The 60,948-nt window shown below is 40.2% G+C and overlaps 1 protein-coding gene across 1 annotated transcript; it reads left to right on the top strand.

Annotated features, from left to right (window-relative positions):
- Positions 1-1,390: 1,390 nt before the first annotated feature.
- NUS1 (NUS1 dehydrodolichyl diphosphate synthase subunit) lies at positions 1,391-34,799 on the top strand. Its single transcript, XM_008263427.4, has 5 exons — positions 1,391-1,952; positions 18,145-18,270; positions 19,514-19,663; positions 25,317-25,416; positions 31,247-34,799. Exons 1-5 carry the CDS (start codon positions 1,538-1,540, stop codon positions 31,335-31,337), a joined length of 882 nt encoding a protein of 293 aa, XP_008261649.3. The 5' UTR covers positions 1,391-1,537; the 3' UTR covers positions 31,338-34,799.
- Positions 34,800-60,948: the final 26,149 nt, after the last annotated feature.

Below are 60,948 nucleotides of genomic sequence, written 5' to 3'. Positions count from 1 at the left end.
CCTGCACCCATTTGGGAGGCCTGGAGGAAGCTCCTGGCTCCTGGCTTTGTCTTGGCTCAGCCCTGGCCGCTGTGGCCATTTGGGCGGTGAACCAGCAGATGGAAGACCTCTCCTCTGTCTCTCCTTCTCTCTCTGTAATCTGACTTTCAAATAAATAAATAAATCTTTAAATTAGTCTCTGCTGGGGTCGGCGCTGTGGCATAGGGTTAGGCCACTGCCTGCAGCGCTTGCATCCCATATGGGTGCCGGTTCGAGTCCCGGCTGCTCCACTTCTGATGCAGCTCTCTACTATGGCCTGGGAAAGCAGGAGAGGTGGGCCCCTGCACCCGCGTGGGAGACCTGGAAGAAGCTCCTGGCTCCTGGCTTCCAGTTGGCGCAGCTCCGGCCATTGTGGCCAATCGGGGAGTGAACCAGCAGATGGAAGACCTCTCTTTCTCTCTCTGCGTCTCCTATCTCTGTGTAACTCAAATAAATAAATATTTTTTTAAAAAATTTAGTCTCTGCTGGGAAGAGCTGACCAAAGAACAGAGGCAGGACCCCTCCAAGGGGGTACACTCTAGCCTTTGGGGACACTTTCCTTTCAGGCACCCAGCATCAACACTTGCTGAGGCAGCTTTCCACCCCCAAGTACTTTCTGGTCTTTGTCATTTCCAACGCATTTTAGGCCTTGCAAGTCGTTTCTCTCAGAGCCTTGAGAGGGGCCAGCAGGCGTTGTGGTGCATTGGAAATCCCCAGCCCATAGCGGAGGAAGTGCCCCAGAAGTCTGCCTTTTCCCTTCCAATCAGCTTCCTGCTAATGTACCCGGGAGGCACCAGAGATGGTCGAAGTACCTGGGCTTCTGCTACTCACAGTGGGAAACCCAGGTGGAGTTCCTGGCTCCTGGCCTAGGTCTGGACCAGCCCCGGCTATTGAGGGCATTTGGGTCCATGGTCCATCCGCTAGTTCACTACCCAAATGCCCACAATAGCCCGGGCTGGTTTATATGTGTATACATGTATATATGTGTGTACATATGTATATATATACATGTATATATATATATATGTATTATATATGTTTTGTCACTCTGCCCTTCAAGTAAGTAAGTAAACAAACAAAAGTAGACTGTAAGATGCAGGGGTTCCTAAAACTGCATTCCATCCGCCACCAGTGCCTTGCAGGGGTCCTAGCCAGCGATGTCTGCTTCTCGCCCTCCACACGACTAGGGGGCGCCCACGGCTCCCGGCTGCTAGGTTGCAGGCGCGCACGCGCTCCCTCGCCACGCCTGGCTAGGCCACATCCTCGGACCCAAAGGCCGCGTCAGAGTTCCACGCCAGCCAATCAGATCTGTCCATGTACTACTGGGGGCGGGGCTGCCAAGGGAGGAGGAAGATGGCGGCGGGGGCGAGGTGAGGTGTTGGCAGTAGAAAGGGGTTCGGGCACGGGGGGTGGGGGGACCCGGAGCGATGGCCCGCGCCGGTCGCCGGGGCGGATAAAAAGCCGTCGCGCCGCGGGTGTGGGAGGGAGGGAGGGGAAGGGGCCCGAGCGCCACAAGAGTATGACGGGGCTGTACGAACTGGTGTGGCGGGTGCTGCACGCGCTGCTCTGCCTGCACCGCACGCTCACCTCCTGGCTCCGCGTTCGGTTCGGCACCTGGAACTGGATCTGGCGGCGCTGCTGTCGCGCCGCCTCCGCCGCGGTCCTAGCGCCGCTCGGCTTCACGCTCCGCAAGCCTCCGGCCATCGGCAGGAACCGCCGGCACTACCGGCACCCGCGCGGGGGGCCGGGTCTGGCCTCCGCCCACCCCCGGCTGCGCTGGCGCGCGGACGGCCGTTCCCTGGACAAGCTGCCTGTGCACATGGGCTTAGTGATCACCGAGGAGGAGCAGGAGCCCAGCTTCTCGGACATCGCGAGCCTCGTAGTGTGGTGTATGGCCGTGGGCATCTCCTACATTAGCGTCTACGACCACCAAGGTGAGGCCCGGTGTGTGTGTGTGTGTGTGTGTGTGTGTCGGGAGGGGGGGCACTGATGGCAGATGTGCCCAGGACACTCGGTGCATGGCTGTCCTCCCGGCCCTGGCAGTGCCCAGTGCCCGCGGCCCTCAGGTGCAAACCACAGTGCTAGCGCTTTCGAGGAAGGGACTAGAGCGTTATTGAACACCCACCAAGTCCCCGGACTTGATTCGGGTTCTTCTTAAGCATTTAAAAATATTTTTATTCTTTATAATACTCGTGTAGGGTAGTTGATATTTGTTCACCTTTGCTTTATGAGAGGAGGAGCCGAGGTTCAAGAACATGAAGTTGTCCAAGGTCACGAGGTAACGGGGATATGGGCACTGTAGCCAGTGTGTGCTTTTAAAGTCTTTACTCTGAGCTTACACCATAGTGTTTTTTAGGAGAGGTGCAGGGCGCTCTTATTAAGTCCCAGGCAAGCAGTGGAACACGTTGGCAGGGACTGTGTGTAGTAGGTACTGCAAATGGAAGCAGCGGGGACCAGGTGTTATTTGTGCTGGTTTTATGGAAAGCATGTGCGATTGGATAGGCAGAAAGATCGTCCCCTCCAGTTTTTGGAAGCCTGGGGTGGTGTGAGGTCCTTGATCGTCAGTGGCCAATACAGTACTTGATACAGTTGTCTTCCATAAGTTTGGATGGGTGTATGAATTTTCACCTTGGGGAGTTTTTCAAGTACAAAAATGCAACACTTACTGGGTGGCTAAAGCCTCACTGTGCTTAGCGTATTCTTAGAATCTTGTATTTAATTCCATGGGTGCTCAGGCTTGTGAGGAGGTAGGCACATGCATAGGTGGTTAATAGTCACTGTTGGGAGTAAGGGAAGGGAGAAATTCTGAATGGGGTGAGTACCTGCAGAGGCGCTGGGATGTAAGCAGCACATTGAGGAGTATGTAGGAGATGAGGAAGGCTCTAAATGTCAGGTTTGGGTTTCAGTCATCCTGAAAGCATTGGAATTTCCTTAAAGGTAAAGATGCAGTGATAAGAATGATTCAAGGGTGTTGGAATGAAGGAAAGAAAATGAATGCTTTATTCTCTGTTCAATAACTTAAATTACTGGTATGCTGAGGAGAAGCTACAGCTTGATTTTTACCTTTAAATCTTTGTTGAGTAGATTTAAGTGCAGGGTTTTGTCAGAAAAGCTGAGTAGTAATCTCTGACTGCCCTGTCATCTTCCTTGCAACCAGCAAGGAGGACGTGGTGACTCAATTGCCTGTCATCGTTAAATGATGATTTGCCCCATTGCCAAAAGTCAGGGACTGACATTTTATGGAACTTGCTAAAGAACTTACAGACCAACAGAAATCGTGCCTCTGTTAGAAGATGACACAATCCTTGCCTATACTAATGCAACCAGTATTGTTTGGGGAATAAAATAAGTAAAACAGAAATGGAAGTTAAAGATTTTAGGCAATGTGGTAGATTGATTTATATCCAGGCAATTCTTTCAAAGCAAGTATCTGTCTTCCAGTAGGGAAGGAGAATGTATGTTAAATTACTTGACCTGGTGACACTGCCTGCTAGCACAGATTATCATATTGCCACACTTCCTTGTTCCAGCAGATCCTGTCACTGAATTACTGACGTGATTCAGACATATCCTGTGTCACGTTCCCTTAAAAAAAAAAAAAAGGCTGGTATTGAAAAATAGAAGTCAAGCTAAACCAAATTTTGACTGAGAACTAAAAGGAGGCTTAAGGAGTATTTTCAGTGAATGGACTTGGAAAATTTTCTATAAAAAGTTTTTTTTTTTAATGGAATAATTTCAGTGTTTGAAATAAGAGACCTTCAATTTACCTGGTCTTGTTTTTGATTCATTCACTTATTCACTCATTTAACAAGCGACATTTCAGTGTCTGTTAAATATCAGGTGCTCTTCCAAGCACGGGAATGCAGAATTAACAAAACAGACAAAAGTCCCTGTGCTCGTGGAACTTAGGTTTTACTGAGAGTCCGACAAATTATATACATAGGTAGAATACGTGCTGTTGTAAGTGCAGTGAGGAAAAATAAAGCAGAGAAGAGGTGTGGTTTTAAATAGGGTGGCAGCATATTTCCTGTTAGTGCGAACAGTAGTAGCATTGAGAACAGAGAATATAATAGGTAAGTTGATTTAATAAAAAGTTGGAAAATGAAGTATGATGAAGGCTTGGAGAACTGTTCTGGTTTTCTGGTGGTTTGTAGAAATCTACTCCAGGGTATAGTGTTTTAAAACATTAATTTATGTGTTAACTCAGTTCATTTGGGCAGTTTTTCCTTGGGGATACCTCAAAAGGTTGCTGGTGTGTAACAATCTCATCACATGTCTAGTGGCTGGCTTGTGGTGGCTGGAATAGATGAGGGCAGGTTGGTCATCTGTCTACTCATGGTCTCTCCACGTGGTTAACTTGAGCCTTTTTTAATAGTGGCCTCAGGGTAATCAGACTTCTTACAAGGTTACAAAGTATTCACAAAGACTTAGCCAATGGCCAGAGTTCAGGCTTCCTACCATCTAGCTTAGGGAATGATGCAGTATTACTTCTGCTGTAGTCTCTTGGTCACAGAAGTCACACATCTGCCTGAATCAAGGAAATGGAGACACAGACCAGCTCTCAGTGGGAAGTGGCAAGTATGGGGTAGGGGGAGTGATTGATAGCTATTTTGGGGACAAGCTTATCAGCTTAAAATGTTCTTGTTCTATACCCCTTCACTCCCAAGTCTGTATTTAATAAGTATTCTAACTATGAGTGGATACACATTATATTTAATTCTTAGAACTAAAAAAATCCGTTGGTATTTACCTTGATTTGATTCTGCCAGCAAATTGATCCTTTTATTTTTCATTTTACTTTTATTTCTTGATTTTTTTTTTTTTTTTTTTTTTTTTTTTTTTTTTTTTTTTTTTTTTTTTTTGACAGGCAGAGTGGACAGTGAGAGAGAGAGACAGAGAGAAAGGTCTTCCTTTTGCCGTTGGTTCACCCTCCAATGGCCGCCGCGGCCGGCGCGCTGCGGCCGGCGCACCGCACCGATCCGATGGCAGGAGCCAGGAGCCAGGTGCTTTTCCTGGTCTCCCATGGGGTGCAGGGCCCAAGCACCTGGGCCATCCTCCACTGCACTCCCGGGCCACAGCAGAGAGCTGGCCTGGAAGAGGGGCAACCAGGACAGAATCCGGCGCCCCGACCGGGACTAGAACCCGGTGTGCCGGCGCCGCTAGGCGGAGGATTAGCCTAGTGAGCCGCGGCGCCGGCCCTATTTCTTGATTATAATAATATTTGCCAGGGTTTTCTACAAGTATACATAAATTTCAGAATTTTGCACTAAACTCTGATCTTTTAATTTCATTTTCAACAGAATTTCTGAAGCTGCCTCATGTAGATCTTGATTTTTTTAATTCAGTATTTCCAGATTTATCAAACCAGAGAAAATTTAATGCACTCTGTTTAGTATTTGGTACAGAGTAAGAGCTCAACAAAGGATAACTATTATTACTATTACGATAAAGGTTTACTTACATACATAGACCCAGTACTGTTGTTTCTTAGAAAGGTACTTAGAAAATGAAGTCATTTCAAAAATTAACAAAATAGGATATAGAGTAAGATTGGAGATGAAATAGTTGAGAGAGCTTACCTTGGAGGTAGTACTTTGGATGGACTTACCTAGAATTGATGATACGCTGCTTTTTTTTTTTTTTTTAAGATTTATTTATTTATTTGAAAGGCAGAGCTAGAGAGAGAGAGAGAGAGAGAGAGAGAGAGAGAAAGAAAGAGGTAGGTCTTCTATCCGCTGGTTCACTCTCCAGTTGGCCATAACAGCTAGAGCTGTGCTGATCTGAAGCCAGGAGCCAGGAGTCTCCTGGGTCTCCCACGCAGGTGCAGGGGCCCAAGGACTCGGGCCATCTTCCACTGCTTTCCCAGGCGATAGCAGAGAGCTGGATTGGAAGTGGGGCAGCCAGGACTCAAACTGGCATCCATTCAGGATGCTGGCACTGCAGGCAGCGGCTTTACTCGCTATGCCACGTTGCCGGCCCTGATGATATGCCTCTGATAGTTAGCCCTTGCCAAATAAAGACAAAGACATTCCCAGACACTAATATAAATGTGATATTCTGTACAGGAAGTGAACTACACGAAGGTGAAGATTAGGAACAGAATATTTCCTTCCTTAAGTTATCACATTAGGGAATACAAGTGTTCCAGGTTGTATTTGTTCAGTCTGTCAAATGTAATCCAATTTGTATTTAAACTTTCAACACTTCGGGCATTTCCATCTTTCAACATGAGAACAATAGTTAATAAAATCATATTTCCCAATAACATCAATGTCAGTGTGCCAAATAAGTAAAGTAGGGCAAACTGTGTTTGTTTTCCTCTTAATTTAAGGTTCACTGGGTTTTAGTGTTAGGGAACAGAAATTACAACTCAAAAACTTGCTGTGAATTTTGGGAATACATACGGACTGCTTACTAATGTGCATAACACCAAGCTGCACACAGACAAGCAAAAATGAGGATGGATAGTATCTGTGGAGCTTGTATTCGGTTAAGAAATTTCTGGCATGTATACACATGGACATTGCTATGCAAAGCCGAGAAAAGGGTAACTTTAGAGATGTACAAAGTGCTGAGGATATTCAGTGGGGTAGAGCAAGTTGGGGAATGGAATAGTCAAGAGAGGCTACTCCAGTAGGAGTGCTTTTGTAATACACATTTTCCACAAACTATTTGAAGCCTTCTCATATCTAGTAAGGAGCAGACCTAGAATTTGAACCAGTGTTGATTCCCAAGCTTTTGTACTTAACCTTTATATTATAATTTCTAGTGGTAAGAGAGTATGAACACAATAGTTGCTTTTGGTACTATTCCTGATTATACTGGGTCATCCAAAAAAGAACTTTCTATAGGTGATATAAATTATTTGTAAAAGAAATTTAAAGGCAAATGGAATTTTCTTTTTAACATCAATATAAACATTCATCCTATGAATCATGGAACATTCCTTTTTTTTTTTTTTTAAAGATTTATTTATTTATTTGAAAGAGCTACACAGAGAGAGGAGAGGAAGAGAGAGGTCCTCCATCCTCTGGTTTACTCCCCAGTTGGCCACATCGGCCAGAGCTGCACTGATCCAAAGCCAGAAGCCAGAAGCTTCTTCCAGGTCTCCCATGTAGGTGCAGGAGCCCAATCCTTTGGGCTATCTTCCACTGCTTTCCCAGGCCGTAACAGAGAGCTGGATCGGAAGTGGAACAGCCGGATCTCGAACTGGTGTCCATATGGGATGCCGACAGTGCAGGCAGTGGCTTTACTCACTATGGCCCCTGATCATTCCTTTTTTAATTAATTAAATTTTTATTTTCTGGCCATCCTGCTCTGAATTCAGTGATTACTCTGTCAGGTGGGCAGAGGCAGTGAAGATAATTTTTTCTCTCTCTCTCTCTTTTTAAAAATAGATGCATTCTTTCTTTGAAAATATATATTTGTCTATTTGAGAGGCAGAGAGAGACTCCAAGAGAAAACTCCCATCTGCTGATTTCACTCTTCAGATGCTGCAAAGGCTGAGGCTGAGCCTGGCTAAAGCTGGGAACCCAATCCAGGTATCCTACATAGGTCACAGGACACAGGACACAGGACACAGGACGCACTCAATTACTTGACCCATCACTGCTGCTTCCCAGGGTTCACATTAGCAGGAAGCCAGAGTTGAGAGCTGGAGGAAGATAATATTGAACCCAGAGACTGATATGAAATGTAGGTGTCTTAACCACTAAACCACTTAACCATTTTTAAAAAGTGCAAACAGAGACAGCAAACCTGTATTGCTTGTTCACTCTACTCATCTTTTGGTGAGAAGCTGTGACTTAAAACCCGGCACTTACTCCGTTATAGCATACTACCATTACACACATCTGTTCCCTTGCTAAGGCACACTAGTCCCAGTATATTGTTGTTTTGATTAGTATTCTAGGACTCTCTTTTGGAATAAAGTCGTTCAGTGACCCATAAGATTTATTTTCTCATGACTTCTTTTGTCATGTAAAATTTAAATGGCAGATTTTTTTTTTCATTTTAAATAATTGCTCCATTCTTCTCCGAAGGTTGTTGCTCTCCAATAATATTATAGTGAATTGCTAGGAAAATTATGAGGGTAACCCACCTTTAGGTAACTTACTTAGGTATCTAGCTTAAAAACAAGAGACTAGTTTGAAGAGCAGACATCTATTTATAAATAAGTACTACTTTAATTCTGTATCTGATGAGATACATTGTATGACTTGTATGACTCAAGGAGATTGTTTTAGTGTTTATCTGATTTTTCTTCTTTCCTTTGTCCTTTCAAGTACTTGCTGTTAGATATTTCTTTTTTTTTTTTTTTTTTTTTTTTTTTATTTTTGACAGGCAGAGTGGACAGAGAGAGAGAGACAGAGAGAGAAAGGTCTTCCTTTTTGCCGTTGGTTCACCCTCCAATGGCCGCCGCTGCAGCCGGCGCACCGTGCTGATCCGATGGCAGGAGCCAGGATCCAGGTGCTTTTCCTGGTCTCCCATGGGGTGCAGGGCCCAAGCACCTGGGCCATCCTCCACTGCACTCCCTGGCCATAGCAGAGAGCTGGCCTGGAAGAGGGGCAACCGGGACAGAATCCGGCGCCCTGACCGGGACTAGAACCCGGTGTGCCGGCGCCGCAAGGTGGAGGATTAGCCTATTGAGCCACGGCGCCGGCCCTGCTGTTAGATATTTCTTAAAAAATTTCTTTCTATAGAAGAGTAAAACCATAGCAAAAATTCTAATTTCAGATTTAAAAAATGAAATAGTACTACCTTCCATTAAGTTGCTCAGGCTAAAAACTTGGGTATAATATGTACGTTTTCTTTTGCATTGTCTTCCACCTGTAGTCTTTCAACAGTTCTTGGCCTTCTAGAATATGTCTGCCACTTGTTTTGCAGCCACCCGAATTTGGGTTAACATTGTATTTCATCTGAATTACTGTGATAGCCTCCTGATTGGACTTCTTTTCTAGTCTGGCCCCATATAATCTTTTTTTTTTTCCACTCACCAGTACAGTGATCGTCTTAAACAAAATCATTCAAACTGTGAATGAAGCTCCCTAGCAGCTTCCTATTGTATTTGGAAAGCTTTATACATTCTTTACCAGAGCTCATAAGTCCTTTCATGTTATGGCTGCTTTAAACATCCCTGGTCTCACAAAATACCACATTTTTTAAAATGTTCATAATTGTGTTTTTCTTAAATATGATGAATGCTGAATATTTAGTAAATCGCTGTAGTAGTAATTAGCTGGGGCAATAATGACACTGACATCAATTAGAGATATATATTATATAAAAGAGAATGAAGCGGCCGGCACCGTGGCTCACTAGGCTAATCCTCCGCCTTGCGGCGCCGGCACACCGGGTTCTAGTCGGGGTGCCGGATTCTGTCCCGGTTGCCCCTCTTCCAGGCCAGCTCTCTGCTGTGGCCAGGGAGTGCAGGGGAGGATGGCCCAAGTCCTTGGGCCCTGTACCCCGTGGGAGACAAGGATAAGTACCTGGCTCCTGTCATCGGATCAGCGCGGTGCGGCGGCCATTGGAGGGTGAACCAACGGCAAAGGAAGACCTTTCTCTCTGTCTCTCCCTCTCTCTCACTGTCCACTCTGCCTGTCAAAAAAAAAAAAAAGAGAGAGAATGAAGCAGGATACACAATGATTTAGCCTGCACGTGGATAAAGGTGAGACTTTTTAAAATGGAAGTAGTCATATTATGATGGTAAGGTTAGGGCCATTCCATGAATTTGTTATGATGAAGGGTTAGGGGATATTTCCCTTTTTTTCTTTTTCTTTTTTTTAAGGGAAAGAGTTTATTGGGGAAAACCAGACAGACTGGAGGGAAGGGGCAAAGAAGTAAAGGAGGGAGGAGAGCATAAGATAGAGAGACAGAAAGAGAGACAGATCAGGAGACGGAGAGAGAGAGAGAGCCACGTGTTCAGCAACAGGGATATTTGCTTATGTCTAAACTTTGAGCATTTTTTTAAAATAAAGATTTATTTATGTATTTTGATAGAGTTACAGAGAGAAGGGAGAGAAAGAGAGAGATGGGCCAGGAGCTTCTTCTGGATTTCCCACATTTGTGGCAGGGGCCCACACACTTGGGCCATCTTCTGCTTTCCCCGGCTATTAGCAGGGAGCTATATCGAAAGTAGAGCAGCCGGGACATGAACCAGTACCTATATGTGATGCTAGCATCACAGCTGGAGACTTTACCCCCTATGCCACAATGCCAGCGGCTAAACTTTGAGCATCTTACATAGTTTTTACACAGCTTTATCCACTACGCCACAACACTGGTTGTAATGTTTTTCTTTAAATCAGTTATTTCTAAGTAACTGTGGTCTCAACTTGTTTTAAATAAATATTTCTGATAGTTTCTTTACTTTTACTCCATCATTTTGGCTTTATTTTAGATTCCATAAAGCAAATAAGATGAATTATGATTTGGGGAAAGCATTGTATAAATGTACTATCATAGTACTAGAGGAATTTCAGTCAGAGCTACTCGTAAATCTTGTTGGATTTCTTGTGTAGGATGTGAAATATATATGTGTGTGTAGACTTGAAATCCTAAAGAAAATGTAAAATAATCTTGCTTATGGATAAATGAGATAAGTATCATAGAGTATAATTAGCTTTCTGAATGAGGGTCAAGTTATGTGGTATGAAGAAACATCTTGCTCATAAGCTAAGTGCTTTGTACATCTTAGAAACTCTACATTTTCGTTTCATTTTCTCATTCAAATCAGTCAAGACACAAAGTTCTATTTAAAATAACTAGGAAATGCTTCTATGTAATATTCTTCCTTTTTTAACAGAATATGTGCTGTGTACAATAAGGAAGTATCTGCTTTTATTGCGAGAGGTTCCTGGAAACTTAGAAAAATTCCATTCAGTGAGATGTCCCTTTATGTTTGTTATTGTTAGATAACTGTGTACTTGTAATTTAGTTTATTAAATAAGCATTGAACTTTGCTGTATGGAACATGCCTTAAGGGAAAAAGAGATGAGTAAGACAAACTTCAAAAGAATAACGGTTGGTGGTGGTGGGAAGTGGATGATAAACTATAATAAAAATTAACATACTTGTTTGTTAAAGAGTTTGAGCAAAATGTATGTGTGAGGGAGTGGAGAGGGTGAACAGAAGGAGGAACGGGGCACATCTGGTTGGCGAACTGGGAAAGCCTCTTGAGGGTAAGTGACATTTCATCTGGTCTGTAAATAATTAGCAGAAGTTCACAGGTATAGGCCTGGGAAGGTCACATAAAGGATGGGGGTTGGGGACTGTATTATGGCATAGCTGCAACACTGGTGGTCCTGACAGTTCTAATTCTGATCCATCTCCCTGCTAATGCATAGAAAGCAATGGAATATAGCCCAAGTGCTTGGGTGTCTATACCCACGTGCGAGACCCAGAAGAAGCTCTTGGCTCCTGGCTTCTGTCTAGACCAGCCCTGGCCATTGTAGTCATTTGAGGAGTGAACCAGCGGATGGAAGATCTCTGTTTCTCCCTCCCTCTCTGTAACTCTGCCTTTCAAATAAATTAAAATAAATATTTTTTTTAAAAGGAGTTGAAGTCACTCCATTTATTTTTGAGAAACATAAGGCAATTCTGATTTGCTTGGATGGAGCAGTATAGAAAAATAGATTTTTTTCATAAATATAATTTCTCCATTTGAATGTGGAAGCATAGGCTGGAACATTGATGTAGAACTTAAGTTCTGTGTTCCTAGTATACTGTGCATTTTGGGACCTATTGAAGATATGGAAGTTGTATGTGCCAAGATTGAGGATGTGCTCAAAGATTAATCTGGAAGTTAATCTAGTAGTATTTTTTTTTTTGAAAGGGCAGAAACACCCATTAGAAAGTGCTTGTCATATAAAGAAGGAGGCAATGGCTTGAAACAATGGGAAGCTTTGGAGAAAAGGGATATGGATATAGGATACAATGCTGTAGAGGAACATTTGGGCTTAGCATATTAATATGTCATGGCAGGCTTTGATAATAATGCTAAACAGTACAAAATATGTGGGTGACTGGGAAGGTAGTGATGCCTTTACTAGAAATAGAATATAAAGGAGATAGGCTATATTAAAACATCTCTGTTAAACTGCTTATATAGAGTCATGATTTTAAGTTACCTATTATCCTGTCAACCTTATACATTTACAGTTTTCATTTTACCTGTTGTCTTTAAGGCTTTGATGCATATAAGCTTTACACTTTAGTGCTATATTTTTTATTTCAATTTAATAAATGTCTTGAGACCTAACTTTATAATGTAAAGCTGCCAAGGTTTAGTTTTGTTCACTTACAGATGCTTATAGAACTCCAAGAGAATTAGGTGTTTGAATAGAGGGCAAATGTTAAGAACCAAATGATTGTGTTTCTACTTAAACTTTTAATGTTTTGTTAATCATAGATACATGTGCATAAATTTTAATTAACACATTGCATTAATTTATTGTTTATCATAATTACCTTTTTTGGCACTCCTCACTCCCCGTAAGTTTTGCACCTGAAATTTCACTTTGATCACCTTGCCCTTGTCCTGGCCCTTAGTGGTTTTAAAGTCTTGTGAGTGACTAGAATCAGAAGAAGGAAGCACATGGACAGAGAGGGCTGTGGGAGGAGCTCTAAGGAATAAACTTCATATAGGAGTGGAAAGAGGAAGAGGATTCAATGGAAATAAAGAAGAGGACACTTAAGGTTGGAAGTTAAACAAGCTGGCATGAGGATAAAATTTTGAGAAGGAAGCAGGGTGGATGGTCATGGATGGTATTGCTTCCTGAAAATTGAGGAAGGTCCGATAAAAATTGAGAAAATGTAGCCACTGTTTTGGTAACTAAGATGATCATATATATTGCTTTAGTAAAGCAAGAGTTGTGAAAAAATTCCCCCTTCTGATATGTATACTAAGGTAAAGAATGAATTGATAAGAACTGAAGCATAAGTCTTTAAGAATGTTGAAGGATCAGTGTGATGTGAATAGGTAAAACAAGATTTCCTAGTGTTGAGTTACTAATAAATGAATAAATCTTAGTTTATATAGGCAGTAGATTTGGTTACCATATTTTTAATAAACTCATATGTCTCAGATATAGAGTATTGTGAAGTTTGCATTGTTTGGGAATTCATACTTTATTGTTAAAATATACACCAACATGTAGTCTAAATTGTTTTTTTTCTTTTGTGTTCCTACAGAGGTTATTGGAAATCTTGTAATTTTTATAAGCCTGTATCATGCATTTCTATGCTTTTTGTCACTTACAATGGAATTTTATGATTTATTTAGGAATAATGATTATATATATCCACATTTTATTACTACACCAATATTTCCATTCTAAACTGCTACTCAAGGGTGTTGTGACTCAGTTGGTTAAGCTGCCACTTGGGATACCCACATCTCGTATCAGAGTGGCAGTTTGAGTCCTGGCTTTGCCGCTTCTGATCCAGCTTTGAGCTAATGGGCCTGGGAAGCAGTAGACAGTGGCCCAGGTATTTGCATTCCTTCCTCCCAAATGGGAGATCCCAGGTAGAGTTCCAGGCTTCAGTCTTTGACCTGGCCCAGCCCTGACTGTTGAGGGCATTTGGGTAATGAACCAGCATATGGAAAACTTCTCTTTCTCTCTCTGTCATTCTGCATTTCAAATGAATAAGTAAGTGTTAAAATAACAACAACAACAAAAAAGCTACTGTAATAGTCTCTGATATTCATCACTTTTCCATTGACAGTTTTGTTAGTATTTAGGAATATATTTTGGTTTAAATCTGCTGTGGTTGTGGGTGTTCCAGAGTGTTAGCTTTTATATTTTCAAGCTTAGGATCTTTCAATTGTGGAGTCAGATGTTAACTCTCTGCCTTTTTCCTTATATCCCCCTCCCCCACTTAGCTTCGGAAGTGTTATTTATCATTTCCTGTGTATTTGGCTCTCTCACCTTGAGGAGGATTTTTTAAAATTTTTTTTGACAGGCAGAGTGGACAGTGAGAGAGAGAGAGAAAGGTCTTCCTTTGCCGTTGGTTCACCCTCCAATGGCTGCTGCGGCCAGCGCGCTGCGGCCGGCGCATCGCGCTGATCCGATGGCAGGAGCCAGGTATTTATCAAGCACTTGGGCCATCCTCCACTGCACTCCCTGGCCACAGCAGAGAGCTGGCCTGGAAGAGGGGCAACCGGGACTAGAACCCGGTGTGCCAGCGCCGCAAGGCGGAGGATTAGCCTAGTGAGCCGTGGCGCCGGCCTATAATGAACTCTTTTTGAATGTTCTGTGACTCCTGTTTCTTAATCACTTTTATAGCCACACCCACCTAAATATTCTATCATCAACTGTCTAAAACTGAACTGTTTTATTCCTTCAAATCAGTTATTATTGGGGAATTTTCCCACTTTTATAAACCATTCTCTTTTATACTGCTTGGGATTAAAGCTATGGAATTTCCTACATTCACTCCTAAGTAAATCATGTACTACAGTCTCTCACCTCTTCTTTTGCGGTGTTGGACTCTACAGTGGTCTGTTCCAAGGCCTTCTCTGTGCTGTGGCCAAGTTATATCTCCTCACTCTTTGATCTCATTTATATCAGCAGCATTCATTTTTGTGTTGAGCAAATGTTCCAGATTCATGCTTTGTTTCTTCAGCATTTTCCTCATCTGATATCCTCCCTATTTCCTTCTCTAACATCCTGAGTTTAGCTCAGCTCAAGTTTTGCTTATTTTACAAAGCATTTCCTTAACAAAGGAAACTGCTTTTGTAACTAGTACACATGTACCACCAGCTTGACATTTGTATACCTGTTCAGCAGACTGCTATATTTTCTGTATATATCTGTGTGTACACACACACACACACACACACACACTCCCTTTGTATCTATGGGGGATTGGTTCCAAGATACTAGCTGATTGCAAAATCTATTGACACCTGAGTCTCTTACATAAAATGGTATTTGTATATAATCCAAACATATCCTTTTGTATGTATTAAATAATCTCTAGATGACTTAATATCCCATATAATGAAAATGCTGTATAAATAATTATTATATATTGTTTAAGGAATAATGACAAGAAAATAAAAACTCAGAATATGTTCAGGACAGAATAAATTTTTACAATATTTTTTGGTTTGTATGCTTTTGCATTTTTGTTAATATAGTCAGAAAAGATTTTGTGTATTTCATAGATAAAACTCTGAGGACATAACTATACTTCCCTTCCTCCCTCACCCCCCCTCCTTCTTTCCTTTTTTTTTTCCTTTAATTTTTGCAATAACAAAATTTCAACTCACAGGCATAATGTTCAACAAGTAAAAAATAGATCAGTGTTCCACAGGAGTATAGACAGGAACTAAAAACAGTAATAAAATCGTAAATTGTCAGTTTGATTCTTATACTTTTTTTGTATTCTATATTAACTAGCACATATCAGAGAAAACATAATATTTGTCTTTTGGGGACTTATTTCACTAAGCATAATGGTCTTCAGTTGCATTCATTTTGTTGAAAAAGACAGGATCTCATTCTTTTTATGGCTGAGAAGTATTCTGTAATATGTGTGTGTGTGTGTGTGTGTGTGTATGTATGTATGTATGTATCACCTTTTCTTTATCCAGTCATCAGTTGATGGACCTCTGAGTTGATTCTATATCTTAGCAGTTGTGAATTGAGCTGCAGTGAACATGGAGGTAAAAATACCTCTTTTATATGCTGATTTCATTTCCTTTGGCTAAATTCCCAGGAGTGGAATGGTTGGATCATACGGTTTATCTATTTTCAGACTTCTGAGAAATCTCCATAGTTTCTTCCGTAATTGTTGTAATAGTTTACTTTCCTATCACCAATATATTAGGGTATCTTTTTCTCCATATCCTTGACAACATTTATTATTTTTTGAGTTTTGGATGATAGCCATTCTAATTGGGGTGAGATGAAACCTCATTGTGGTTTTTATTTACATTTCTCTGATGGCTAGTTATCCTGAGCATTTTTTTCATGTGTCTGTTGGCCATGTATTTTATCTTTTGAAAAATGCCTATTCGTGTCCTTTGCCCATTTCTTAACTGGTTTGTTTGTTGTTGAGTTTCTTGAGCCTTTTGTATCCTGTATATTTATCCTTTATCAGTTGCAAAATTTGCAAATATTTTCTCCCATTCTGTCAGTTGCCTCTTTGTTGAGTGTTTCCTTTGCTGTGCAGAAGCTTCTTAACTTGATGTAACCTTGTTTTTCTAGTTTTGCTTTTATTGCTTGGGCTTCTGTAGTCTTTGCCTATCCCAGTATCTCACAGAGTTTTCCAAATGTTTTCCTCTAGTACTTTGATCCATTGTGAGTACATTTTGTATAAGGTGTAAGGTAGGGGTCTTGTTTCATACTTGCACATGTGGAGATCCAATTTTCCTAACACCATTTATTGAAGAGACTGTCCTTTCTCCAGGGAGTGGTTTAAACTTGTTTGTCAAAGATTAGTTGGTTGTAGATGTATGGATTAATTTCTGGCGTCTCTGATTTGTTCCATTGGTTCACATGTCTGTTTTTCTGCCAGTACCAGGCTGTTTTGATTATAACTGCCCAGTAATTTGGCCTGAAATCTGATATTGTGATACCAATGACTATGTTTTTGTTGTTTAAGATTGCTTTAGCTATTTGGGAATAGTTTTTGTTTTTAAAAAATTATACAAGAGGCAGGGGAGAACCATCCTGGTTAACCCCTGAAATACCCCCAATGGTGAAGGCTGGGCCAAACTGAAGCCTTGAGCCAGAAACTCAATCCAGATCTTTTACATATGTGGCAGATACTTTGACTCAAACCCAGCCACTCCAGAAACTTGACTACTAGACCAAACTTCCTCCCTTCCTCCCTTTCTTTCATCCTTAGTTCCTTCCTTCCTTTTGTTATTTACATATTTTAATTTTTAAGCATAAATTGTTTTATTTGAAAGCCAGACAGAGATCTGCCATCTGCTGTTCCACTTTCTAAGTGTCTTCAATAGTTGGGGCTGGACCAGGCTGAAGTTAGGAACTCAGAAGTCAGTCCTGTCTCATGCTTTGGTGGCAGGAACCCACATCCTTGAACCATATTATATTGCCTCCCAGGGTGAGTATTAGCAGAAAGTTGGAATTGGGAGTGGGGCCATGATCTGAACCCAGGCACTCTGCTGTGGAATGCAAGTGCCCAACCCATATCTTAACCACTGAGCCAAACACACACTCTCCTGCATCTTTTTCTGGAATATTTTTAACCCATGATTGGTTGAATCTATGAATGTACAACCCATGAATAAGGAGATTTGACTGTGTTTGTGTATGTGTGCATGGGTGTGCGTGCGTGTGTGTGTGTGTGTTCTAAAACCATGTTCTGTTTTGCAGTTAATCTTTGAACTGCTTTGAAGTCAGGCATGACTGAGAGTACAGGATAGGAACAGCTGATAAAGATAAAAAAGGCAGTGGCTACCAGAAAGCTGTGTCTGTGAAAATAGTCAAGATTTGTCTTTTGTGTGTGTGTGTATCAGAGCTCTATTATGTTACGTAGTTCCTTTTTCTTTATCAGTGACATGATGTTAAAGTATTGTGTTTTCAAAAAGTCAAAAACTTTTATATAATTTATTCTGTGCTTTGTTTAATTAACTACATTTTGGTTTTGCTTAAATTTTACATAATTAGTTTTAGTTCCTCTCAAATTAGGGCAATAGTGTTTAATGCATGTGATAAATCTGCAGAGAAATTATATTAGATTGTGAGTCAGGAACATGCTATTTCTAGACACTGCTATAGTTTATAAACTCTTAGACATGCCCCTTAAGGTCATTGAGCCTCAGTTTCTTAATCTGTAGAAGTTTCAAGTAAATAAACTTTGAAATGTGTTTCTAGGCCTAAATATGTACCATATTCACATTCACATCACAGTAAGTATTTACCCTCTTCTATTTTTTTAAATTTTAGCTTACTTATTTCATTCTCAACTCTTGTATTAACTAAGTTTTATTGTCATATTTTCCTTTAGGATTCCTGATTTAAGATTAGTCATTACCGCTTTATTTGTTCAGTTCTGCTGGACCTAGTGTTGTTTTCACAACCAGCATCCATTAAAGTTTGAAGAAGATGAATTAACTTGATTGCAATTTACTTGCTTAGTTTTCTTTTTAAGGTATTTTCAAAAGAAACAATTCCAGACTGATGGATGAAATTTTAAAACAGCAACAGGAACTTCTGGGCCTGGATTGTTCCAAATACTCAACAGAGTTTGCAAATAGTAATGACAAAGATGATCAAGGTAAGCATGAATGTAAAATTGAATATGCAGCATATGAAGTTAGGTGTTTTACAATTCAAAGCAAGTCTGTTACTCAGTCCTTTATTCGTTCATTTTGCCCTGTTAGTCTTGTTCTCAGTATCTTTACTTAATTTTTATGTATTTATTTATGTATTTGAGCTGTAGAGAGAGACAGACTCTCATCTGTTCTCATCTAGTGGTTCACTCCCTAAATATCCATAACAGCCAGGACTGGGCCACAGTGAAGTCAGGAGTCAGAAACTCAGTTCAGTTCTCCCTCCTGAGCTATCACCTGATGCCTTCCAGGGTCTTTATTAGTAGGAAGCTGGAATCAGCAGTGGAGTTAGAACTCAAACCCAGACAGTCCCATATGGGATGCAGATGTCTCAATTGGCATCTTCACTGCTAGTCCAGACTCCCCACCAGTCTCAACATCTTTAGTCATCAGATTGAGACTTTTTCTCCTTTATCTTATTAAAAGATAATCAGAAAAAGATAAAATAATAACTCATGTAAATATTAAAAAGTGAACACATGATAAAGATTTTATTTAATTGGGCAGATTTTTTTATAACTCATTCAACAGATAATCCAAAGAACAGTCACGTTTATACATCAGGAAATAGAGTGAATATCTAAGTAGAGACAAAACTGGTTTTCCTGTGAGATGAGAGGAAAGATAATTGAACCTCTACCTGACAGGAAAGATAGTGCATTTTTATAGAAAAGAATTTTACATTATTATCAGTTCTTTAGAGTTCTGTCAATTGCAATATAGATCCCAGAGAATCAGAAATAGATAATGAATATGTGTGTATGTGTACACTCTAGACAATGCATACATTCTCCACTGAAACACAATTTTTTCTACAATCTTTATTTTTTCTTTTATTCTGTATATTACTGTTAATTTTGCAATGATTGTAGATGGAATTTTAGGTGAGTAAAAGTCATCTACCTTATAATTAAATCTTCTATTTTCTGGAGAATTTAGCCACAATAAAAGGTCCTCTTGAGCCCTTTGAAAATAAGACAGTATGAAAATATATACATAAATGTGATTTGGGGTGCATCTGGCCTTTGAAAGGAGAATAGTTAAGTACATTTGATACTGAAATTGAAGGGTTTAAGTGATTCTTTACTGTAAGAACTTTCAAAACCTTAACTGTTTCTTTTAAAACTGGTTTTGACATATTTGGAAGAGAGTGTTTTTAAAAATAAATTTGTTTGTTTTTTCCTCCAGTTTTAAATTGCCATTCAGCAGTGAAGGTGCTGTCCCCAGAAGATGGAAAAGCAGATATTGTGAGAGCTGCTCAGGACTTTTGCCAGTTAGTAGCCCAGCAGCAAAAGAAATCCACAGATTTGGATGTAGATATGTTAGACAGTTTACTTAGTAAGTCATGTATGTGTATGTGTGTGTGTGTACATTTTAAATTTTATAACATAAAGATACAGTATGAAAGAAATATTAAGATCCTTTTATACTATAACATTTGATTTTGTTGTTGCTGTACTCTTCATACTTCTGAAATTTAAAGACCCACATGTAAAATGGTTTTGGGATAATGTAATTGTGGTCAGCTTACTTGTGTGAGGATTTCATGGTAAAGGAAAGGCCAGCCTGCCTGCCTGCCTTCCTTCTTTCCTTGAACTTCCTTTCCTTCTTTCCTTCTTTTTCCTTCTCTTTATTTTCTTTATTTTTGCAGTAAGGAGCATTCTTTTTTTTTTTTTTTTTTTTTTTTTTTTGACAGGCAGAGTGGACAGTGAGAGAGAGGGAGAGACAGAGAGAAAGGTCTTCCTTTGCTGTTGGTTCACCCTCCAGTGGCCGCCCCGGCCGGCGCACCGCGCTGATCCGAAGGCAGGAGCCAGGTGCTTCTCCTGGTCTCCCAAATGGTGCAGGGCCCAAGCACCTGGGCCATCCTCCACTGTACTTCCGGGCCATAGCAGAGAGCTGGCCTGGAAGGGGGGCAACCGGGACAGAATCCGGCACCCCGACCGGGACTAGAACCTGGTGTGCCGGCGCCGCTAGGTGGAGGATTAGCCTATTGAGCTGCAGCGCCAGCCAGGAGTATTCTTAAAAATAGGACTTCTGTTAGCCTTTCTGTCTGTCTCAACCCCCTTTTTAGTTTGAACTTTCTAACAGGTTTGAACTTAACAACTTTTTGTGAGGCACTCCCAAGAATATAATCTTAGCATACATGACTCCTTTTTAAGTGTTTCTTTTTTTCTATTATGCTGTACCAAATATACTCCCCTGAATTTGGCATGTCATACCAAATATAGCTTTTTTTCCTTCAACTATTTATAAAGCCTTTTGTGTACTTACTCTTTCTAGAGCCTGTCCAGGAACTTTTAACTTCATGGTCCTTCTGCTTTCAAGCATTATCTTGAACCTTTTGCAGAAAAGCAGTCTCTCTAGCAAAGTCAAGTTCATGGATATCTTCTACAGCCATATGATCTCAGACATTGGTTTTTTTCATTTACATAGACCCTCCATTTACCTTATTAATCATGCATTTTCTGTATCAGTTATTTACATAACTCTTCATTCTTTGACTCTTTTACTTTGGCGTGTCGATCATGGAACACAGATTCTGGCCTCTTAGTCTTACTAACTTCGTACTTTCACTGACTACTCCTTCCTTTACTCTTGTGTTCTTTACTCTGATGTTGTCTGTGTTCAGGCTTGCTGAGTGTAAAAGATTGTGTGGGCACTCTTACTAGAGATTACTGAGATGTTGACTGTTTCTTGGACTCTGTGAAGCCCTGGAGTGATTTGTGAAGACATTCTAAAAGGTGGCCTGGAGCCCAAAGGTTTTGCTTCAGGGCTTGTAAATTCACAATAAATGAAATTAAGCCCAGTCCTTACATTAACTCATTAATCTGGGAGAAGCAAACACTCTACCATCACCCCAAAAAGTTCCCTTGTACTGCATTGGGTCCCCACATTGGTTGGTTGTCTTTCTGGAGATACTTTTGCCTTTTATAGAAATTTTATATCAAAGGAATCATATTATAGATAATCTTTTATGTCTTACTTTGTTAGCATAATAATTTTGAGGTTCATCAATGTTGAATGTCTTAATTTATTACTTTTGTTAATAGGAAGTAGTCTATTTTATGGATAGACCACAATTTGTTTACTCATTCTTCAGTTGATGCACATTTTATTTGTTTCCAGTTGTTGTTTTTTTTTAAGATTTACTTATTTACTTGAAAGGCAAAGTTACACAGAGGGAAGGAGCGAGAGAGAAAGAAAGAGTGAGATTTCCCATCTGCTGGTTCACTCTCCCAAATTGCTGCAAGGACCAGGGTGGAGCAGGCTAAAGCCAGGAACCTGGACCTCCATCCAGGTCTCCCACATGGTTGACAGGGCCCAAGTACTTGGGCCATCTTCTCTGCTTTCCAGACACATCAACAGAGAGCCTGACTAGAAGTGGAACAGCTGGGACTCGAACCAGTACCCATATAGGATGCCAGCATCACAGGGGTGGCTTAACCTTGTTTACCACAGTGCTGCCCATTTCCAATTTTTGAATAACATTGCTGTGCTGTGACTGTGACTGTGTGCAAGTCTTTGTGTGGACATGTTTCTTTCTCTTATTGGATAGATATTTAATAGTGGGATTTCTGTGTCGTATGGAAGTGAATGTTTAATTTTTTAAGAAACCACCAAACTTTTTCAAATACGCTCTACATTTTACACCCCACTTGCAACGTAAATGGTTCTAGATTTTCCATGACCTTACAAAGACATGGTACTGTCAGTTTTTTGGTTTATTTTCAGCCATTCTAGTGGATGTGTTGTAGTATTTTGTTGTGATTTTAATTCACATTTTCTTAATGAATAATGGTATTGAGCATTTTGCACGTGTTAATTTGTCATCTATATCTTTCATTAAGTATCGACACGTTTTGCCTATTTTTAAGTAGTCATTTTTCTTGTTATTGAGTTTTAAGAAGTTTTTATATGTTCTGGATACAAATCATTTACCAGTAGTAAGATACTTACTTCACAAATAGTTTGTCCCAGTCCATCCCTTTTTGTTTGTTTTACTAATGGCTTCTTTTAAAGTGTTTAATTTTTATGAATTATGTCAAGGTGTTTTTTTTTTTCCTTTTATAGATCATGAATTTATTGTCCTTTCTAAGAGATCCTTGCCTAATCTGAAGTCATAGTAATTTTCTCTTGTGTTTTCTGCTAGAAGTTTTATAGCTTTAGCTGTTATTTTTAGGCTTATAATCCATTTTGATTTAACTCCTAAATAGTGTGAGGTATTATTTGCTGAGAAGACTGTCTTTTACTGTTTGAATTATTATGGTTCTTTGTTGAAAATCAATTGTCAGGCCGGCGCCATGGCTCACTAGGCTGATCTTCCGCCTTGCGGCTCCGGCACACTGGGTTCTAGCCCCGGTCGGGGCGCCGGATTCTGTCCCAGTTGCCCCTCTTCCAGGCCAGCTCTCTGCTGTGGCCAGGGAGTGCAGTGGAGGATGGCCCAAGTGCTTGGGCCCTGCACCCACATGGGAGACCAGGAGAAGCACCTGGCTCCTGCCATCCGATCAGCGCGGTGCACCGGCCGCAGCGTGCCAGCCGCGGCGGCCATTGGAGGGTGAACCAATGGCAAAGGAAGACCTTTCTCTCTGTCTCTCTCTCTCCCTGTCCACTCTGCCTGTCAAAAAATAAATAAATAAATAAACAAGTAAGTAAAAAAAAAAGAAAAAAGAAAATCAAAACTATGGATTTTCACTGTAGCACTTTCCCTTCCTCCCACAACCTCTTGTTTTAAATAGAGGCTTTGGGGGGGGGGGGGGCAGCAACCAGCAAATCTGTTTTTTGTGGTCAGCCACATCCTGGTAGAACTAAGTTTCTCTCCAGTTGATTAAAGGTAGAGGTGTTGAGATCAAGAGCAGTCTCAACTAAGAAGGTTGAGGACTCTTGTCATTCTTATCATTTTTTATTTATTTTTTTTAATACTTATATATTTGGCAGAGTGTCAAAGAGAAAGTGAGAGAAAGAGAGAGAGAAGGAGAGATCAATTTATATAGTTGCTGGTTAACTCCAAATGTCCACAGTAGCCATGGCTTAGCCAGGCTGGAGCCAAGAGCCAGGAACTCCATCCAGGTCTTCCACATGGGTGGCAAGACCCAAAGTAATTAGATCATCTTTCACTGCCTTTCTTGGTGTGTAGCAGGAAGCTGATTTGGAAGCTAAGCAATTGGGACTCAAACCAGCACTTTAGTATGGTATGCTATGTTCCAAGTGGCAGCTTAACCTGCTGTATGACAATGCTGGCTCTACTCTTCTTGCCATTTTTACCAGAAATTCCAGCTGGTTTTTGGTTTTTAAAGCAATCTGCCAAGGATCAGACTGCCATTGAATGCTTGATTTTGTTTAAATTTTTTTTTTTTAATTTGACAGAGTTAGACATTGAAAGAGACAGAGAGAAAGGTTTTCCTTCCATTGGTTCACCCCCCAAAATGTCTGCTACGGCCAGCGCTGCGCCGATCCAAAGCCAGGAGATAGGTGCTTCTTCCTGGTCTCCCATGGGGGTGCAGGGGCCCAAGCACCTGGGCCATCCTCCACTCTGCCTTCCCTGGGCCACAGCAGAGAGCTGGATGGGAAGAGGAGCAACCAGGACTAGAAGCCGGCGCCCATATGGGATTTCGGTGCTACAGGTGGAGGATTAACCAAGTGAACCATGGCATCTCCCCCGATTTTGTTTAGTTTAATACATGTCTCTCATGGAGAAGATTTGTCTCTCTCTTCACTTTGCTGTTATCAGGAGTTCCTTTTTGTCATTTTTTATTGCAGAGGATTGCATTTTGGTTAGCTGAGCAATATGTGTTCTTCTGCTTAGTCCATCCACTCTGAAAACATACATTTTTAAAGGGAATTGTTCTGGAAATAATTCTTCACTATTACTACTAGATAAGTCCGCCTAATCTGGTATCTTTATTCTACAAGTGAGGGAATTTACCCTAGGAGAGATTATGTGATAAGCAAGTTAGTAGTAGAACTGAGGATATTTGGAACTGTTAGGAACTGGGTCTACTGGATTGTAGTAACTTTTCTGTTATGCTAGTGACCTTTCAAACTTCATTTTTAAGCAAATAAAACATCCCTATCCCTTTTTTTCTTGTTTTATATTTTCAAACTGTCATACTTTTAAGCCAGGTCTCATGTGGAAATTGGCTCATAAAACAGACAAAAAATGGATGTGTACCTGTTGTATAGTCTGTTTTTGCTCTCTGAGCTGGCTCAGGCTCTGAGGAACACTGAAAACATTTGTGCTGTACTGCTAGGAGTTGGTCTTTCTGGGGCCATGAGGAAAGAGAATAGAGACTTTTTAAGTTCTTTTTCATCTCTGAAGTTATTTGATTTCTGTAGGCAGAATCAACAGTTGTGCCTTTAGATCAGTGTCTTTCCCAGGCTGCTGAGAAAACGCATGAATTGAGTGTTGAAAGGAGGGGATTTGGGGATTTAGAGTGGGAGTTTATCCCTTGTTGACAGGTAATCAGAAAACTTCCATATTTGGAATGAACATGAATATTAAAGTATATGAACCTCTGGCCGGCACTGCGGCTCACTAGGCTAATCCTCCGCCTTGCAGCGCCGGCACACCGGTTCTAGTCCCTGTCGGGGCGCCGGATTCTGTCCCAGTTGCCCCTCTTCCAGGCCAGCTCTCTGCTGTGGCCAGGAAGTGCAGTGGAGGATGGCCCAAGTGCTTGGGCCCTGCACCCCATGGGAGACCAGGAGAAGCACCTGGCTCCTGCCTTCGGATCAGCGCGGTGTGCCGGCCGCGGCAGCCATTGGAAGGTGAACCAAAGGCAAGGGAAGACCTTTTTCTCTGTCTGTCTCTCTCACTGTCCACTCTGCCTGTCAAAAAAAACCCAAAAAAACAAAAAAACAACAAAAAGTATATGAATTTCTGAAGAGAATAGATACTTAAGGCACAAGAAACCAATTGTATTAAAAGATTCTGCCTTTCGTCATTTTTGTTGTAAGCAATGCGTGTTAAATTCATGTGTATTTCTTTTTTTCCAAGGTTCAAATGGTTTCCCTGATCCTGATTTAGTACTGAAGTTTGGTCCTGTGGACAGCACATTAGGCTTTCTTCCCTGGCACATCAGATTGACTGAGATTGTGTAAGTAATTAAAAGTATTCAGTTCCACAAAATCAAATTATAATACTGGATCCTTTATGTCAGATATTTTACATTATTAGTGGTAAGATAAAGACACACATAAATGAGTTTAGAGCCAAGAGAGTGTATATACAGATGTGTTGTGTATGTACATTTTGTATTGACACTAACTAGCATAAGAGATCAGGAGTGAGGGATACCTCTGTGGCTTGGAGTTGTTGATTCTACAGAAAAGATATGACTAAATCCAGGGTATATAAAATCTGTAGAATTTCTGTGGGGAGCAACCAAGACTAGACTAAATTACTGGAACTGCTAGGACTAATTCTGTGCATCTGATCTCCCACCATATGGCGCTGAGAGGGAATAAACAACTTCCACACAGCTGCCTCACCAATTCGACTAACAAGCTGCAGGAGTTGATCCTGCCCCTGATTGGAGGAGAGCAGTGTGCTCAGCGCGTGGGGAGAGAACGCCAGGAGAGTTGGGATTGGTGGAAGAGGACTATAAAGGAGGAGAGAGACAACATGCACCAGGAACATCTGAGCAACCCCTGAGAGAGCCGGCCGGCAGTGTGCCGCCCCTCCACGGAGGCGGGGGGGGGGGGGGGGGCAGCAAACACGGGAAGGGCCAGGGAAAAAGAACAGCGCAGGGTCTGGTGTCGTTCCTCCGCGAGTGGGGGAGCGACAATTTCTGTCCTTAGAAAAAACATGGGAAGTATAGGAAGTGGGAATGGGGATAAAAAGAGCTGTGGCAGGGCCCAGTGCTGTGGTACACAGAGGGTTAAGCTGTGGCCATCAAAACTGCAATTCTGTATCAGAGCACTTGTTCAAGTCTAGACTGCTCAGCTTCTGATCCAGTTTCCTGCTAATGTATCTGGGAAAGTGGTAGAAGACAGCCCAAATACTTGGACACCTGCCACCCATGTAGGAGGCTTGGATGGAGTTCCAGGCTTCTGGTTTCATCCTAGCCCAGCTCTGGCCATTGTGGCCATTTGGAGAATGAACCAGTGGGTGGAAGATCTCTTTGTATCTGTCTCTGTCACTCTGCCTTTCAAAAAAATGAAATAAAACTTGCATTTAGAAGAAATAGCCACGTAAGAGAAGAGAGTCAGCATTAGGTAATACTGTGAAATGAAACCAGATAGTCTGGGGTCGGGCAGAGATCAAAGTTTCTTAAAGGCCAGCATAAGGAATGTGTATAGCAGTAGAGAGGTGGTAGGAAACTGCTGAGCCTGTGGGTAACGGAAATGATGATTTTGGAAGATGTTTGGAAGCTACAAACTGTAGTGGATTGGATTTGAAAAAGGGATGTAGTAAAAAGACAAAAGCTTCATTACTAATTTATGGGAGAATACAGTGAAGAGAATAAAATCGCCTATTTAGTACAGCATTTGGCACATATACTCTGTAAAGGCTCAGATAATAAACATTTTGGGATTTGCAGGCCATATAGTATCTTGCAACTGTTCCTCTCTGTTCCAACTACTTTTACTTGGCTAGCAAAACTAAACTACTGTAAGACAAATGAGCATAATTATGTTCTAATAAAAACTGTTTACAAAAACATGTAGCAGGCACATGTATTTGCCAACCTCAAATTTAGAATAACAGACTGAGTATCCTTAAATTATATTTAAGTCCTGGGTCTTACAAGGAAAATATTGCAGATTTTATCTGTCTTAAATATTTACATTGCAAGTATGTTTGTGGGGCTGAGTATTTTACTAATTTTGATGAAAGTTAGATAAGAAATGAAATGACTCCTAAGCTTTGGTGGTTTTTTTTTTTTTTTTTTTTTTTTTTTTTGACAGGCAGAGTGGACAGTGAGAGAGAGAGACAGAGAGAAAGGTCTTCCTTTGCCGTTGGTTCACCCTCCAATGGCCGTCGCGGCTGGCGCACTGCGCTGATCTGAAGGCAGGAGTCAGGTGCTTCTCCTGGTCTAAGTTTTTAAGCCTAATGGACTGGTTAAATTTTAGTGTTAAGAGAAAATCAGGCTGGTGCCGTGGCTCACTAGGCTAATCCTCCCGCCTGCGGCGCCGGCACACCGGGTTCTAGTCCCGGTCAGGGTGCCGGATTCTGTCCTGGTTGCCCCTCTTCCAGTCCAGCTCTCTGCTATGGCCCAGGAGTGCAGTGGAGGATGGCCCAAGTGCTTGGGCCCTGCACCCGCATGGGAGCCCAAGAGAAGCACCTGGCTCCTGCCTTTGGATCAGCGCAGTGCGCCAGCTGCAGTGCACCGGCCGCGGCAGCCATTGGAGGGTGAACCAACAGTAAAAGGAAGACTTCCTCTCTGTCTCTCTCTCTCACTGTCCACCCTGCCTGTCAAAAAAAAGAAAAAAAAAAAGAGAAAATCAGAAATATATAATATCAAAATCAGGAATGTAATATGCATATTATTTTTATATGTATGATTTGTTTATTTATTTGAAAGGCAAAACAGAGAAGGTATAGAGAGAAAGAGATCTTCCATCTACTGGTTCACTCCTGAAATGCCCTGAACAGCCATGGCTGGACCAGGCCAAAGCTAGGAGTCAGGGATTCCATCTGGTTCCACATGTGGGTGGCAGGGGCTCAAGTACTTGTGCCATCATCTGTTGTTTTCCTAGGCACATTAGCAGGAAGCTGGTTCAGAAGAGAAACAGCCAAGACTCCAACTGGCACTCCTATAAGGGAAACTTGTGTTATAAGCAGTGGCTTATCCCACTGCACCAGAGCACTAGCTCCTGGGAACATGTATTTTTGACAGGAAGATATAGATGATTTTGAAGTTTTAATCTATTTTGATGGAAACACTTGGTAGGACAGAGGCAGATGTAGAATTGATGCTTGCATGAGAAATCAAAGCTAAAGATGTATATTTGGGGATGATCAGTATCTGGGAGATATTTGAACTGGTAATAATAGAGGTTCCTCTTCACTGTGTACAGAGGGGTCCTTTAAGAAGTATTTAAGGGGCCGGTGCTGTGGCCCATCGGGTTAATGCACTGTCCTGAAGTGCTGGCATCCCATATGGGCACCAGTTCGAGTCCCCGTTGCTTCATTTCCGATCCATCTCTCTACTGTAGCCTGGGAAAGCTGTAGAAGATGGCTCAGGTCCTTGGGCCCCCGCACCTGCGTGGGAGACCTGGAAGAAGCTCCTGGCTCCTGGCTTCAGATTGGCACAGCTCTGGACATTGGGGTCAATTGGGGAGTGAACCAGTAGATGCAAGATCTCTCTCTCTCTGCCTCTCTCTCTGTGTAACTCTGACTTTCAAATAAATAAATAAATAAAAAGAAGTAATTAAAGGGGCTGGCCCTGAGGCATAGTGGGTTAAGCCACCCCTGCAACACCAGCATCCCATTGGTTTGAGTTCTAGTTGCTTCTGGCTAATACACCTGGGAAAGCAGTCAATCGGCACAGCTCTAGCCATTGCAGCCAATCGGGGAGTGAACCATCGGATGGAAGACCTCTCTCTCTCCTGTCCTCTCTCTGTAACTCTGACTTTCAGAGAGAGAGAGAAAGAGAGAGAGATAGAGATAGGAGGGAAGGAAGGAGGGAAGGAAGGAAGGGAGGAGTAATTTAAGGGGCTGGCCCTGTGGCATAGTGGGTTAAGCCATCGCCTGCAACACCAGGATCCCATTGGTTTGAGTCTTAATTGCTTCCTGCTAATACACCTGGGAAAGCAATCGTAGATGGCCCAAGTGCTTGGGCCCCTGCACTCACCTGGGAGACCAGGATGAAGCTCCTGGCTCCTGTCTTCAGCCTGGCTCAGCGCTGGCTGTTGTAGCCATTTGGGGAGTGAACCAGTGGGTGGAAGACTCTCTCTGTGTGCCTCTGCCTCTCCTCTCTCTAACTTGACCCTTCAAATAAATAAATAAGTCCTTTTTTTTTTTTTTTTTTTTTTTTTGCAGGCAGAGTTAGACAGTGAGAGAAAGAGACAGAGAGAAAGGTCTTCCTTCTGTTGCTTCACCCCCACAAATAGCCGCTACGGCTGGCGCGCTGCGCTGATCTGAAGCCAGGAGCCAGGTGCTTCCTCCTGGTCTCCCATGTGGGTGCAGGGCCCAAGCACTTGGGTCATCCTCCACTGCCTTCCCGGGCCGCAGCAGAGAGCGGGACTGGAAGCGGAGCAACCGGGATAAAATCCGACACCTTAACTGATACTAGAACCCAGAGTATCAGTGCCGCAGGTGGAGGATTAGCCTAGTGAGCCACGGCACCGGCCATAAATAAATCTTTAAAAAAAGGGGGGGGTGATCAATTCACATTTGCAATCAAGTGGGAGAAAAAGTGTTAAATAAAGGGACAGAAGAGCGCACATAGTGTGTTAGAGTAGGAAATTATTGTAAATCATCTGGTGTTCTGTACTCATTTTGTAGGGCATGAAAATGGGGAAGAGATATTGTTCAAGCTTGTAATAAAGTAGAATCAAGATTCTGGATGTCCTTACAGAGAATATATATTTCTCTTCTCCATTTTTCTCAGGGGTTTCCCAAGTCATTTCAGCTGCCTTTCCTGTAGGCTGAGAGAGTGACAGAAGAGATACCTTGTGAAATGGGGAATATGTGCAATTTGGCTACATAGCTCAACAGCGTTGCTCTAGAAAGTTATTTAAACTTCTCTGTTTTATAAAGTGGACGCTTGAATGTGGAGTTGAGGATTTAAACCTGAAAGTGGAAATGATACCTAGCTCTTAAGTGTATGCATCATCTATCATAGCTCTGCCTCTTATGCTGAGGTATGCCCTGTATTCCTCTGCCCTTCACTACACAGCACCGTGATGACAGGGAAAATGTCTCACTCCACACAGAAGCATTAAGGGCAGGGCCCTTAGTGGACAAACTGGGAAATGGCAAAATGGCTTCTGAGGCACAAAACAGTAGTGGCACTCAGTGCTTCTTGAAGAGGGAGAAGAAGTGAGGCTGTTGGTAATGGGGGTCAAATGAGGAAGAGTTAGGAAAGTGGGGAGTTTGAGGAGGACATTTGAAGCAAGCTTGAGCGAGAAGAATGTCATTAAAGGCATCCTCTGGGGAAACCATTTCAGTAGAGTAAGTAAAACATGGATGGGTGGCAGAGGGTGTTCAGGGTGACCGGGGAGTAGAGGGAAGTGGGTGACTTGTTTGAGAATTTCTGGTAATCAGAGGAAGGATGCAGAAGAGCATACCTAAAGAACACGCCAGGTCAGACAGGAGTTCTTTCATGGTAGGTTTGTTCAGTTCCCATTTTGATGGTACGTGTGACTCCTGTATGCTGACCAGAAGTTTCACTTTGACAGTCTTTGGGATTGTCGAACCTTGTTATAAAGCTGTATAAATTAAATATTTTTAAGCACTAATTATTAAAGGCTTAAGTAGTAAAATACTTCCAGGAGTGCCCGCTGGTGTGCTGTTGCCTGTGTGTTTATAGTGCATGTCTTCATGTTGTAATTGCCCCCTGAGCAGTTGGAAGTAGACATCCATGTCTACTTATTGGTTGCTCACACGTGGCTTCAGTGTGTTATCATGTGGGGAATACTGAGGAGCTGTGCCCGGCGTTAAGCTTGACTTAAATATAAATCAGAATTGGCTTTACTCAGACCAGGCGGCATTCTTAAAAGTGGATGTGTGTTCCTTTGCATTAATCTAGGCTTATTTTTTAATCGGTTGTGAATCTAACTTGTTTTTCTTTTCTTATGGAAAGAAGGGCAAGTTTAATTTTCATTGGAACTGTTTCATAGTGAGCTTAGCAAACTTTTAGTGGAAATTGACATATCCTGCTTATAATTTGTATTTCTTCTGTCATTATCCTCTGGTTCTCTTCGCCAAATGACAGTATCAACTAATTACTTTTTTTCTCCCATGTGCTTTATTTTCAGCTCTTTGCCTTCCCACCTAAACATCAGTTATGAGGACTTTTTCTCTGCCCTTCGTCAATATGCAGCCTGCGAACAACGTCTGGGAAAGTAATCATCCCTGCTTGTGTAATTTGATTTCAGGCTTTTGGAGGAAAGGACCCAAGTGACTCTGATGTTTACAAAGCACCTATGAGACCTGTATACACCTAGTTCATACCCTCATAATTTATCAACACATACAAAAAGTGTCTTACTTGAGAGCGAGTGAGTGTGTGTGTGTGTGTGTATGCACGTGTGTATGTATGGAATAAACTTATAAATGGGAGAAGTATTGGAGAAGGAAATATGTAGACCTGCAACTTTGTGCAAATAACAACGATGTTTTAGGAGCTGAAATTCCAGATATAAAGACTTCAGCCTCTATTACTTCCCTGTTTTTGTGGGGAGAAGAGGAGGTGACTAGAATAGTCTTGGTTGTTGTTTGGGGAGAAGGGAGTAATTTTTGTTCAGTCTTTCCTAGTGACCAAACTTTCATTTTTAAGACTAATATATTGCTTATTAAGTGGAAGTATTCTGAATTTGAGGGTACTTCAGAGGAGTGGAGTCCTGTGTTGCTCACATGATAAAAACTCTCGCCGTCAAAGCAGAGGGAATACCTACCTTCATATATCCGTCCATTTTCATTTCTTACTTCATTATATTCAGACAGGGTGACCTGAAAGTGTCCTCTGGTATCTCTTACCTGGTGTCTGAGTTGTGAAGATCATTTGAAAAAGAATTCTTACTACACTGAAATTTAAGTATTGAATTAAGCAGTCAAAAAAAAAAAAAAAAAAAAGGTGAATAAGTTGTAATGTTACAGTGAAGATAGAAAATTTCCTTAAAGAGGAAGGACAGTTTTGATTTTCTTTTTTGTTGGTGGGTAATATACTATCTAGTACCCAGAGTTGGTTTTAAGAATGTTTCCATTAACTGTTTTTTATTTAAAATAAGCATTTGAGTGAAGTGAGCAAGCAGCTCTTTTCCTCAAAAGTAACCTGTTTCTTTATGGAATAACACCCAGGAATTTATTCAGTAAATCCCAATGGTGACTTTGCATAAAAGATCTTTAAATAGGATTAAGACCTATATGGTAAAGAAAATGTTACCAAAGTCTACAAAAATATTTAATTTTACACGTTCTCTTTTATGACAGAGAACAGCACTGGTTCTGTTATTTTGGAAATAAATAAATGATTTCTTGATAGGTGTTTGATATTTCTCCCTCACTGCTGATCCTTGGTGAGGAACCCTTCTTTATATTGATGAACTATTTTCAGAAAACTCTGATCAGCACGTGTACAATTAGCTTTCTAAAATTGTACATTCAGAATGGAGTAGTCTAAATGTGAGGTCTCAAATCTGGAAAAATAGGGAAGAAGACTGGATTTGGGAAGCATGGTCTGAAATTGCTTGAATTCTAAAGTTATGAAGAATAAAGATTTCAGCTTTGGATTACAGAACCCCATTTATGATTTAAAAGTACACTTGAAATAAAAGTGATTAAACTGAATTTTGGTCCAGTGATGTTACTTTACATTTCATAGTCTTTTTGTACACTATAAGGCCTTTTTTTTTAAAGTCTTAATTTATTGCAAAAATTTTTGTGTAAAGCTACAGCATATCTAAACTGTATCAGAGAATTCCTCGTTTCTGTTCCCCCAGACTGGCCCATTTTCTATTGAATATTTTTTTTGCTTTGTTTAGTTTAAGACTAAATTTATTTATTCTTAACATGGTAGATATAAATGTCTCAAACATTCTGAAATATCTGCAGCTTTAATGAATTAAATGTAATGAGCCTAATTGAAGTGAAAGGATTTAATATTTGTCAAACTGAAGTTATTAGTCAAATGAATTACTCGTTGGGATATAGTACAAGATTCTAAAGGTTTAATATTTAATTTTTTTTGTACTTTTCTCCTTCCATTTCATAACATTGTAGACATCCATGTAGATCTGTAGCCCAGGGCCTGAGTCTCTTGTAGCCCTGGAAAGGGACCTTAAAACAAGTTACTAAGGGTTTTGAATTCAGACATAGTCATTTCAGAACCTTCTTGTATGGGCTCAACTGCTAGTACAATCTCTGTAACTTGAAAGACATTGGTCATTCTAGAATTCCTGCCAAATCATTAGAAACTATGCATTGTCAAGGCTCCCTTTGTACTCCCAAAAAGAATTGATGATTTTCAAGAGAGATACGTGTGTCTTCATGTGCATTGAAGGATACTGTCTTTAAGTGGTTTCTTCTTAACACCCCCCATAATGGAAAAATTACCAGATTAAACCTACTTTATGGATGGCAGCTTGGAGTATAGCAAGAAGTTAGAGGATTTCAACTCCATTCCCAATTCTGGTTGTATTTTCTTGAAAGTAATTGATTACTGTTAGAAAGTGTAAAAGCTGGTTTTTAATGTGAATAGCAAATTCTGGCATATTGTGACTAAGACGTAAGAATGCCCATCTCAGAGAGGAAAATATATTCATGAACAGTGCCAAATACACTGTGCATAACTATAATCTCTGAATGTATAGTACTTAGTTTCCTCCTTTGTGATGGTACCATGCACATAGTCAGTAAAATCCTTGTGATGTTTTATATGGCTGTAGACTTTGGCAACATGTAAATAATGTGTACAGTGAGTTTTTATGATTAAGGAATCAAATTTATTGAATTTTATTATTGAAAATTGAAACAACATGTATGAACAAGAACAATAAAAGAATATACTCTTTTCATGGACTATAGTATTATGTGAATGCTACATTCTGGACATTTAGGGGCTACATAAATGTAATAAAAACCTCCAATGGCTAGACAGCAATACTAATTTTTAGACAGTATGCCCTTACTGAAATATATTCTCATTTTTACCAGTTTAAACATTTGAAATATTCCATCTTTTTGTTAGATAATAGTAAAATTCAGCTTTATCATTATAGTTGTCAAAAATTCCACATTAATTAAAATTGGAATTGATTTTTACTGAATACAGAATTGCTAAATTAAAAATGTATATGTGTATCCTTTAAAAAACGAATTGGTAGTTCTCAAACCAGAAAATTGAAAGGCAACCTGTGGTTTGTCTTATGGTGCAAACAGTTTTCAGTTTCTGACTTGAAGCTCTAATTATAAGACCATTGACTTTTTGTGCATAATTTTCATCTAAAATCAGGCTTATCAAAGATCATATTTTAAATGCATCACCAAAAATTACTGTAGTAGAAATTTAGGATAGTTTGAAATAAAAGCCAGAAAGTAAGATTTGTGTCAATAGTTGTGTCAAATCCTAGTTGATAGGCCATAAACTATAATAAATTCAGGAGAACGAGGGAGTACAAAAAGTTTGCTTATGGTTTGAAATATACATATGAATTATAGGAAAAAAGGATTCAGCTAAGCAAATATAAAGGAAACCTCATTGAATACATTTTTGGTGACAATCCTTACAGAAATTTTTTTGTACTTTGATTTTAAAAAATGTATCCTGTAACAAGTTTAATAAAGAGATTCTCTTTAAGTTATAAATAGAAATTGAGAGTCTTGCATTCTGTTTTGTATTTCATTGTGTCTCGATATAAATATTTATTACATCAACACATGTAAATAAAATGGAAAAATTACTCTCCATATTTAGTTACCATGAATATTTAACCTTGGTCCAAATCTTCATTTCTTCTGTCCTTCTTGCTATTCCAGGGATATAAATTAACTTTAGTATGATTCTCAGGTACAGATAATTAAAATAAAATATACATTCCCAGATCTGAGCATTGCTTCCTATTGGCCATGTTTTATATTTCCCTTCACCCCTAATACTACTTTTTTGTTTTTTGTTTTTTTTTGTTTTTGTTTTGTTTTAAGATTTATTTGAGAGGTAGACAAAGAGAAAGGTCTTTAATCCACTGGTTCACTCCCCAAATGGCCACAATGGCCGGAGCTGAGCTGATTGGGAGCCAGGAGCTTCTTCCACATCTCCCACGCAAGTGCAGGGCTCCAAGCATTTGGGCCATCTTCTACTGCTTTCCCAGGCCACAAGCAGAGAGCTGGATCAGAAGAGGAGCAGCTAGGACACAAACCAGCGCCCATTTGGGATTCCGGTGCTGCAGCTGGAGGCTTGGCCTGCTATGCCACAATGGTGGCCACTGGTACCATCAGTGTAAGTTGCTGTTAAATCTCAGAAAGAAAGCCTGAGGAAAGTGAAAGAATCACAACCTGGGGAGTGCTTAGTTCTGTACTTGTATAGAGAAGTAGTTGCATTCTGATGATTTATCTTTTATGGGTTTGGTTCTATGAAATCTTCCTTTTTAATGAAAATATTTTGCATGATAATCTAATAGCTGGACATAATAACACTACCTTAAATTACTTCTGGTGGAGAAGTAGGTGGCAGAGTAATGGTGGAGTAACCAATTGTCTTCAGAGAGGAACCTGCATTTTGAGACATCAAGAGAAACACAAAGGCTGCTTACAAGGAAATATCTAGTACAGTGGTCCTCAGCTGGAGAAATTTTGCTCCCCAGTGGACATTTGACAATGTCCAGAGAGTTTTTGTCACAACTCAAGGAGAGGAGGGCTCTTACTGTTGTGTAGTGGGAAAAGGCCCAGGATGCTCTAAGTCCCACAACACTGCACTGGACAACCCCACAACCAGGAGTTAACAAGCCTCACATGCTCAAAATCTGATCCAGTTTCTATAGTTTTGTCATTTTGTTGTTCAGGTTGGGATGATACTAGATGTGCAAGATTTGTGATAGGCTAACTTTAAATAAAGGAGTCAGGTTTGAATATTAATCTGTAGACCTTAGTTTAGAGATGAAAAGATACACATATTTTAACTAAATTGATATAAAGGGCCTCAAAAAGTTAATGTAAAATAGATTTAAAAATTATTTTGGTGCAAAATTTTTTTGAAATCCATGCACAGGTTTTTTTTGTTTTTTGTTTGTTTTTTAAGATTATGTCAGAATTACAGAGAGGGAGATGCTTTCCATCTGCTGGTCTACTCCCCAAATGACTGCATCTGCCAGGGCTGAGCCAGGCCAAAGCCAGGAGGCGGAAGCTTTTTCCAGGTCTCCCACATGAGTGCAGGGCCCCAAGCATTTGGGCCATCCTCTGCTGCTTTCCCAGGCTCATTAGCGGGAAGTTGGATCAGAAGCGGAGCAGTGGTGACTTGAACAGGTGCCTATATGGAATGCCAGTGCTGCAGACAGCGGTTTAACCCGCTGAGCCACAGTACTGGCCTCATTTATTTTTTTAATAATGCATATGCCTGAATTTCAAAAAATTTTTTGCACTAAGGTAAACATCTTTTAATTCCATTTTCCATGAACATTAGTTCTTTTGTAGTTTTCATTCATGAGTTTTACTGGTTGTATTCACATTTGACCTTGGCATTTGGGCACCTACTGGTTTTCCAAAGTTTGTCAGCTTCTCTTAAGTTTATTTGAAAGAAAATGAACAAGTAATATGCTAAAAGAAATCTCATCCTTAAAACTATTAATTGTATAAACATTAAATGAGAATTTCATTCATCCTACAATGTAATTGTAATTGTCACAAGTCAACCACTTAGGTGTTCTTAAAAATTACCTTTAGAATGCTTGTATTTATTTTTGAGTTCTCTAAGAATAGTGACTAAATCATTGTTAAAGTTCTTCACCTCTTATTTTCAAGTAATTCATCTTGCGGTCTTTTGATTGATGTGGTTTCAACTTACTTTTTTTTCCCCAAACATTAATTGCAACCCAAATACATAATGAGAGTATGCCTCATAAAGAGATTTTGCTTGGCCTGGAGAAAGATGACTTTTCTGAAAAATAATGTTAGGGAAATAAACCAGCTTATGTTAAGGTATATATGAGATGTAAATTCGTATGAGAAAATAGTCCTGAACTATCATTGACTTTGGAGTGTGAAGTGCAACACCAAATATAAAGAATTCAGGAGATAAACAGAAAATTTCTAGGCAAATAATCCATTGAATAATTTATGAGTTAACTTTGAGATTTTCCTGTACATGAATATGCTGAATATCAAGTTGCTTCTAAATAAGACTCTTATCAGAGGTAAAGGGCTGTCATGGTAAGACCATCCACAATGCTCATAGTATATCACTTGTGATACTTTTAATTAATGTAAAAGAATCATGGCTTCCCACTGGTGCTTTGGGTGCTGGAAGGGAAACGCAAAATTAGCAAATTTTGAGACGGGGATTTTTGTCAATTTAAAAGGAGAAGTAAGTATGATTGTACTACTCAGCTGCTGAACTGGTGACTATATCCAAGAATTCTGTTCTATTTTTAATCTACTGTGTTGCTGAGGAGATGAACTTAATACATGGCAATTAGGCCAGATGTAAAGAGACCTTTTCCAACCTGAATATTTTTTCAGATTTATTTATTTGAAAAGGAGAGTCACAGAAAAAGAGCATGAGAGAGAAATAGATATCTTCCATCCCCTGCTTCATTCCCCAAATTGGCTGCCCAGGCTGAAGCCGGAGCTAGGCACCAAGAGTTTCATCTGGGCTCAGGGGCCTGAGGACTTGGGCCATTTTCTATTGCTTTCCCAGGTGCGCTTACAGGGATCTGGATAGAAGTGGAGCAGCCAGGACTCCAACCAGCTCCCATATGGAGATGCGGGTGTTGCAGGTGGTGGCTTAACTGGCTACCCAGCTACACCACGATACTAGCCCCCTTTTCCAATCTTTTTTTTTTTTTTTTAATTTTTATTTAAGAGTTACAGACGGAGAGAGAGAGAGAGAGAGAGAGAGCGAGCTCTTCCACCTGCTGGTTCACTTCCCAATTGGCCACAGTGGCTGGAGCTGTGCCGATCCGAAGCTAGGAGCCAGGAGCAGCTTCTGGGTCTCCCACGTGGGTGCAGGGGCCCAGGTGCTTGGGTCATCTTCTACTGCTTTCGCAGGCCATAGCAGAGAGCTGAATTGAAAGAGGAGCAGCCAGGACTAGAACCGGCATCCATATGGGATACCAGACCACAGGTGGAGGATTAACCTACTGCACTGGCCCCATTTTCCAATCTTAAGTGTCAACATCATTACTTTGTACCCCCAAATCCCTTGCCCCTTGTGGGGAAAAAAGTTTCTTCACTACCACACGAAACTTCACATTGTACTTGTGATACCGTCTATTCCTCTCCTCAGGACTTGTTATCTTTCCTATTTTTCTGTGCTATATATTCTTGCCTTCAAGCACAAATGCATTTAGGTTTTCAGTCTGATTCCCTGAGTTTTGTCCTTTTCCTTTCACTATTAAAAACACCTTGACATCTGACTGTTTTATCATGCTCCCATATCACTTACCACCTTCTAACATACTACATGATTTATTTTTTAGGCTTACTTTTTTTATAGCCTGCCTCCCACCAGAATATAAACTCAATCTGGGCTGCAAAATTTAAAACTGATTTTTTTTTAAACTTTTATTTAATGAATATAAATTTCCAAAGTACAGCTTATGGATTACAATGGCTTCCCCCCCATAACGTCCCTCCCACCCGCAACCCTCTCCCCTCCCACTCTCTCTCCCCCTCCATTCACATCAAGTTGATTTTCAATTCTCTTTATATACAGAAGATCAGTTTAGCATACATTAAGTAAAGATTTCAACAGTTTGCACCCACAAAGAAACAAAGTGAAAAATACTGTTTGAGTATTAAATCTCAATGTACAGCACACTAAAGACAAAGATCCTACATGAGGAGTAAGTGCACAGTGACTCCTGTTGTTGACTTAACAAATTGACACTCTTGTTTATGGCATCAGTAATCACCCTAGGCTCTTGTCATGAGCTGCCAAGGCTATGGAAGCCCCCTGAGTTCACCAACTCTGATCATATTTAGACAAGGCCATGGTCAAAGTGGAAGTTCTCTCCTCCTTTCAGAGAAAGGTACCTCCTTCTTTGATGATCCATTATTTCCACTGGGATCTCACTCGCAGAGATCTTTCATTTAGGTTTTTTTTTTTTTTTTTTTTTTTTTTCCCGAGTGTCTTGGCTTTCCATGCCTGAAATACTCTCATGGGCATTTCAGCTGGATCCGCATGCCTTAAGGGCTGATTCTGAGACCAGAGTGCTGTTTAGGACATCTGCCATTCTATGGGTCTGCTGTGTATCTCACTTCCCATGTTGGATCATTCTCTCCCTTTTTGATTCTATCAGCTAGTATTTGCAGACACTATTCTTGTTTATGTGATCCCTTTGGTTCTTAGTCCTATCATTATGATCAATTGTGAACAGAAATTGATCACTGGGACTAGTGAGATGGCATTGGTACATGCCACCTTGATGGGATTCAATTGGAATCCCCTGGTATGTTTCTAACTCTACCGTTTGAGGTAAGTCAGCTTGAGCATGTCCCGAATTGAAAATCTCTTCCCTCTCTTATTCCCACTTTTATATTTAACAGCGATCACTTTTCAGTTAAGTTTCATCACTTAAGAAGAATTGTGTATTGATTACAGTATTCAACCAAAAGTATTAAGTAGAACAAACAAAAATACTAAGAGGGATAACATATCAAGTTGCTCATCAACAGTCAGGGTGAGGGCTGATCAAGTCACCGTTTCTCATAGTGTTCATTTCACTTTAACAGGTTTCCTTTTTGGTGCTCAGTTAGTTGTCACCTATCAAGGAGAACAAGTGGTATTTGTCCCTTTGGGATTGGCTTATTTCACTCAGCATAATGTTGTCCAAATTCCTAACAGGGATCACTTTTCAGTTAAAATTTAAACACCTAAGAATATTTGTGTGTTAATCACAGAGTTCAACCAATAGTACTAGAACAAAAAAAAATACTAAAATGGATAAAGTATTACATTGTACATCAACCGTCAGGACAAGAGCTGCTCAAGTAACTGTTTCTCATAGTGTCCATTTCATTTCAACAAGTTTCCCCTTTGGTGCTCAGTTAGTTGTCGCTGATCAGGGAGAACATATGATATTTGTCCCTTTGGGACTGGCTCAATTCACTCAGCATGATGTTTTCCAAATTCCTCCATCTTGTTGCAAATGACTGGGTTTCGTTGTTTTTGACTGCTGTATAGTATTCGATAGAGTACATGTCCCATAATTTCTTTATCCAGCCTACTGTTGATGGGCATTTGGGTTGGTTCCAGGTCTTAGCTATTGTGAATTGAGCTGCAATAAACATTAATGTGCAGACAGCTTTTTTGTTTGCCAATTTCATTTCCTTTGGGTAAATTCCAAGGAGTGGGATGGCTGGGTTGAATGGTAGGGTTATATTCAGATTTCTGAGGAATCTCCAGACTGACTTCCATAGTGGCTTAACCAATTTGCATTCCCAACAGTGGGTTAGTGTCCCTTTTTCCCCACATCCTCTCCAGCATCTATTGTTGGTAGATTTCTGAATGTGAGCCATTCTAACCGGGGTGAGGTGGAACCTCATTGTGGTTTTGATTTGCATTTCCCTGATTACTAGTGATCTTGAACATTTTTTCATGTGCCTGTTGGCCATTTGCATTTCTTCTTTTGAAAAATGTCTATTGAGGTCCTTGGCCCATCTCTTAAGTGGGTTGTTTGTTTTGTTTTTGTGGAGTTTCTTGATCTCTTTGTAGATTCTGGTTATTAACCCTTTATCTGCTGCATAGTTTGCAAATATTTTTTCCCATTCTGTCGGTTGTCTCTTCACTTTCCTGACTGTTTCTTTTGCAGTACAGAAACTGCTCAATTTGAGGCAATCCCAATAGTTGATTTTGGCTTTGACTGCCTGTGCTTCTGGGGTGTTTTCCAAGAAGTCATTGCCGGTACCTATAGCTTGCAGGGTTTTTCCAATGCTCTCTAATAATTTGATGGTGTCAGGTCATAGATTTAAGTCTTTAATGCATGTTGAGTGAATTTTTGTGTAAGGTGAAAGGTAGGGGTCTTGCTTCATGATTCTGCACGTGGAAATCCAGTTTTCCCAGCACCATTTATTGAATAGATTGTCCTTACTCCAGGGATTGGTTTTGGATCCTTGATCAAATATGAGTTGGCTGTAGATGTTTGGATTGATTTCTGGTGTTTCAATTCTGTTCCATTGGTCTATCCATCTGTTTCTGTACCAGTACCATGCTGTTTTGATTACAACTGCCCTGTAGTATGTCCTGAAATCTGGTATTGTGATGCCTCCAGCTTTGTTTTTGTTCTACAAGATTGCTTTAGCTATTCGAGGTCTCCTGTGTCTCCATATGAATTTCAGCATCATTTTTTCCAGCCTGAGAAGAAGGTCTTCGGTATCTTGATTTGTATTGCATTGAATGTATAAATTGCTTTTGGGAGAATGGACATTTTGATGATATTGATTCTTCCAATCCATGAGCATGGAAGATTTTTCCATTTCTTGGTATCCTCTTCTATTTCTTTCTTTAAGGTTTTATAATTTTCATCGTAGAGATCTTTAACGTCCTTGGTTAAGTTTATTCCAAGGATTTGATTGTTTTTGTAGCTATTGTGAATGGGATTGATCTTAGAAGTTCTTCCTCAGCCGTGGCATTGCCTGTGTATACAAAGGCTGTTGATTTTTGTGCATTGATTTTATACCCTGCTACTTTGCCAAAATCTTCTATGAGTTCCAATAATCTCTTAGTAGAGTTCTTTGGGTCCCCTAAATAAAGAATCATATCATCTGCAAAGAGGGATAGTTTGAGTTCTTCCTTCCCAATTTGTATCCCTTTAATTTCTTTTTCTTGCCTAATAGCTCTGGTTAGAACTTCCAGAACTATATTGAATAGCAGTGGTGAGAGTGGGCATCCCTGTCTGGTACCAGATCTCAGTGGAAATGCTTCCAACTTTTCCCCATTCAATAGGATGTTGGCTGTGGGTTTTTCATAGATTGCTTTGATTGTATTGAGGAATGTTCCTTCCAAACCCAGTTTGCTTAGTTTTCATCATGAACGGGTGTTGTATTTTATCAAATGCTTTCTCGGCATCTATTGAGATAATCATATGGTTTTTCTTCTGCAGTCTGTTAATGTGGTGTATCACATTGATTGTTTTGCGCACATTAAACCATCCCTGCCTACCAGGGATAAATCCCACTTGGTCTGGGTGGATGATCTTTCTGATGTGTTGTTGCATTCTATTGGCGAGAATTTTATTGAGGAATTTTGCATCTATGTTCATCAGGGATATTGGTCTGTAATTCTCTTTCAGTGCTGCATCTTTTTCTGGCTTAGGAATTAAGGTGATGCTGGCTTCATAGAAAGAATTTGGGAGGATTCCCTCTTCTTCGATTGTTCTGAATAGTTTGAGAAGAATTGGAGTTAGTTCTTCTTTAAATGTCTGGTAGAATTCAGCAGTGAATCCATCTGGTCCTGGTCTTTTCTTTGTTGGGAGGGCCTTTATTACTGTTTCAATTTCTGTCTCAGTTATGGGTCTGTTTAGGTTTTCGATGTCTTCCTGGTTCAATTTAGGTAGGTTGCATGTGTCCAGGAATCTATCCATTTCTGATAGGTTTCCCTGTTTGCTGGCATACGAGTCCTTGTAGTAGTTTCTGATGATTCTTTTTATTTCTGTGGTGTCTGTTGTTACGTTTCCTTTTTCATCTCTGATTTTATTGATTTGGGTCTTTTCTCTCTTTTTTTTTTCGTTAGTTGGGCCAATGGGGTGTCAATTTTGTTTATTTTTTTCAAAAATCCTGCTCCTCGTTTGGCTGATTTTTTGTAATTTTTTTTTTTTTTTTGGATTCAATCCTGTTGATTTCTTCTCTGATTTTAATTATTTCTCTTATCCTACTAGATTTGGGTCTGGTTTGTTGTAGGTTTTCTAGATCCTTGAGGTGAATTGAAAGCTCATCTATTTGGTGCCTTTCCAATTTCTTGATGTGGGCACCTATTGATATAAACTTTCCTCTTAACACTGCTTTTGCTGCATCCCATAAGTTTTGGTATGTTGTGCTGTTATCCTCATTTACTTCCAGAAAATTTTTGATTTCTCTTTTAATTTCTTCTATGACCCATTGTTCATTCAGGAACATGTTGTTCAATCTCCATGTGTTTGCGTATGCTCTCGGGATTCCTGAGTTGCTAATTTCCAACTTCATTCCTTTATGGTCTGAGAAGCTGCATGGTATGATTCTAATTCTTTTGAATTTGCTGAGACTTGCTTTATGACCTAGTATGTGGTCAGTCCTAGAGAAGGTTCCATGTACTGCTGAGAAGAATGTAAAATCTTTAGCTGTAGGATTGAAAGTTCTGTATATATCTGTTAGATCCATTTGGGCTATAGTGTCATTTAAATCTACTGTCTCCTTGTTGATCTTCTGTCCTGTTGATATGTCTATTTCTGAGAGTGGAGTATTGAAGTCCCCCAGTACTATGGTATTGGGGTCTAAGTCTCCCTTTAAGTCCCTTAACAAATCTTTTAGATAAACCGGTGCCCTGTATATAGGTGCATATACATTGATAATTGTTATATCTTCCTGTTGAATTGATCCCTTAATCATTATATAGTGTTCTTCTTTGTCTCTCTTAACAGTTTTTGTGGTAAAGTTTATGTTGTCTGATATTAAGATGGCTACGCCCACTCTTTTTTCATTTCTGTTGGCATGGTATATCTTTTTCCAGCCTTTCACTTTCAGTCTGTATGGATCTTTGTTGGAATGATGTGTTTCTTGTAAGCAGCAAATAGATGGGTTTTGTTCCTTAACCCAATCAGCCAATCAGTGTCTTTTAACTGGACAATTCAGGCCCTTAATGTTCAATGTGACTAATGATAAGTGGTAACTTTGCCCTGCCATTTGCAAATGATAAGTTCTAATATATGCTTTGAATTCCCTGTGATCTTTTGCTATGAGGTTTCCTTCCTTTACCTTCTTTCATATTGGTGACCGTGTTTCTGTGTTTCTGTGTGCAACACATCTTTAAGCATCTTTTGCAGGGCTGGACGAGTGGCGACAAATTCTTTCAATTTCTGTTTGCTATGAAAAGTCTTTATTTCACCTTCATTCACAAATGATAGCTTTGCAGGATATAATATTCTGGGCTGGCAGTTTTTCTCTCTTAGTACCTGGGCTATATCTCGCCATTCCCTCCTAGATTGTAGGGTTTCTGATGAGAAGTCAGCTGTGAGTCTGATTGGAGATCCTCTGAGAGTAATCTGACGTTTCTCTCTTGCACATTTTAGGATCTTTTCTTTATGTTTCACTGTGGAGAGTTTAATTACAACGTGTCGTGGTGAGGATCTCTTTTGGTCGTGTTTATTAGGGGTTCTGTGAGCTTCCTGTACTAGGATGTCTCTGTCCTTCTCCAAACCTGGGAAATTTTCTGCTAATATCTCACTAAAAAGGCCTTCTAATCCTTTCTCCCTCTCCATGCCTTCAGGAACTCCTAGAACCCGAATGTTGTTTTTTTTAATAGTATCCTGAAGATTCTCGACAATATGTTTTAGATTTCTAATTTCCTCTTCTTTTCTTTGGTCTGACTGTATCCTTTCCTGTTCTCTGTCTTCTAAGTCCGATATTCTCTCTTCTGCTTCACCCATTCTGTTTGTAAGGCTCTCTAATGTGTTTTTCATTTGATCTATTGTATTCTTCACTTCATTATGATTTCTCGTCACTATCACAGTTTCCTGTTCTACTAGTTGTTTCATTTCATTTTGATTCCTCCTTAATATTTCATTTTCACGAGAGAGATTTTCTATCTTGTCCATTAAGGATTTCTGTAGTTCAAGAATTTGTTTTTGAGAACTTCTTAATGTTCTTATCAATTTTTTGAGATCTGCTTCTTGCATTTCTTCTATCTCATCATCTTCATAATCTTGAATTGGGGTGTCTTTTTATTTGGGGGCGTCATAGTGACTTCCTTGTTTCTATTACCTCGGTTTTTGCGTTTGTTATTTGGCATTTTGGAGATATTTGGTTTCTTCACTGTGGTGCTTTTTCTTGTTATACTATGACTCTAGATTAAGTGGACTGTCTGTTTTTGATGGAGCCTTAGAGGCTTGAGATGGGTGTGGCCTGAGAGCTCTGTTTGGTGTGCCAAAGGTGACACTCCCAGGTTAGGCGTGGTAGATCTCTCTCTCTTTGTTTCTTTCTTTTTTTGATTCAAAAGGGAAGTAATTCCGCACAGCTGAACGAAGTTGGAGGTAGTTAGCAGGCAAATGATATACCCACAGGAGCCAGAGATTGGAAGCTCTTTCCCAAGGACCACACAGGGAATCTAAAACTGATTATTTTAATTGACAAATGCCTGAGTGTCCACACACTGACAAATGGGTAAAGAAACTGTGGTGCATATACATATAGAATACTGTTCAGTTATAAAAAGGTGAACTCTTATCATTTGAAGAAACATGGATAAAACTATGGTCACCATGTTAAGTGAAATGCACCAAACACAGAAAGACAAGGATCACATAATTTCAGTCATGTGGTATCTAAAAAGTGATCTCTTAGAAGTTAAAAGTTTAATGACTACAAGTGGCTGGGAAGGAGTTGAGAAAGGTTAAGAGGTAGTAGTAGTTAAAGCTAGATATGAATAAAGTTCTGGGGTTCTTTATTACTGAAGGGTGACCATAGATAATATGCTGTATATTTCTCTACAAAACTGAAAAAACCCTAGAAGGTAGGATTTTGGATGTTTTTACCATAAACATGTTAAATATTTCAGAAATTTATTTACGTGGATTGAATATTCCACAATGTATATGTGTATCAAAACATCACATAATATTCCATAAATATACACATTTGTTATGTTAAAAGTTTTTTTTAAAAAAAGACTTGTATAGATTTATGTGTACCACATGATGTTTTGATACACTTTAGAATGGCTAAATCCAGCTAATAAATATATGAATTACTTCACATACTTTTTTGTTTTAAGAACACTTAAAATCTCTGCAATTTTGTTGCTAACTATGGTCACCAGGTTGTGTAATGCATTTCAAGCTTATTCCTCCTGTGTAACTGAAATTTTGTATCCTTTGATCAACATCTTTCCAACTTCTCTGCAGGCCCAGGCAGATGCCATTCTACTCTGCTTCTCTAAATTCAGCTCTTTTTGCATTCCACATAAGAAATCATGCAGTATTTTTGTTTCTGTGTCTGCCTTATTTCACCGAATATAATGCCCCCTAGGTTGATCCATCTTGCCCTGAATAACAAGATTTCTATCTTTTTAAAGACGGTCTAGTATTCAATTGTGTATATAGACCACATTTTCTTTCTGTCCTTTGATGGACATTTAAGTTGATTTCGTATCTAGGCTACCGTGAATAATGTTACAATGAACATGGGAGTGTAGATGTTTCTTTGACATAATGATTTTATTTTCTTTGGGTGAATACCCTGTAATGGGACTGCTACATTGTATGGCAGTTCTATTTTTAAGTTTTTGAGGAACCTCCAAAAATGCATTTATTTCTGGGCTCTATTGTCTTCAGTGATCTCTGTGTCAGATTTTATGCCAGTACTGTGCTGAACTCAGGATATCTTTCCATTTATTTGTGTCTTCAATTTCTTTTGTCAGTATTTAGTATGTTAAAGTGTACAAGTCTCTCACCTACTTGCTAAATTTATTCCTAGTTTATTTTTTGAAGCTGTTACAATAGAAATTGTTTAATCAGTTTTTCCTCCAATAGCTTGTTGGTATATAGAAAAACCATCAATTTTTGTATGTTGATTTTGTATCTAGGGCAAAAATTTTTGTTTTGTTAAGATTTACTCATAAACCAAGTACTCAATAAATATTTAATGAGGGAATACATATTTTAAAAATTTTTAATTTTTACACAATTTAAAAATTTATATAAAGGGAAAAATGTAATGTATTTCACACATATAGGTTTTTTTTAAAGATTTATTTATTTATTTGAAAGCAGAGTTACACAGAGAGAGAAGAGGCTGAGAGAGAGAGAGAGAGAGAGAGAGAGGTCCTCCATCCCATGGTCCACTCCCCAGTTGGCCGCAACAGCCAGAACTGCGCCGATCAGAAGCCAGGAGCCTCCTCCAGGTCTTCCACGTGGGTGCAGGGGCCCAAGGACTTGAGCCATCCTCCATTGCCATCCCAGGCCACAGCAGAGAGCTGGATAGGAAGTGGAGCAGCCAGAACTAGAACCGGTGCTCACATGGGATGCCTGCACTTCAGGCCAGGGCGTTAACCCACAGCCCCACAGCGCTGGTCCCCACACATACAGTTTTAAGAACATAATGATACTTCTCACTCTACACTGCCTCCTCCCTCATTACTCCCACCTTCTGTCCTTCATTTCTTTTCTTTTAATTTTTAAGAAGATCTATTTATTTATTTGATAGGCAGAGTTACAGAGAGACAGAAAGAGAGACAGAGAGAGAGAGAGAGTTCTTTTCACATGCTGGTTCACTCCCCGAATGGCCACAATGACCAGGGCTGGGTCAGGTCAAAATCAGGAGCCAGGACATTTTTTTGGGTATCCCAGGTGGGTGGCAGGAGCCCAGGACTCTGCTTTAAAGGCCATTAGCAGGAAGCTGAATTAGAAGTGGAGCAGCTGGGACTCAAACCAGCACCCACAAGGGATGTTTGTGCTACAGGCTGCAGCTTAACCCACTGTGCTGCAGTGCCAGCCCCATTTTCCTTTATTTTTTGCAATGACATACTTTCAGTTTATAATTACAAGCTTCACGTTCCACTAAGTAAGTATAAAAACCACTGTTCCTCAGGAGTATAGACAAGGAATATAAACCATAATCAAATCTCAAAATGTCAATTCCTCTCATATACATTACATTTTTGGTGCTCTATATATTAGTTACCTCAAATCAGGGAAAACATATCGTATTTTTCTTTTGGCGTCTGACTTAATTCACTGACCATAATAGTTACCAATTGCATCAATTTCTTTTTCTGGCAAAAGACAGGATTTTATTCTTTTTATGGCAGGGTGGTATTTGTGTGTGTGTATGTGTGTGTGTAAATATACCACTTTAATTTTTTTTATTTATATAAAGGGAACAAATTTCATGTATTTCATATATATAGTTTTAAGAGCATAATAATACTTCCTACACTACACTACTTCCCTCCCTCCAATCCCCCTTCATCCTTCTTTTCTTACTTTTTTCTAACTTTTAAAATACAGTCACCAGTTGATGGACATCTGGGTCGATTCTGTATCTTAGCCATTGTGAATTGAGTTGCTATAAACATGGGGTATGGATAACTTTCATATGCTGATTTAATTTCCTTTGGGTAAATTCCCAGGAGTGGAAAGGCTGTTCATGTGGTAGATCTATTTTCAGATTTATGAGGAATCTCCAGACTGTTTTCCATAATGATTATACAAGTATACGTTCACACCAACAGTGGGTTAGGGTACATCTCCCCTATATTCTTGCCAGAATTTATTGTCTTTTGATTTTTGGATGATAGCCATTCTAACTGGGATGAGGTGAAACTTCATTGTGGTTTTGATTTGCATTTCCCTGATGGTTAGGGAACTGAACATCTTTTCATGTGTCTGTGGGCCATTTGTATTTCATCCTTTGAAAAGTGCCAGTTCATATTCTTAGCCCATTTCTTAACTGGATTGTTTGTTTGTTGTTGAGTTTCTGGAGCTCCTTATATGTTCTATTTTTTTTTTACTCTTTGTTGTATTTTATTTATTTTTTTAGATTTTATTTAAAGTACACAGATTTCATGTATTTCATATATGAAACTGATAAAGGATTAATATCCAGAATCTATGAAGAACTCAAGAAACTCAACAACAAGAAACCAAACAATCCAGTTAAGAAATGGGCAAAGGACTTGAACAGATTTTTTTTATTCTTTTGCATAATTTTTCTTTATTAAAAGCTTTTATTTAATGAGCACAAATTTCATAGGTACAACTTTAGGAATATAATAGCTTATCCTCCCATACCTACCCTCCCACCCTCACTCCCATCCTACCTCCTACTCCCTCTCGCATCCCATTCTTCATTAAGATTCATTTTTAATTAAATTTATACACAGAATACCAACTCTATACTAAGTAAATATTTCAACAATTTGCACCCCCCAACACACACACACAATGTAAAAAGTAACTGTTTGAGAACAACTTTTGCAGTTAATTCTCCTAGTACAACTCATTAAGGACAGAGGTCCTACATGGGGAGTAAGTGCACAGTGACTTTTGCTGTTAATTTAACAATTAACACTCTGATTTATGATGTCAGTGATCACCGAGGCTCTTGCCATGAGCTGCCAAGGCTATGGAAGCCTTTCTGACCATAAACTCCATCAGTATTTGGACAAGGCCATCATAATCAAAGTAGAAGTTCTTTCCTCCCTTCAGAGAAAAGTAGAACCTTCTGTGATGGTCCCTTCTTTCCATTGGGGTCTCACTCACAGAGATCCTTCATGTAGAATATTTTTCACAATAGTTTCTTGGCTTTCCATGAAACAGATATTTTTGAAAAAAGGTAATCCAAATGGCCAAGACACACGAGAAAATGCTCAGGATCACTAGCCATCAGGGAAATGCAAATCAAAAACCACAATGAGGTTTCACCTCACCCCAGTTAGAATAGCTCTCATACAGAAATCAACAAACAGTAAATGCTGGTGAGGATGTGGGGGAAAAGGTACCCTAATCCACTGTTGGTGGAAATATATACTGGTGCAGCCATTTGGGAAAACAGTATGGAGATACATCAGAAATCTGAAAATAGATTCCACTCCTGGGAATTTAGCCAAATGAAGTGAAATCAGCATATGAAAGAGTGATTTGTACCCCCATGTTCACTGCAGCTCAATTCACAATAGCTAAGATATTTTATTTTTAAAAAGGTTTATTTAGGGGCCAGCACTGTGGTGCAATGGGTTAAATCCCTGGCCTGAAGCGCTGGCGTCCCATATGGGCGCTGGTTCTAGTCCCAGCTGCTCTTCTTCCCATACAGCTCTCTCCTATGGCCTGGGAAAGCAGTAGAAGATGGCCCAAGTGCCTGGGCTCCTGCACCCCCGTGGGAGAATCAGCTCCTAGCTCCTGGCTCCTGGCTTCGGATCTGTACAGCTCTGCCCGTTGCAGCCATCTGGGGAGTGAACCAGTGGATGGAAGACCTCTCTGTCTCTACCTCTCTCTGTAACTCTGTCTTTCAAATAAATAAAATAAAATCTTTTAAAAAAAGTTTATTTATATATTTATTTATTTGAAAGGCGGTTACAGAGAGATAAGGAGAGACAGAGAGAGATTCCATCTGCTGGTTCACTCCCCTAATGACCACAAAGGCTGGGACTGGTCCAGGCTGAAGCTAAGAGCCTGCAGCTTCTTCCAGGTCTCCCACTTGGGTGTCTATTTTTGCCTTTATTGCCTGTGCTTCTGGGGTCTTATCTGAGAACTCCATGCCTATGTAAATGTCTTGCTGTGTTTCCCCTGTGTTTGTCTCTAGTGATTTGATGGTTTCTGGTCTTAGGTATAGGTCCTTGATCTACTGTTGAGTTGATTTTTATAGGGTATAAAGTAGGAGTACTATTTCATACTTAGCATGTGAAGATGCAATTGTCCCAACACCATTTGTTGAAGAGACTGTCCTTGCTCCAGGGATTGATGTTAGCTCATTTGTCAAGGATTAGTTGGTTGTAGATGCATGAATTAATTTCTGGGGTCTCTATCTGTTCCTTGGTCCACATGGTTATTCTCATGCCAGTACCAGGCTGTTTTAATTATAACTGCCCTATAATATTCTTAAAATCTGATATTGTGAAGCGTCGAACTTAATTTTTGTTGTTTAAGATTGCTTTAGCTATTTGGATTCCTGTGGCTCCATATGAATTTTAGGGTCTTTTTTTTTTTTTTTTTTTTTTTTTTGACAGACAGAGTGGACAGTGAGAGAGAGAGACAGAGAGAAAGGTCTTCCTTTGCCGTTGGTTCACCCTCCAATGGCCGCCGTAGCCAGCGCGCTGTGGCCAGCGCACCGCGCTGATCCAAAGGCAGGAGCCAGGTACTTCTCCTGGTATCCCATGGAGTGCAAGGCCCAAGTACTTGGGCCATCCTCCACTGCACTCCCTGGCCACAGCAGAGAGCTGGACTGGAAGAGGAGCAACCGGAACAGAATCTGGCACCCCGACTGGGACTAGAACCTGGTGTGCCAGCGCCGCAAGGTGGAGGATTAGCCTAGTGAGCTGTGGCACTGGCCAGGGTCATTTTTCTAGGTCTGAGTTGAATGGCTTTGGTATTATACTTGAGATTGCATTGAATCTGTAAATTGCTTTGAATAGTATGGACATTTTGATTATATTTATTCTTCCAATCCATGAACATGGAAAATTTTTCCATTTTTATATGCGTGTCTTCTATTTCTTTCCTTAATGCTCTGTAATTTTCATTGTAGAGATCTTCCACATCCTTGGTTAAATTTATTCCAAGATATTTACATTACATTTTTTCATAGCTATTGTGAATGGCACAGATCTTACATGCTCTCTCTCAGCCATGGAATTGTTTGTGTATACAAATGCTATTGATTTCTGTGTGTTGATTTTGTATCCTGCAACTTTGCCAAACTCTTTTGTGAGTTTCAATAATCTCTTAATGGAGTCTTTCAGTTTCCTTATATATAGGATCATGCCATCTGCAAACAGGAAAAATTTAACTTCCTCCTTTTTTAAAAAAAAGATTTATTTATTTATTTATTTATTTGAAAGTCAGAGTTACACACAGAGAGAAGGAGAGGCAGAGAGGGAGAGAGGTCTTCCATCTTCTGGTTCACTCCCCAACTGGCTGCAACAGCCAGAGCTGCACTGATCCAAAGTTAGGAACCAGGAGCTTCTTCCAGGTCTCCCATGTGGGTGCATGAGCCATCTTCTACTGCTTTCCCAGGTCATAGCAGAGAGCTGGATCAGAAGTGGAGCAGACGGGACTTGAACTGGCACCCACATGGGATGCCAGCACTGCAGGCAGTGGCTTTACCTGCTACACCACAGTGCCAATACCTTGACTTCCTCCTTTTCAAATTGTATTCCTTTGATTTCTTTTTCTTATCTAATGGACTATACTGAATATCAATGGTGAGAGTGGGCGTTGTTGCCTGATTCCAGATCTTAGTGGAAATGCTTCCAAGTTTTCCCTATTCAGTATGATGTGTGTCTGTTATATATTGCTTTGATTGTGTTAAGGTATGTTCCTTCTATACTCAATTTCCTTAAGCCTTTTTTTTTTTTTTGTCATGAAAGATGTTCTGTTTTAACAAATGCTTTCTCTGCATCTATTGAGATAATAATATGGCTTTTATTCTTCAATTTATTAATGTCATGTATCATATTTATTGATTTGCATATGTGGAACCATCCCGGCATTCCATAGAAAAATCCCACTTGGTCTGGGTGGATGACCTTTTTGATGTGTTGTTGGATTTGATTAACTAGTTTCTTGTTGAGGGCTTTTCCATCTATGTTCACCTGGTATATTGGCCTATAGTTCTCTATCTTTTTTGTGTCTTTTTATGGTTTTGGAATTAAGGTGATGCTGGCCTCATACAGGAGTTTAGGAGAATTCTCTTCCTTTCAACTGTTTGAATAGTTCAAGAATAATTGGGATTAGTTTTTTAAAAGTTTGGTAGAATTCATCAGTGAAGCCATCTGGCTCTGGGCTTTTCTTTGTTGGGAGAGTCTTTAATACTGATTCATTCTTTCTCTTGGTTATTGATATATTTAGATTTTCTATGTCTTTGTGACTCAGTTTTAGTAGATTGTATGTGTCCAGAACTCTGTCCATTTCTTCTGGATTTTCCAACTTGTTGGCAGATAGCTATCTGTAGTAACTCCTGATTGATTTTCTTTATTTCTGTGGTATCTGTTGCAACATCTCCATTTTCATCTCTGATTTTATTAATTTGTTTCTTCTTCCTTTTTTTGATTAGTAGGGTCAATGGTGTATAAATTTTATTTATTTATTTTTTAAAAAACAGCCCTTCATTTCACTGATACTTTCTATTTTTTGTTTCAATTTTGTTTATTTCTTCTCTAATTTTTATTATTTCTTTTGATTTGGTTTGGTTTGTTCTTATTTTTCTAGTTCCTTGAGATATATTGTTAGATAATTTATTTTATTCCTTTCCAATTTTTAGACATGGATACTGATTACTATAAATTTTCCTCTAAATATTGCTTTTGCTGTGTCCCATAGTTTTGATATGTTTTATTGTCATCTTTATTCATTCATAGTAATTTTTTGATTTCTGTTTTGATTTCTTCTATGACCAACTGTTCATTAAGGAGCATGTTGTTCAGTCTCCATGTGTTTGCATATGTTATAGAGTTTCTTAGATTGTTAACTTCCAGCTTTATTGCATTGTGATCAGAAAAGATACATGGCATGATTTAAATTTTTTTTCGATTTGTTGAGACTTGCTAATGGCCTAGCATATGGTCTATCCTACAGAAAATTCCATTCACTGATAAAAAGAGTGTGTATTCTCAGCTGTGAGAAATGTTCTGTAAATATCAATTAGATCCATTTGGTCCATAGTATAGATTACTTCTGTTATTTCTTGATGTTTTGTCTAGTTGATCTGTTCATGGATGAAAGTGGGATGTTTAAGTCCCCCATTATTATTGCATGGTCTCCCTTTAGGTCCATTGACATTTGTTTTAAATACCCAAGTGCTGTGGCACTGGGTACATAAACATTTATTATAGTCACATCTTCCTGTTGAATTGATCCCTTAATCATTACATAATGTAGGCACTCAAGGGTGGGGCAAGTCTAGCATGACACCCAAGTTGGGCATGGTAGCTTTCCTCCATCATCAGTAAGGGGGAAGGTATGATCATGTCAGTTTGTGTGTTCACAACCTCAGCCCCTCAGCCCCTCTCTGCAAAGGTGAACAAACTCTCCAGGGTGAGCCCACAGTGTGTGCGCACACTACCCATCAGGTGTATGAACCACACAAAGGATATAGGCGCTCCTCTGTGTGAGTATTGAGCCCACCACAGTGACCCACTCCAGTACTGAGGGAACTCTGAGCCCCTGGAGCCACACCCAGTGATCACCCAGAGATCAGCCCCACTCTGTGCCCTATCACACAGTCTCATGATTCCAAAGTCATAGACTGCAGGACTCCCACAGTCACAGGGAGCAGGGAGTCCACTGTCAGTCCTGTAAGCCTCCCCATCGACAGAGAGCCATGACATTTCCAGAGCCTGCCTGAGAGATGTTGGTCACTGCTTTGCTTTGGCAAGTAGTCAAGCGCCTTAATAAAGTGAGCAAAAGGGAACAATGTGCCCTCACTTCATGGACCTAAGTGGGAACTCAGCCCCCTGCAAGCCCTCCACGCAAAACTCAAAGTCATTGGGGACCACAGATTTATCCCTCTGACAAAATCTTCCAGTTGCATGTAGGCTAGGAATATCCATTGACTCTTTTTTTTAAATGAAGATTTATTTATTTATTTGAAAGTCAGAGTTACACAGAGAGAGGAGAGGCAGAGAGAGAGAGGGAGGTCTTCCATCCGATGGTTCACTCCCCAATTGGCTGCAACGGCCGGAGCTGTACTGATCTGAAGCCAGGAGCCAGGAGCTTCCTTTAGGTCTCTCATGTGGATGCAAAGGCCCAAGGACTTGGGCCATCTTCCACCACTTTCCCAGGCCATAGCAGAGAGCTGGATAGGAAATGGAGCAGCCGGGTCTCGATCTGGTGCCCACATGGGATGCTGGCGCTTCAGGCCAGGGCATTAACCCGCTGCCCCACAGCACTGGCACCATCCTTTGACTCTTAAAAAAGTTAACTTTTGCCAATCTACTGTGTTGAACATTAAACCTAAAAGTTAGTAAACCTGAATCTAATAACTTATGTAGCATTTTATACTTCTGTTACCATATATATATATACATATATAACATATTTGATAAGTTATATGTATTTATGTATAATTTAATTTCTATAATCTTCCACTTGTGGATTTATTATTCATTAGTTTTCCTAAGAAAAATGAATCCTAGAAAAGCCTCTAGTATTACCTCCTTAGTCTATTTATGTCATTGAATTTGAAAGTTTTGAAATATTTATGATTATCTTTTATTTCAGGCACTGTGCTAGATCCTGGAGGTTTAAGAACCAATGGCCAAAAACCCTACCTTCAAAGATCCAGGATCAGCTCAGTCTTGACAAGCAGGAACACTTTCTCCTCTGTGACAGAGCAAGATACTCTGAGGCTGTGGGAGGCAGACTCATAAACAGAGAATTATCCTGCAGTGAAGAAATGCAATCATGGTTGCTTCCCTGTGTGAGATTAAGGATACCTAGTCCAGAGTGGTGGCTGGGAGGCCAGGAAAGGGTTCCAAGAAGAAGTGATGTCTGAGCTGAGTAAAAATTCTTTATTACGCTGAGGGCAGTGGAAGCGAATGAGACATCTCAGGAAAAGTCAGTATGAATGGAGCTCAGGAGCTATAGATTTGATGTCACTGGAATGTGAAAGGTGAAGCAGAAAGTAATATAAGGGAGGCTATTAAGGGCCTGGATGCTGAGTTTAAAAGCTTTAATTTCACCTTGGAAGTAATAGGTTAGGAGACGAAATGGTCAGAATGATACTTTTGATCATTCTGGAAGCTACAGGAAGAAGAGACTTAAGAGGAGCTATACAGAGGGATAGCAAATTAGGTGTAAGGAAGCCAGCCTTTGAACTTCTCTCATCTCTACATGTGTTCTTTCAATGACCTCATCCATTCCCTTGGCTTTAGGGAAGCTTATAACCTGGTGACTCAGTCTCATTTCTGTCCTCAGCATCTCCTGAGCTCCAGAGACTAAGTTTTACTACATGCTAAACATCTTAATGGAATTTTCCTGGACATCTTGCCCATCTAACCCAATCTTACTTTACCATCTCACCTCCAAAGACAACGGCATTTCTCTTTGTGCTGTTTCGTCTTGAGTTCTCCCAGTAACTCAGTTTTTTAAAATCTCAGAGATAAGTATTTCTTTGTCCCAAATTAACCCAGTTGCCTTATTTCAATCAATTATTTACAAAGTTTCTGGCTTTTTCCATTATCCTTGCTGAACTCTAAATTAAATTATTATAATGTTTTCTTACAGAGCCATTACAGTCAGCTCTTGTTATGGATTGCATTGTGCCCCCCTGCCCCAGTGTATATGTTGAAGCCTAACCATTAATATGATGGCATCTGGAAATAGAATGTTTAGGGAAGTAATTAAGCTCAAATGACATCATAAGAGGACATCTCTAATCCAATATAAGTAGTGTCCTTTTAAGATGAGGAAGAGACACCACAGCTCTCTTCTCTTAATGTACGCAGAGGAAAGATCATAGGAAGACATAGGGAGAAGGCAGCTGTCTGCAAGCCTGAAAGAGAAGCCTTAACAGAAACTAACCCTGAAGTACCTTGATCTGGGAGTTCTAGCCTCCAGAATGGGAATGGTGAGGAAATACATTTTTACTTAAGACACACTGCTGTGTTATCTTCTTACAGCAGCCTGAACAGATGAATATGCCTCCCAGCAATTAGCCAGCCTTATATCTTCCCTTCTATGTATTCTACAAATCTTCACCAGATATTAGAAGCACAGCTTTTGTTATTCATTCCTTGATTTTTTTTAAAGATTTATTTATTTATTTGAAAGTCAGAGTTACACAGAGGGAGGAGAGGCAGAGAGAGAGAGAGAGAGAGAGAGAGAGAGAGGTCTTCCATCTGATGGTTGACTCCCCAATTGGCCACAATGGCTGGAGCTGTGCTGATCTGAAGCCAGGAGCCAGGAGCTTCCTCCGGGTCTCCCACGCATGTGCAGGTGCAGGGGCCCAAGGTCTTGGGCCATCTTCTACTGCTTTCCTAGGCTATAGCAGAGAGCTGGAAGAGGAAGCAGCCGGGACTCGAATCGGCACCCATATGGGATGCTGGCACTGCAGGTGGTGGCTTTACCCACTACACCACAGGGCCAGCCCCCATTCCTTGATTTAAAGCTTTCTATTTTTATTCATTAAGTTCAAGTTCTATATTCAAGATCTCTACACATGACTGCAGTCATTGTGTCTACCTGTATTTTTTTGCTACTTTCTTTAAAGATACCCTGTAGACTAGGCAAGTGGGACAATTTGCTATTACTTAAGATCTCATTCCTTGCCTTTGCTCAATTTCTTGCATTTACCTGGAGTGCTCCTTTCACTTCTGCCTGTAATAGTGTGTTTCATCTTTCCATCTTTCAAGACCTGTCTTATCAGTGCTACTTCTTTCATCATAAGCTTTCCATTTCTCACACCTAGATGCAATCTTGTCCTCATCTGACACATATATGCCACCCATAGTGCATTTACCCTCCCCCCTTTTTATAGAACTTAACATTGATTTGATCATTTATGTATTCCTTTTGCCCACTGTGAATCTAAGATTCATGATAGCAAAGACATTATCTATTTTGCTTAGTGTTGCATGCACCATGCTTCACACAAAGTAGTTTCTAAATAAACATTTATCAATGAATGCTAAGTGTCTTGTGTTTTTCATTACTTGGAATAATCAAGTATAATATGGGATCCCTTATGTGTGTCTTGGTAAAACATTGTTTCCATACTACTTCCCTATCCAAATTCTTGCCTATAATCCTCTGTATGAATTCAGATAAAATCCTAATGCAGACATTCAGGATTCTGTGTCATCTAAGTCCATCTGTACTGGCTCTTCTGAACATAATTTGTTCATTTATTGTGCAATCACTGTCTGTTGGGGTCTGTGTAACTTTCTTTTATTTATTTATTTATTTTTTTTGACAGGCAGAGTGGACAGTGAGAGAGAGAGACAGAGAGAAAGGTCTTCCATTTGCCGTTGGTTCACCCTCCAATGGCTGCCGCGGCTGGCGTGCTGCGGCCGGCGCACCGCGCTGATCCGATGGCAGGAGCCAGGTGCTTATCCTGGTCTCCCATGGGGTGCAGGGCCTAAGTACTTGGGCCATCCTCCACTGCACTCCTGGGCCACAGTAGAGAGCTGGCCTGGAAGAGGAGCAACCGGGACAGAATCCGGCGCCCCGACCGGGACTAGAACCCAGTGTGCCGGCGCCGCTAGGCGGAGGATTAGCCTAGTGAGCCGTGGTGCCGGGTCTGTGTAACTTTCAAATCTGGGTCTCAAAGACTGCAGTTTCATTTTTCCTGCTGTGGAAATCTCGACAGAGAGCATCAGATCTTTGATCTTATACAATTCAGACTCAGAGATAGTCCAAGTGAGCCATCATGTAGAGCCTTAAATTTATTGGTATTGATTATCTTTTCAAGGGATATCAAATTATATGAAGTAATTGAAACATATAAGCAATTTTTTGTGACAAGTTAACAAATAACTTTGCCTCATTATATCTGTCACCCATGGTAATTAGAATTGTTTGGTACTTAGTAAAATAGAAGATAAAATGCTAAGTTGCTTTTGTTGAGTGAATGGATGATTATTATGGAATTGTTTTAAGCATTTTACACATTTATGCTATTTAATCCTCATAAGAATCTTATAAGAAAGGTATCATGGAGGCATTGGAAAAGAAAAGAAAAAAAAGAGATAACTGATAGTTTTGTTCTTCTTCCATGCTTACATCTTCAGCCATTATTAGGAAGTCAGCTCTGTAGGAGTTTCTGGCTTTGTAAGTGCAGCCAGGTCCTTCAACTCTGCCACTGCAAGCCTTCCTGTGTCCATTGTCTATTGCCTAAGTGTGGATCTCAAAACAGCACAACATACAGATGGTGCAGCTGGCTTGGCAGATGTGGATCGAAGCCATCTGCAGAATTTCACAAATGAATCTTTGATTCAATTTGTTGCAGATATATAAAGGTAACAGTGCACTATCTTAATGCATTTTTTTAAGGGTTACCTTTCTCATCTAGAAAGTCATTTGGGATTACTTAAGGCAATCTCAGTTTTATAGCACAGCTGAAAACCACATGGAGAATCTCTACACAAAAGTGTAGAATAAAAACAACTTTTAAAGCTTAGGTTTCTTGATCAAACTTGTAGAAATGGATAGCTTCTTGGCTCTTGTGCCTACTACCATGTTTTGATCCAGTGATATTTTAACTCTTTAGTGTGGGACTAGATGCCATGGATTGTCTGAAGCACAGTTCTCTGTGAGTGGCATCCTACTTCTTCAGTGCTATGCATCAACATCAGTTTCCTTTGTTCTTTTCATTTTCACCTTGCCTCTTATTTCCTTCTCCTCCTGACCCCAAGTTTACCCCCTTGAGCTTATTCCAGTAGATGTGTTTCAGCTCTTTGGTGTTTCATAACAAAATACCCCACAATTTATTGCCTTAAAACTATTTATTTATTTATTGTTTATTTATCTGACAGGTAGAGTTATAGACAGTGAGAGAGAGAGACAGAGAGAAAGGTCTTCCCTCCATTGGTTCACTACCCAAATGGCCACCACAGATGGCGCTGCGCTGATCTGAAGTCAGGAGCCAGGTGCTTCCTCCTGGTCTCTCTATATGGGTGCAGGGGCCCAAGCACTTGGGCCATCCTCCACTGCCTCCTGGGCCACAGCAGAGAGCTAGACAGGAAGAGGAGCAACCGGGACTAGAACCAGCACCCACACGGGGTGCTGGTGCCGCAGGTGGAGGACCAACCAAGTGAGCCATGGCGTCTTAAAACAATTTTTAAAGAATCATTTTTCACTATTCTGTGGGTCCAGAATTCAGAAAGGCAACAGCAAGGGTGGTCTCTGCTGCATATCATGCCTGCCAGGCCTAGAACATTCAAAGGGGATTCCTTGATTCCATGTCCAGTGCCTCCACTAGGAAGTCTACAACAGTGGGGGCAGGTTTGGGTGGTTCTTCTGGGTCAGAGGTTTAATGCATTCATGCCTCCTATTGGCTGGGTTCCTCAATTCTTCTTTATGTAATCAGACCTCTCTTTCTCTCACTGTACGTGATGTCTTCATGAGGACTCTGTATCTATTGTCTACAGTGGAGAGCCAGACTTGTAGCTTAGAGCTCCGAAGAGTGAAAATGCTGATGCTGCCAAGGTTTCTGCCTTATTCTATTTGTCAAAACAGGTCACTGGACCAACTCAGATTCAAGGGGAAGATACTATTTTAGGACTACTTTGGGAGTCATTGAAGAACCAGGGCACTACAATGTATAATATCAGCAACCAAAGCATGTTTGTGTCCAGACATTTTATGCATATGTATGCTGCATAATTGATGAAAGTTTTTTCTCCATTTTCCTTGAGTCAGACTAGAACCTTATTTCAATTGCCAATACTCAGATGTAAAATAGTTATCTCAGATATAATTTTAATCTTGCCATTATTGCTTCTTTGAGTTAGGTTAGATTTGTAATAATTTTCTTCAAAGCTTAATGCATAAATTAGAGAGCAACGAGTTGTGCCCTATCTTCAAAATAAAAGTAAGATCAGAACAAAGTGAAAATAAATTTCTAAGTAAAATAATAGGAAAACACTACAGGTTGATCTTTTTTCTTAAATCAACATTCTTGACATATAACCTATATAATTTAAGGCATAATTAAGGTAAAGGCAATGCATAAATTTTAAGGGTTTTTTTCCCCTGAGTTTTGACTATATCATATGCCCATATAAGTACTCTTCAAAATAAGACATAAATCATTTCTATCAGTCTAGAAGGTGCTCTTCTGACCCCTGCCTGAACAATTCTCATCTTGTAGGGATTCAGCTTGACTTGACTGCAGCCATTTTGGATGTAACTGCCATCATGCCCTTAGGTAACTCTGGAAGTATATCAAGCCCCATCATAGGGTAAAT

This window comes from Oryctolagus cuniculus, chromosome 5 (genome assembly GCF_964237555.1).
Source record: "Oryctolagus cuniculus chromosome 5, mOryCun1.1, whole genome shotgun sequence".
Taxonomy (NCBI): Eukaryota; Metazoa; Chordata; class Mammalia; order Lagomorpha; family Leporidae; genus Oryctolagus; species Oryctolagus cuniculus.
This window is presented reverse-complemented; position numbering and strand designations above follow the sequence as displayed.

Excerpts from the sequence above, each read along its gene's own strand:
- NUS1 (XM_008263427.4), top strand. The coding sequence starts at position 1,538 with ATGACGGGGCTGTACGAACTGGTGTGGCGGGTGCTGCACGCGCTGCTC. Across the intron at positions 18,271-19,513 it reads TAATGACAAAGATGATCAAG|TTTTAAATTGCCATTCAGCA; the intron begins GTAAGCATGAAT and ends TTTTTCCTCCAG. Across the intron at positions 25,417-31,246 it reads ATCAGATTGACTGAGATTGT|CTCTTTGCCTTCCCACCTAA; the intron begins GTAAGTAATTAA and ends CTTTATTTTCAG.